At 49.0% G+C, this 71,459-nt stretch overlaps 2 long non-coding RNA genes and 1 other non-coding gene across 5 annotated transcripts; 2 read left to right on the top strand and 1 right to left on the bottom strand.

Annotated features, from left to right (window-relative positions):
* Positions 1-3,464: 3,464 nt before the first annotated feature.
* Gm33741 lies at positions 3,465-9,303 on the top strand. Of its 3 annotated transcripts, XR_001785441.1 has the most exons (4): positions 3,465-3,489; positions 4,045-4,137; positions 8,905-8,981; positions 9,139-9,303. It is a non-coding gene; the product is annotated as a predicted gene, 33741 (long non-coding RNA). The 3 variants fall into 3 exon arrangements; XR_001785440.1 differs by having other exon boundaries at positions 4,045-4,132; positions 8,905-9,303; XR_377923.3 differs by having other exon boundaries at positions 8,905-9,303.
* A 9,376-nt stretch (positions 9,304-18,679) lies between these two features.
* On the top strand, positions 18,680-18,813 carry Gm23234. The gene has a single exon (XR_003956631.1). It is a non-coding gene; the product is annotated as a small nucleolar RNA SNORA17 (small nucleolar RNA).
* A 23,443-nt stretch (positions 18,814-42,256) lies between these two features.
* On the bottom strand, positions 42,257-44,255 carry Gm38868. Its single transcript, XR_869316.1, has 3 exons — positions 44,228-44,255; positions 42,394-42,491; positions 42,257-42,285 (listed from the first exon to the last, which is right to left on the bottom strand). It is a non-coding gene; the product is annotated as a predicted gene, 38868 (long non-coding RNA).
* Between the last annotated feature and the right edge of the window lie 27,204 nt (positions 44,256-71,459).

The raw sequence follows: 71,459 nt of genomic DNA, 5'->3' as shown, positions 1-71,459 counted from the left end.
GGCAGTGTCCCAACAGGATACACACTCAAGCACACATTCCTAAGAGCTTCTTATGAAGGAGCTAGGGTAGAGCCAAGGAGTAGAAGGGACAGTGCAGCCTCCCACAGTCCCCATGTCCCAGCTAGGTGGGACAGCAGCAGAGATTGGATGATAGATGCAGGAGGGTGAACAGCTCGGTGACCCTTGATTTAGGGACAGGTTCAGTGTGAGGCAGACAAGGAACCTGGCATGAGCCCCTCAGCCTCAACCTCTTCCTTCCAGTTTCTCACCATGGCTATTCATTTGTCCAGTCAATGAGGAGCCAGTGGCAAGGGGCTTTAAGACATGGTCCTCAGTGATCAGGCCAAGCTCAGGACAAATGAGAAAGGCAGAGCACAGAGTTGATGTGGTAGAGGACAAACGATCCTCATGTATCCCTCTGCTGGATTGTGGAGCACTCCCCTTTCCTATGACAGCCACCTTTTTTTAGATGAGTAGGTACTGAATGTGTGAACGAACGAATGAATGAATGAATGACCCTGCAAATCTTTCCTTGTTAGCAGTAAAACTTCCTTTCCATGTCGTGAGAGTCTAGAAACAGTAACAGGGCCTTAAGCAGCCTGCAGGTGGCGCTGTGCTCTCTCTGAAGAAGAGTGGGGATTCACCTTGGGTGGAATGCAAATGACTAGAGACCTCAAGGTTAGAATCTGGAACTCTGTAGTCAGACAAGAACATAGAGATATTTTTGAGAATCTGGAGACAGACTGGGATGCTCTCAGAAGAAGATACTCTCTTTTGTGGGGAATTGAATATCATTTATTGATTTGTTTGTTTGTTGTTTGTGGGTGTTTCTCATCTGTGTGTGTGTGTGTGTGTGTGTGTGTGTGTGTGTGTGTGTACTACATGCATGCAGTACTGAAGACGGCCAGAAGAGGACATAAGATCCTCTTGGAACTGGAGATGCAGACACTAAGTGCTGGGAATAGAATTCAGATCCTGCAGAAGAGTAGCCAGTTCTCTTCATCACTGAACATCATCTCTCCAGCCCCTACAAATTCCTTTTGGTCTGATACAGTCAGCTTTCTTTTTCTTACAACTTTAAAGTTAGAAATAGCAAGCTAGGCAATGGTGGCACACATCTTTAACCCCAGCACTCAGGAGGGAAGAGGTCAATGGATCTCTGAGTTCAAGGCCAACCTGGTCTACAGAGAGTGTTCCAGGACAACCTGGACTACACAGAGTAGCATAACTTTATTGTTTAAAAATAGCAAATAGGACAAAGCAAATAAAAAGATAAAAGTGGTCCAAAAGTATTGATATCTTGGTATACATCTTTCTGGATTTTCTCATCTCGATTTCTTTTCTTTCTTACTTTCTTTTTTCAGTTCCCTATAGTTCCCAATCAGAGCTAAAATATCGACTGCATTTTAAGCACTTTCTTTATATAGATACAGTGAAAAGCAGTTTGCATGCATGGGCTCACTAAATTCCTATTTTGTAGGCATATAAGCAAAGAAAAGTTAATTGTCCAAAGCCACACAGTTAGTAAATGGGAGAGTTGAACCAGAGCAAGCCGACACTAGCACCCACATTCTTTTGCCAGTTTGTGGCTCCTATGTGGGGTAGAGGCAGCCAGCTAGAGCAATCTCAACCTGGTAGTCGGCAGCTAGTGTCTTTTCAGGCCCTGGTCTTTAATTCCAGCACTTGGAAGGCAGAGGCAGTTGGATCTCTATGAGTTTGAAGCCAACATGGTCTATCTACATAATGAGATCAGGCCAGCCAGGGATACACAGTGAGAAGCTGATACCAGGAGAGGGGTGTTGCCGGGACAGGCCTGCCCTTACTGCTTGCTGGCAGAATGTGGGCTTTGGGATTTTGGATTAGGAAAGCAGTTGATCTTTTTTAAGTGGTGCTTAAGGGGCCATGTTGGTAGTAGCGTGGAAGACCGTGGTGCTGAGAGAAATGTAGATTATGATAGGCTGGCCCAAGAGGCTTCAGAGAAGTAGAATGTGACTTACAGGTCATGCTTATGAGTAGTGAAGAATGTGGCTGCTTTCTGCCCTTGTCCAAAAAAATCTGCCTAAGGGTAAAATTTTGGATTAATAGCATTAGCAGAGGAGATTTCAAGACAGCTTAGTGTTGACATTGTTGCTTGGTTATTGGTGGTCATGTTTATGCAGATCTATAATGAAAAGGAACAAGCTAAGAAAGGAAAAATACAAAAAGTACAGTTTGAGCAGAAAAAGAGCACCAGGGAGCTAAGGCTTGATCTGAAGTGGAATAAAGGGAGTGGTGATCTCAGGTCAAGACCCCATCCAGATAAGCCTCTAACCTGTGAAAAGGAATTAGAGAAAAGCTTAGGACCCGGTGTAGTGGCACATACCTTTAATCCCAGCACTCAGCAGATAGAGGCAGGTAGGTCTGTGAGTTTGAGGGCAGCCTGGTCCACAGAAAGAGTTCCAGGATAACAGCTTAAGCAGTGAGAGAAACCATCAAATACAGAAAGCTGATGCAGATGCCATGTTCCAGCCCCCAGTAAGCAGAAGAACTTGGCAGTGTGGGCCATGTGGTTCTGGCTTTAGAGTCAAGGATACAAGAAAGGAGTTGTGAAATCTCCCCTGTGGTTAACGAAAGCTACTGTGGCCAGGCATGTATCAGGGCTGTCCTTGCACGGATGCCCCGAGAGTCCATTGTGTGAAGCTATGAAAGTGAAGCCTGGATTGCCTTGGGGACCCTAAGAAGTTGGAGATGCTAGAACTGTGGGACACCTGCCAAGGAGAGCTGCTAATAGGGAGTGGAACCAGCCCAAGAGAAAGAGATGTGTTACAGTCGACAAAGCTAAAAGGAGTTGGAAATCTGAAAAGCCCTTTGACATTAGACAAGGAAGTGCAGTTTGGAGTTTGCCTGGCTGTTTTTAGGCCTTGTTTTGTCCAGTATTTCTCCCTATGCTCCCTTTTGGAATGATAATATATAGTCTGGGCCACTGTATGTTTGAAGTTTGTGATCTGCTTCTGATTTTGATTTTGGAGAGGGTTACAGTTAAGAGATTGCCACGAGTCTCCAAAGAGCCTTCCACCTTTAGACTTTTAAACAGTATCAAGGCTGTGACATGGATGGGGGCTTTTGAAATTAGACTAAATGCAGTTTTGCATTACCATCTGGCTGTAAGCCTTTGTGGGGCCAGGAAGAGGAATGTGGTGGTGTGAATAGGAACAGCCCCCATAGGCTCATATATTTGAATGCTTGGTCATCAGGGAGTGACAAGAGTTGACAGGGATTAGGAGGTGTGGCCTTGCTGGGGTAGGTGTGGCCTTGTTGGAAGAAGTGTGTCACTGGGGATAGGCTTTGGGGCTTTGGGGTTTCAACTGTCCAATCCCAACCCAATGTGTCATTCTCTCTTCCTTCTGCCTGTGGATCCAGACGTAGAGCTCTGCTACCTCTCCTGCACCATGCCTGTCTGCACACTGCCATGCTTCCTGCCAAGATGATAATGGAATAAACCTCTGAACTGTAAGCCATTCCCAAATAAATGTTGTCCTTTATAAGAGTTGCCTTGGTCATGGTGTCTCTTTACAGCAATAGAACATTGACTAAGACAGACACTGTCTTTAAAAACAAACAAACAAACAAACAAACAAGAAAAGTGGAGGGAGTGTCTTTTCAGTATCTCCATTTAGTTATGAGCATTGAGTCATATATGACATAGAGTAGGGCTGGCCACGTCAACTCCAGAGAAGCATATATTAGGCATGTGTGTGCTGAGTTGTCTGTTAGTCATTGGGGTTAATAGGGGAGTAAGGTTGTCCTGGGGACACAGCTCCTCTGGCTGACTGACTGCTGAGCGTATGCAGAGCCCTGGGTTTAATGCCTAGGTCCACATGACTCTGGTACAGTGGCCCTTGCCGGTAATCCCAGAACTTGGGAAGTAGAAACAAGAGGATCAGAATTTAAGGTCATCCTTGGCTACATAGAGAGACCAAGGCCAGCCTAGGATAATAAGTGAAACTGTCTCAAAAGACAAGGAAGGGAGAATAAAATATTGCTACTGATCTCTGTTCTCTCCAGGTTGAGAAAGACACCCAGATTGCAACATCAGAAGACCTGCTCTCTGATGGGGTCCAGAGCCTGTTGGCGACTGCAGGATCACGAACAGGTCAGGTGTGTCCCGCTCACCTCCCTTCAGGCCCTCTACAGTGATGCTACTGGACTCGGGTTAGGGTTAGATTTCCTTGGCCATTCTTTCTCCAAAGGCGCCTGTCTCTTCGTGCAGTGTGGTCTAAGATGGCCACCTACCTAATCTTAAAAGCTCATTCAAAGTCCAGGGTTAAGGATTCCTAAATTTTAACGTGAGCTTTCAGTGCGGTAAACTAGGGCTCAACACGAATAATCAAAAGTCACACAACATCAAGGAACTCAACAAAGCAGAATCTGATCTGCATGGCAGCATTCTGTAGCCCATGGACTTGACCTCTGGTGTGCCTTGTTCTGAAACACATTGCCTCTGGGTATGTCTTTCATTTTTGGTTTTTAATTCACCTTCAGTAACTATTAAATACAGATAAATATGACCCTCACGGGAAGAAAAGCACAGCTGGCCATGATGAGAAATGCTCAGAGTCACCTGGAACCAGTGAGCCTGGGAGCTCTGACTCCTGAGCCAAAGTGGTCCATTTTGATTTTCGTTTTAAGACAGGATCTTATATATCTTAGGCTGGCCTTGAACTTTATGTAGCGGACAAAGACATTGGACCACTGATCCTCCTGCTTCCCTCCACCTCCCATGTGCTGGGATTACAGGTGTGTACTACTATGTCTGCTTTTATTCAGCGCTGGGTCTCAAATCCAGGACCTTAGACATGCTAGACAAACACTACAGCAACTGAGCTACATCCCCAGCATCTACATGGTTCATCTGGGAGGCAGTTCAGGAAAATGGTAGCCCGTCCACAAAGGGATGTTAGGGGTGGGTGAAACCAACTGTGGGCAACTGCCTCTCAAGTTCTGGGAGCCTGTGTGCCCAAACTGCCCTTCAGCCGTACAAGGGAGGACTGTGGACCTGAGACACTTAATGTCACTTAATGTCCCCTGGTTGCTGTTGGGGTTTTGGAGGTGCTTGGGTATATTTTTATTCTCTTACTCTCTGGGCTGCCATGCTTGTACACAGGACCACATGGCCTGGGGACTTGGAAGCCCAGCTATTAGGCTCTGAAGTGCCAAAGCTCCTCAACACACCAGCATCGGCCACAGGTCATAATCATGGTAACCAGGGTACCCTTTGTATGAAACACATTTTCTACATCCAAATGTGGCAACTGTTGATTTTCATGGCCAGTTCTTTGGACCTCTCAGGAGAAGCCAGGTGTTCCCATTTTTGTGTGGACTCTCTCCGTTTGCAAATGTTGGAAATGGCTAGGGTTTTCTTCTCTCTGTCTCCCTGTCTCTCTGTCTCTGTCTGTCTGTCTGTCTCTCTCTCTCTTTCTCTTTTCGTCAACCCAACACAAACTTGAATAATTTAGAAGCAATGAGCCTCAGCTGAAGAACTACCTCCATCAGACTGGCTGTGAACAAGTCTGTCGGGCATTTTTCTGATTAATGATTGATGTGAGAGGGCCCAGCCTACTTTGGGCAGTGCCATCCCTGGGCAGGTGGTCCTGGGTTGTATAAGAAGGCAGACTGAGCAATCCAGTAAGCAGTGTTCCTACCTCTGCTCCTGCTCAAGCTCCTGTCCTGACTGCTCTCAGTGATGGATTGTGGGACTGAACCCTCTCCTCTCACAAGTTGCTTTCGTCACAGCAACTGAAAGGAAACTAGAAAAACTCCTAAGGTGATCCCCTGCCCCCAGACCATCTGAGCTAACCAAAGCATAACTGTGGCCTAGATCTGGTTTTTATAAGCAGCCACATTCTGAAAACTGATCTACACTGGAAAGCAGATTGGCTTTGGTTCCAGAATGTTCTTGCTAAAGGCAAACTCCAAAGAAGAATTCTGATAAGGGGAAAGTGAATGGATTAGTTAGAAATTGGCTGAATTTATGTGTCAATGAATTAATGAGGACCCAGGCAGAGGACAAGTGCTTCTTTTCTGTGCAGTTGTCTGGAGGTGGTAGGTGAACCGTCCGGGATAACTCCATGGGTGAGTCCTGTAGGAATCTAGCATTCTTCCTCTACCTGGTTGCTCAGGGTTGTTGCTCCATCCATGGATCAAAACTGAATTCTGAGTTCTTGCCTACATTCTAGTCAGTAAGAGAGACACTCAGTTTACATCCCTTAGTGAGAACTTAGTCACATGGTCTTACCTAGCTGAAAGAGATGCAGGGAAAGGCTCGCCTCTCTTCTTTCCTGAAAGTTATACTTGTATAGAGTTAGTGAAGGGTGGCTCAGTACAATACTCCAGAAGAAGCTTCATGGTGGAAGGGTCTGGAAAGGAAGATGCCGGCCCAGCAGGCGCTGTCTAAGAGAAATGTTTCTTGGAATGCAGAAAACATGGCTTTGCTCATGGATTCTTTTAGTTGACCTGGTCCATCATGAAACTCTGGTACCAATGGACCCCTGCTGGGTCTGAGATACTTTCCACATCTACTCTGGGGTGTTCTCTGCCTAGCATAATTAAACAAAGACTCATTGATTCCAAGTTTTTAGAAGAAAAAAAAAGAGAGAGTCAGTAAGTAGTTCAGAGTAGACATTGGAACTATTGAAGATACGGGGATTTGGTAGGGGGCTGGTATGTGTGCACAGGACATGCGTGTAGAAGTATGTGTACGCAGGACATGCGTGTAGAAGTATGTGTGCATAGGACATGCGTGTAGAAGTATGTGCATGTGGAGGACACAGGACAACCTGGGCTGTTGCTCCTTAGGGACTTTTCACCACCCCCTTTTTTTCCTTTTGAGATAAGGTGGCCCTCTGGCCTGGACCTCTCATCCTGGCTGGTCAGCCAACTGGAGGAATCTGCCTGTCTCATGTCCCCAGAGCTGGATTGCAGGTGTGCACCAGCATGGCTGCCTTTTTATGTAACTTGGGAGGTTTAGACTGAGGAGAAGGCCGGGTGCCTGGGCAGTTACCAGCTTATCTCCCCACAACCCCCACCCCCATATTTGAGACAAGATCTTACATGTTGCCCACAACTGCTTTGAGCTCCTGGGCTCAAGTGATCCTCCTGCCTCAGCCTGTCAGCCTTCTGAGTATCCAACACGACAGAGACTACAAGAGCATACCTGGCAGTTCCAAGCTCTTAATTAGGGAGATAGCCTGGGCCCTGGCCAATCGGAACTGCCATATAGGTTTGTCACATCAGAGACGCAAAGGGCCTGGACTGGGATTTGAAAAGGGGCCTACATGACTGCAGAGTCCACAGTCTTTTCACCACAATGTGATTTCTGTACACCCACTGCTTCCCTGGGGACAGCGACAGCAAATCTACTGGGTTGTTGAGAGGGCAAACAAACCGTGATGAATGAACCTCCTCTCCTAATATGAATGCCTTATTGTTGTTATTCTTCATGCCCTGACAGTGCGCACAGCCTCTGCCGCTGCTTGCCTGTCTGGTGGGTTAAGGCATCAGAGCTCTCAGCTCTAATGGAAAGTCACGCCTGAGACCAGACTTAATGAAAAGTAGGGGACTCAGCCAGCGGCACGTGGCTCCCTACTCACCCGGACAAGGCCGTGAGTGCTCCTGCAGTTAACTGGGTGGTTCCATTCCCTGGCACATGGCTATCCCAGAGACACCCACCTGGGTGTGTCCCACATGAAACAAACCCACTCTAGGAAAATGGGAGACCTGTTGAAAAGATAAATGAGAGTTGATTATTTAATTAACCACAAGAGACTTTGTTTTGCAAAACAGGATTGCAGCAGAGTTGCGAAATAACACTGGCATTCTCAGGCTAGAAGAAAGCCGGAATGTGAGGGCGGGCGCGTTCTCTCCAGGTCCATTTAGGAATGCTATGGAATAGCTTAGATGGGAAACATTGTGGAGTCATGTGCCAGGGGAAGGTGTGACACCTGACTTGGGTTGGGGATTGTTGGAAGTGGATATTTTGGGGCTGCTGAGCCAACCCCCTATCCCAGCAATGAAGAGTACAGACAGTCTGAAACTTGCAAAGGGCCCATATAAGTTACCATACTTGGGCTGTGTGACCCCACATCCCTGTCCATCATTGGTCCCAGATGTCCCCTCCCCTCTCCTTGTACTGAGGATTGCACCTATAGCCTCACACACAGTGGGCACTCTATCACTGAGATATTTTTATTTTGACACAAAGTCTAAGTTGCCTGGTCTATCCTTGAATCCAGTCTGTAGCTCATGAAGTCTGGAGCCTGTGGTCCTCCTGCCTCATCCTCCAGAGTAGCTGAGATTTACAGGCCCAGCTGAACTTCTATCTTCCAAACAAGAGAAATATGACTCAGCTAGTGCTTGACACTTGAACTGAAAGATAATGTCACACCAGGCCAGGGCTGCAACTTCAGTGTTGTGTGTACGCCAAAGAAGGCAGAGAAGCAGGGAGAGTACCTTCCAGTTTGCAAAAGGACCAGGGAAAGAAGTATACACAAAGACAGTGGTAGGGCCTGGCAAGCTTGATTTCTCAACATGGGGCATCCTTGGAATGAATATGCCCAAGATCTCTCCGGCAGCAGCTTCTAACTGGATTCCCTGTATCCACTTCTGATAGGAGTGAGATCTTAGCTCTGGGATGTTGGCTACCCTCACTGGGCACAGTGGTCTCAGAGAGACCCTTTCATCTTGGCCACTGGACAAGATAAAGCCATTGCCCATGGGGATAGATTCCAGCAAACTAAATGATGGTGGTCCTTGATAGGCAACGTCATGGCTTTGATGCTTGTTCGAGTGATGCTGGAACGCATCAGTGAGGGACGTCATCTTGCTTCCGCCTGCACTAACCTTGAGGTCATGCGTTTATTTCTCTAGGGACCAACTGGCTGAATTGTCACTGAATAGGTTGGAGGTGAGAATGCTGGAGAGAGATCCTCAAGACAAGAAATTAGGTGAGTGCAGGAGAGGGGCAGCGTGTACTCTTTATGGAGCCTCTCCTATCCTCACTACAGGGACTTGGACACATTTTCCTTCTTTGCAACCCAACTATGTACAGCAAGCAAATAGGCTTCCCCTCTCAGCCCGCCTCTCCCCCTTACGTTTCACCAGGAAGTACAAACTCTATCTGGCTACCTGAGAGTCTTGGATACCGCCACATCATATCCAGATTCCCTGTGGAGTCCGCTGAAGATGCATTGTGACCAGGCATTAAGCAATTAATTGTGCTCAGTTCATACCCAGGCCATTCATATAAACAACTATCTTGCACTCTGACATCATGATGGTTGTCTGTCTCCCTGGCCTCTTCACCTGGTCCCCTGCTCCTCCAAAATGCTGCCTGGCTGAGCCACCTCTCCCTACTAGCATCTCCCTGTGGGTTAGTAGCATCCTTTGTGTGGGCTTCGTGGTACCTTTGGATGCCAATCTATGTGTTGAACACTTCACATGGAACATGCTGTGACACTGTCATGGTCTCCGTGTGACTATGAAATTGTCTCCATTTCACAGATGTGGAAACAAAGTCTGGGTCATTGACCTGACTCCACAGCAAGAGACTTGTTTGTACCACTCTGTTTTCCTAGGGCTCTGGCTTTAATGTGTCCCCCACCACCTCCACCCCCACCCTCCACCCCCACTCCCATGCCTCTGTCAGGGCCTGGAGAAGAGGATGCTCAGGTGGCCCACATGGCAGGAAGGCCCCCGGATCTTGGCTTCTCTCTCTCCTCCTCCTCCATGAGCACAGTTGCCAATCTGGAACGTGGCCCTTCCTAAGAAAGCCCAGGACAGGAGCCAAATGTTGACTCACCTGCCAGACTCAGCCCAGCCCCTGCCAAGATGCCTCAGGCCGGAGCAGGAGGCCTGGCAGAGTCGGCCCATTGAGGGGCCTGTGGCAGCTCTCGGGGAGCAGCTTCAAAGAGCCAGACCTCTCTCTGTGCTTCAGGTTCCAGGGGCTAAAAAGATCCAGATGGGGCTGGTCCCGCTCCTGCCTCCTCCCATCCTTCAGCCTGGAAGTTTCTCAAGGAGACTGTTTCCTCTATGTTGCCTGCTCTGTGTGTGGCAGGCGGACCCCTGGGAACAGTCCAGACGGCTACCCTCCTGCCTACCCCAGCACACAAACTGGACTGCAGACTCCCTACGACTGTTGGTGTAAATGTTGTCTGTCACAGGGGACCCTAAGCCACGGAGGTGATCCCACCGGCTTAATCCAACCCAAAGGATGGAAGAGTGCTGACAGGGAGGACAAAGTTCCAAGCAGAGTCTTTCTCCAGAGCTACACGCACACACACTTCCAGCCCAGCTAGCAATGTGAAGTCAGCCTTCTGACATCCCAGCAAGGGTGAGACTGCACTACTTTAAGCTGCAGTGTGATGTGTTCAGCAGGAACAGAGAATGAATAGAATGAATAGCTAGTAACAGGTCCACTTTCTCCCCAACTTGACTCTCCCAGGCTATTCCACTGGGTCAAGGCAGCGCCGGCTCTTCTTGCCTCAGGCCAACAATGTCAAAGTTAGCCTTGAGGCTCCTCTTTCTTGTAGATACTTTGTGAATCCACCAGCAAACTCTTTCAAGTCTACAATCATTAGATAGCGGAGTCCTTAACAGCTTGCTCTCCTGTTGTGGGCCCTTCCTTTCTTCTGTCTGTTCTCACAATAGTGTGGTCCACTGGAGTGAGGTTTTAGTTTCCTCCTAGGCAGGAGGAGAGAGTCCTGTGGGCAGTGTGTGTGTGATGACCTACTTAGCTTTAAACAGGGACACGGGTCAGAAGTGAGAAGAGGGATTTCCATTGGCAGGCCCCATAGGAAGCAGGGGCCACTCTAGTGTGGGTCCCCTGTGGGCATGGCAGACTCTCAGCCACTGCTCTGCCTGTTTCCAGATAGAACCCCTGTTGTCTCACAGAGGCGTTCCCAAGGCTGCTTCGGAATCAATTATCCTCAGAAGTCGTGCTGTGAAATCCTTCCCAAAGAACAGGATTTTATTTATCGTTCCAAGTTTTGAGGCAGGAGTGAGAAATGGTCAATGCTGATGACTGAGGACTTCCCAGGAGGTCTCCACAGACTGACAGGCAAGCAGCGGCTGCAGTGGTTAAAATGGAGAGTTCGCTAGGCAGCTGCAACTCCAGGGCAGGCTCAACTTCCTCAAAGGCCTTTCCTGGGGCCTCAGTTTCTTCCTGTAGGATGGAGTGAGGTAACTTTGCTATTTTGGTCACTCAGCGAAGTACCAGATGCATCAGGAGAGCTCAGTAAATGCTGGCTATTATGACAGATATGTTGTCTGTAATTTACTTCTCAAGTGGAAGCATACAGGGTGCGTGTGTGTGTGTGTGTGTGTGTGTGTGTGTGTGTGTTCCCGTGTTCATGTGTGCGAGCATGACACACTCGAATTCATCTTCATTGTAGGAGCAGTTAACGTTTGAAAGATCACAACCCCACACTCCAGAGGAAGTGGCCTAAGTGCTCCAATTATCTGCCTTAGCTCAGCACCCACCGGTGTGTTAATTAGCATAATGGATTTCTAAAATGCTTTTTCATTGATGAAAAAAAAATGGCATTTAAGGAAAGTAGATGGTTAGAAGTGGTTCGAAGGCTGACTTGTCTGAAGGTTGCCGCAAGTGATCGGTCAGGCCAGTCGCTTCTTCTCATCGAAAGGAGCCAACCAGTCCTGAGTCTCGACAAGTCAGTTTAATCACCCAGCTTAGCTCCATTTGGTTACCTACCAGGTTAGCTCAATGTTGCCCCATCTACCTCCAGTGAATGTTATGTGTGTGTGTGGGGGGGGGGGGGTTTGTCAAAATGTCTGAAAGACAAATGAGTGAAGAGTTGGGAGATGCAGCCCTATAGAGTATTTGCTTAGCATGCTCAGGGCTGTGGAGTTGATCCTCAGCACCTCAGGGGTATAGTGGTGCCTTCCTGTAGTATTAGTATGAGGGAGGTAGAGGCAGGAGAGTCAGAAGTTTAAGAACATCCTCACCTACATAGAGAGTTCCAGGCCTAGCCTGGTCTATATGAGACCCTGTCTCAAACAGAGTGAATGAGCTGAGAGTGGGTAGAGTGACAGTTGATGGGGTTGTGCACACACTTAAACCAGTGTGGTGAAAATGGCTGTGCCATGCCATCAAATTCAACGGTGAGGGGAGGAAGCCTATAGTCTCCACAGACTTCCTGTCATTGCTAGGTAAAGGAGCTGGTAGACTCAGAGGGGTGTGTGTGTGTGTGTGTGTGTGTGTGTATGAGCATGTGTGTATGTATGTGTGCACATGTGTATGTGTGTGTAGGTGTAAGTGTGCATGTTTGCATGTGTCACACTGGAGTGTGTGTGTGTGTGTGTGTGTAGGTGTGAGTGTGTATGTTTGCATGTGTCTTGGTGTTTACATACAAGTCTGGGAACAATGGTCAGGGGTAGGTGTTCTCTTTCCGCCTGGTTGAGGCAGGGTCAGTCCCCTTTGTCTCTGTGCAGTGCTGTGTACTGCAGGCTAGCTGGCCTGCAGGCTTCCAGCTGATTTTCCTGTCTCCACTCCCATCTCCCATGGGAGTCCTGGATTACAAACTACTGCTGCTGCATCTGGCTTCTCCCAGCGTGCTTACAATCAGACTCCAGCCAGCAGGCTTATGCAGGGAGCACTTTTACTAAGGATGAGCTATCTCCCTGGTTCCAGGTAGAGAATTTAGATTCCATTTTGTCCCAATGAGAGAAACTTAAAGCTGCAGATCTTTCTAGAAGCAGCATGGCTGTGTATTATATGTTGGAGTATAGAACTTAGACCAAGATTTGAATGTCGCTCCTTTTTCTTCACTGCTAAGTGAAGTTTCTTCACTTCTCAAGCGAGCTCTGCCATTTACAAAATGGACCTAAAGATACTTTCCTGTGAGTTATAACTCAAACGAACGGGCTTATGACCACCTCCCAATATGTCCCACGTGGAGTGAAGCTTCAGTGTATCCCAGTATGTCCCAGATTTCATGCAGATCGTCAGAGACTGTTACAGCAGTCAACAAGCCACGGAGGTTTCCTAGTGCTCACAACTTAGCGATGAGCATAAGCTTGCCAGGAGACACAGGAAAACCCTAGAAGGTACACGCATCCTAGATGCCAGCTCAGATCTCTTAGAGGACAGTGGGAGGGACCAGGAGCGCAGGCTCAGTAAACTAATCATGCATTCTGACGCTCAGGGAGCTAAGCAGCCTGTGAGTGTAGGACTGGGTGCAGCCTCAGGCTCCAAAGCACCCCCCCACACACACACACACTGCATCTGAGCCCCGGCCCCCCTCCCCACACTGCATCTGAGCCCACAGCACTTGCTTACGTGGGAGGCACTGGCTTCTCTGCCACAGTGAGGAGGGAGGGTCATCCACATCTCGCTGACTTTACAGGCATGCCCCTCACCTTGTTATTAGAAACACCGGTGACCTGATAGATAGGCCGTCACTTGATCAGTGAACTGGAAGGCCATCACTCGAGACCCTAAATCTTCCGCAGCTGACTCCTCTCACCCCAGGGAAGGCACTCGCATTAGTCACTTGCTTAACAGATGTGACAAATACCTTGACCGAAGCCACTTACAGGAAGAAGGGTTTATTTCATCTCACAGCCCCTGAGTTTTCAGTCCACACAGTGGAGAAGCAGAGCAGAATTCACCTCTAGTGACCTAGTTTACCAGTGAGGCTCCACACCCAAATCTCCCCAGCCTCTCAAACCTCAGCACCAATAGCCGGGAACCAAGTATTGGAAGACGTGTGCCAGCAGAGGTCATTCCACACGCAGGCCCTCCTGGCCCTGCACCTTCTCAGAGTCTTAGAAAAAGGACTGGGTGGACCAGGCGCTGCGGCTGCCTGCCCGAGGCTCCGGAAGCTCTTCTTGTCATTGAGTCATGAGTTTAAGGTATAAAGTCAAAGAAAACGACACGGCCGTTTACACCTGCAAACCAGCGCTCTGAGGTTAGAGCCAGGGAGAAAGAGAGTTCAGGCTATCCTGGCCTATCCAGCAAGTCGGAGCCATCTTGGGCTACATCAAGCCCTGTCTCAAAAAAAAAAAAAAAAAAGAGTTAATATTTTCATGTTATTAAATATTTCTCTATATGGAGAGTCCCACACGATGTTGGATGAATGAGCCCCTTGGAATGTCTGATGGCTTTGTTACTAGTCAGCCGCCTGGGGTTCTCATGCTGTCTGAATGGAAGGCACCCACAGGCAAAGCATGGTTTCCTCTGGGTTTCCAGTTCCAGGCCCCTGAGTGTCAAGGCCTCATCAACTGACAGCCCCGGGACTGGCTCCAAGCTCTACGAGCCAGAGACTTGTAGCTTTAGGGGAGCCATGAGCTTCTCTGGCTTTGACTGGTAAGTAGCCCTGCCCTCTGCAGCCAGAAATTCATGACTCACTGTCGCAGCTCACACAATGGTGGCAGTAAGACAGCTCTCTGGAGCCCTCTGACCTTAATTGCAGCTCCTTATTAGGGCTCCTTACTGCTTTGTGTGGCCTTCTGCCCCACCCCCGATCCTACTTAGTTCTCAGCCTTCACCATTCACTTGCAAAGTCCTCCCTCATGTGCCTTCTGGATGTCTTCAGTCACTGCCACCTCTGATCTTCATTACCAGAGACAAGTAGATAGCTAAAAGACACTACTCAGAAAAGCCTTTTATCAGACCTAACCTTGCTTCCCAAGGGTCATCACAGGCTGGTGTCTGCCCAGTGACTGCAAGTGGGAGTTAACCACACAGCTATATGGCCATAGGCAAGGGGTCATGCAGAGATGATAGCTAACTCTCACCCATCCCTGCACTGTGCGCTGTTCTCTAAGGGCCAATCACAGCCTATGTAGCTACGTACGACTTTCTCACTTGATGCTCACCAACTGAGTCATTCGGAGAGTGGCCTTCCTCGTCTGGACCTGATTGAGGACAGCTTCTGAAAGCTTCCAGAGCAGAAAAGGTGGGCTCTGGAGTAGAGGGGTAGTCAGTGGGGTCTTCTCATGTTCACCAAGGCTTGCTTGCCTGGAATGGGGGTTTTCCTGAACTGGTTGTGTCTTCCGTAGCCATGGTTACAGTGTCCCTTCCAGATGAAGTACAGCTCTCTCTGGGTAAATCCTTGCTCCAGGTTGCCAGGCATAAGGGAAGAGTCTGTCAAACAGCCATTCCCAACAGCTTCATCCATTCACAGAAAAGCATCAAAGGTCAAAGGGCACTGCAGGAAAGGGCTTATCGAAAGCTGAGCTAACATGCTCAGTGACATAGAGAGTTCAGCAGAGCATGGCAGGGCTTGGTCCTTGTCCTGGTAAGCCTGGGAAGAGCTGAGTCCCACTGAATGTCTCAGTGGTAATGATATGGAAGAGGAGACTGGAGAGGAAGCTAGATGGACGGGGTACCAGGTCCCTGAGCTCTGCTTCCATCACGGCAGCTCTGGAGCTATCTGGATATAACCAGGCTCATCAAGCCCTCTAGCAAGATGGAATCAGAGGCTTAAACATTGGAAACCATGTCATCCTGTACTGTCATTTAAAAGCTTTTAAACCCTAGTATCTTCCCTTTTAAAATGAATCTCAGTTGGACTGACACTCCGTGATGTGACATTCTAAAGGAAATACTTTCTATATTTTTTAAAGAATTATTTATTTATTTTATGTATATGAATACACCATAGCTGCCTTCAGACACACTGAAGACAGACATCGGCTCTCATCACGGATGGTTGTGAGTCACCATGTGGTTGCTGGGAATTGAACTCAAGACCTCTGGAAGAGCAGTCAGTGCTCTTAACCACTGAGCCATCTCTCCAGTCCTACTTTCTATATTTTAAGCACATTTTACTGTATGTATTTTTTAAAAGATATCACACACACACACACACACACACACACACGCACACACACACACACTCACATTTCCATACAGGTTTAACAAAAACTCCTCCCTCTCGCCTCAGATACTCAAGGAGCCCAGTCTAGGGGGCTCCTCTGTCCACTAATCAGACAGTTCTACTGGTGTGTTCCAGACTTTTCGCTTTGCCCCGGACTGAGCTTTCCTGGAAGCTAGCCCCGAGATTGTATTTTAGGTCGGAGGTAAGATGGCCAGGAGTTCTACTCAGCCTGGGACTGGAGGTATTCCAGAATTCTCTGGTCACACATGTTAAAATAAGCTAGAATAAAGAGGAAAGGTTTGGAAAAGGGAAAGAGGGAGAGGGAGAGAGAGAGAGGAAGGAGAGAGGGAGAGAGAAAGGCAAAGGAGGGAGGGGGAGAGGGGAGGAGGGAGGGGAAGGAGGGAGGGGGAGAGGGGAGGAGGGAGGGGAAGGAGGGAGGGGGGAGGGGAGGAGGGAGGGGAAGGAGGAAGGGGGAGAGGGGAGGAGGGAGGGGAAGGAGGGAGGGGGAGAGGGAAGAAGGGAGGGGAAGGAGGGAGGGGGAGAGGGAAGAAGGGAGGGGAAGGAGGGAGGAACTGATGTTGCCTCAACTTGTTCCCATTTCTGACCGCTAGGGGATGTTCTACACTACCCCACCCAATGAGCACTTTCTTTTCTTTTGAAATTTAATTTAATTTAACTTACAGCCTGACCCCAGTTTCCCCTCCTTCCTCACCTCCCGCCTTCCCCACACCCATCCACTCCTCCTCCTTTTCTCCACAGAGCCCCAGTCTCAATGAATATCAACCAGCCATGGCATATCAAGTCTAATAAGACTAGGCACCTCTTCTGTTAGGGCTAGACAAGACAACCCAGCAGGGAGAAAGGGTCCTGAAGGCAGGCCACAGAGTCAGAGACCGGCCCGGATCCCACTGTTAGGAGTCGCACAAGAGGACCAAGCTACACAGCTGTTAACATAGGTACAAAGGCCCCAGGTCAGGGCCATGCCCCAGGAGCACTTTCTAAAGTGGCCAGCCTGGCTGAGGGCTGCTATGGGCATGGACCCAGGACTAATGAAGCCACCTGGGTAAGGTCGGAGCACCAGCAACATTTCCTATGAGGAGTTTCTGTATATAACACATGTATATATTTTATTTGAGATGGTCACATCACTAGAAACTGACACAAATGCTGTATCACTGGCCCATGTCCCAGACCTCCTTCTTATTTTAAGACAGGGCTCACTGCTGCCTTAGCTAGCTAGCCTTGCACTGACTCTGAAACCCAGGTTTTTTTATTTTGTTTTTGGCTTTGGTTGAGTTGGAATGTAGCCCAGGCTGGCCTCCAAGCCCTGGTGCTCCTTTTGCCTCAGCCTCCTGTGTACCTGGGATTCCAAGGCATGCACCTTGAAACTCTTATTTTCTTTCATTGCTTTACAATGTATTAGTCTTGTCATATTAAATTAATTAAAATTAGATTGTTATTAATAATATTATTACATTTCCTTGAGATAGGGTTTTTCCCTGTAGCCCTGATTATCCTGGAATTCACTCTGTAGACCAGGCTGGTCTCAAACTCTGATATTGACCTGCCTCTGCCTCCTGAGTGCTGGGTTTAAAAGTGTTCACCAGACACCACACCTGGCTGATTTTATTACTTTTTAGTCTGACAAATATGGGTACCTTTGGGCACAAATGTACGTGTAGAGATCAGAGGACAACTTTCAGGAGTGAGTTCTCTGCCTTCCCCTATCTGGAGCCCAGGGATCTGAACTCAGGGTTGTCTGGCTTGGTGCAAAGTGTCTGTGCTGAGCCATCTTGCTGGTCCAGACCCAGTTATTTTAAAAGATGGGACCCTCTATTCTTGGGTCTCTTGGTACCTTGATTTATGAGGATGCCTAAGTGAAAAGCCTGCCCCTTTTAGACCACAAATTCAATACTGCATTCATGTCAGGGGAACAGGCTCGGAATTGTCCTGGGTTAATAAAATCACAGGACTCATCATATAAATGACCAGCATTGAAAACGGACAAAATAATGCTAGACTAATAAAACATACTTCAGATGAGTTCTCTATTGAAGTCATTGTGAAGCCATTGGCTGAGCCACGGAAGTCAGCTAAGGAAGAGCCTGGCTTTCCGAGTGTCCCAGCACGGTGGCCAGGCCAGCTCTCAGCACAAGCCCGAGTGCTAATCCCAGGTGCTGACAACCTCTAGCCCTTCGTGGGCGACAGTCAGGTGTTCATGGCCCAGGCAGCCTGCCTCCCATTCCTAACAGCGGCTGCAGGATTGCTCTGTCTAAACAGCAGGAATAAGTTCCCTTTGTCATCGCGTCTCCATGGTAATTGGACACGTGATCGTCTTTTTGGAGTTCTTGGCAAACCTGTGGCTGTTGGGTTTGGCTTTTACATTCCAGACTGTGAAGGAAACCGGAGGGAAGGAATTACTCTTCCCAAGAGCCTCCGGCTTTTTCCTGAAACAATTTGGGAGGTGCATCCCACCCTAGTGGTTTGGGGAGCCCCAACCCTGACTCTTCAGAACACATGCTGAGGAAAATAGGAGTTGAGGTGGCTTTCAGCCAGTGATGATTTTATGGAAAGATTCAGGTATGCAGGAAGTTAGGCTAATGGTTTGTGTTTTGTAAACAGTGATGCAGATGACATGGTCTCGAGATGTGCATAGGAATATGAGGGTAGGAACAGACAGGAACCTGGACCCACCACAGGGCTGCTACCTGGGTATTCGCTGTCTGGCTCTGTTGCATTTTGTAAATTTGAAGTTTCCCACAAGACCAAAAACAAAAGTAGTTTTAAAATAAAAAAGGCCCTGCCCTACCCAGAGAGACATTTTAGGTGTGACTATAGTGTCACGTGTGTGTCAGTAGGCGTCAGAAAGGAGAGAGAGGCTGTGTTTATGCTTGGGATTCCGAGCTATGGACATCTGAATCATGAGAAGCCAAACATTCCCTGAAAAAAGCGAGCGGAGATGACCCCTGACTACTGCCACAATGCACAAAAGAGGCATAGCACTGGTGAGACCACTCCTGAGATGACTGCAGACACTCAGAGACCCTAGGTGCCACTAAGAGGAACAAGTAAGTGATAGAGAAATGGAAGAGAAGGAGAAACAGAAGGATGTAGGACAATGAAGAGAGGCAGAACTGGAGACTCAGAGGCAGTGAGGAACAGCCTGACGTGAGTAGCCAGAGATGCCCCCTGGGACCATGGTGGGGTCCTGGCTTGTGCTGCCACAGGAGGCTATGTCTGGGTTCATGGCCCTGCAGCAGCAGACAAATGTCCCTGTTCTGGGGTTCAGCTGTCTAAGGGTCTTAGGTAGGGTTTTACTGCTGTGAAGAGACACCATGACCAGCATAGCCCTGGCTGTCCTGAAACTCACTTTGTAGACCCGGCTGGCCTTGAACTCAGAAATCTGCCTGCCTCTGCCTCCCAAGTGCTAGGATTAAAGGTGTGTGCCACCACCACCCAGCCAGCACAATTCTTAAAAGGACAATATTTAATTGGGGCTGGCTTACAGGTTCAGAGGTTCAGTTCATTATCATCAAGGAGGGAGCATGGCAGCATCCAGGCAGGCATGGTGCAGGAGGAACTGAGAGTTCTACATCTTCATCTGAAGGCTGCTAACAGAATACTGACTTCTAGGCAGCTAGGGTAAAGGTCTTAAAGCCCACACCCACGGTGACATACCTACTCCAACAGGGTCACACCTAATAGTGCCACTCCTTGGGACAAGCATATACAAACCATCACACTAAGGGATGTGTAGAACTGGCCCCACACCTTCCCTGGGTATCATGAGAAAGCTAGCCCCAGGGACATGAGAGCAAGAGAGCTGGCCAGCACCACCAGCTGCAGTACTCAGGAGAGCAGGCCCCACACAGTGTGGGAGTTGTGGGTGAGTCAGCCCCAAGGATACAAGCAAGATATAGCTGGCCCTGCCCCTCATCTCCTGTATGGTGGTGTGGACAAGGAAGAGATCCCCTCTTCTCCCCTCCCCACCACCTGCCACAGTCAGGAGACCTGGCCTTGGGATCAGGAGAGTAGGAGAATTGCCCCTGCCACCCCTGAGGGTGTGAGTGCAGGAGAGCTTGCCCTACCTCCTGTTGCTGGGTGACATGGATGAAGGAGAGACACCCTCTTCCCTTTCCCTGTCCCTTGCCATCTAATGCAGGCAGGAGAGCTAACCTTGGGGTCATAAGCATGGAGAACTGTCCCTTCACTGTACTTGGGAAAGTAGATCCTGCACCTTGCCAGAGCAGCAGGGTAGAGCTGGCCCTGGTTGAGGGGTTTGCTGGTGAGCCAGTCCCCTAAGACATGACAGCCAGACAGCCAATGGGCTGACCAGCTCAAATACCTCTCAGGGCCAAATCCAGAGCTTTGAATTGCCCTGTCCCAACATCTACTCCATCCATGAACTGCTGGAGTGCACGAAGGAGCCAGTTCTACAGATCCAAAGCTGTAGGATCTCCACGACAACAGGATATCCAAGAGGAGTCCCAGTGAGGGTCCAGGATTGATAAAGTAGCCAAAGCCAGAGGCCTCAGAACAGACCAAGAAACATCTGCAAGCAAAGAAATGTGGACAAAAGGGTATATTGTGGGACACACTGTGACACAGTACAACTTCTGTAAGAGGCTGTTTTTTTCCTCTGTTGTGGGTGAGGTTGCAAGGGTGGAGGGCAGAAACGAGGAGACAGGGGAATGAGTAGGATTCGGGTGCATGATGTGAAATTCCCAAAAAGCAATAGAACATTTTTTTTAAGCATAGTGATTCTTTCAACGAATGTGTCTTTAAGGTAAATGGAGTTCAAAGAAAATCATGTGTCCGACAGCTCTGACCTGTAGTCAGAGATGATAAAGGTCTAGGTATGGGGTTGAGGGGAGGACACTCCTGCAGCTCAGCTCCTCAGCTTCAAACAAGAGCCCCTATGTCTGTTGAGGGTAGAACGCTACGATCTTAACCCCGTTCCATCCCAGAACTCCCTGGTTTGTCAAGTCGGGCTGCCTATACTATCTAGAGGAATGGGGTATAACACATTCCAGGGACAGGGGAAGTTAACGTTTCTAATGCTCTGAACTTCAATGGAGAAGGATTTGTGGTATAAAACTTGGCACTGTGGTGCACACCTGTGATCCAAGCACTTGGGCCGTGGCGGCAGGAGGTTCAGAAGTTTTGGTTCATCCTTGACTGTGTATGGACTTCAAGGCAAACCTGGGCTACTTGAGACTCCATATGATAGAGTCTCTGTCTTTCTCTTTGATGTAAGTAATTTCAAGTCCAGCAACCTCTTCAGGCCTCAGGCAGGCTGTAACCAATTCCACTCCTGGGCCCAGGTACCTGGAATTTGAATTCAACCTAGTGAGATGGTCTGGGAACACCTAAAGAAAATAAACTTTGTTTCTGCCATCTCAGGGACCCAGGACTTGCTTTAGTTATCATAAACAGTGGAGGTGTTTGCTCTTGAAGGGGCAGAGTGGTATGGCTTCGGTGGCTTTCAAAGGATTCAGAGTACTAGACAAAGCTCGGAATCCCTAACTCTGTCACTCAGTTCCATGTGATCTTGGTGAGTACCTTGGTTTCTTATCAGGGTTGAGAGCTGGCCGTTCATGCCTAACGGATGGAACAGGGGTGAGATAAAGCCAGCTGTACAAAATGCTCAGTGCAGCTCCAGGATAGGGGACTGTAGTGTGCCATGTCCTTCCAAAGGTCTCAGTTCACCTGTGGGGTAAGCAGGAAATGGTTTATTGGTTCTCATAATCTGTGAGTAGGTACACGTGTGGGGAAGGTAATGCGTGCACATATTTGCCAGTGTCAGATAGTCATAGGAGGACCTCAGGTGTTCTCAGATAACGTTTTGCCTTTGGTTTGAAACGGAGTCTCTCACTGATCACTAAGCTAGGCTAGCTGACCGGCAAGCTCCGGGGACCAGCCTGTTTCTGCCTTCCACCTCACTATTGCTGGGATAGCAAGTAGGATAACCACCTACTACATGTGGGTTCTGAGAATGGAACGCAAGTCCTGTGTTTTCAAGGCAAGCACTCTGTTGACTGAATTATTATATCACTTCCCAGCATTCTTCTGGGCATCGCTGGCCCTTTTCCAGCTCTTGCTTCACTATAACCTTTGTGAGCGTGAAGGTCCTCTCCATGTGCCTCCTGGGCATGTGTAAAGCCCACTGACTTCTATCTCCATAACACCTTCAGTCAACTCCCTGACCCTCCATTGCTACCATCCAGGTCTAACTCGCCGTAATTCCTTACAAAATTCCCACCAAGCCACCTATAGCTATCCCCCTTTTCTATCAGTCTACACCCCATAATCTACTTCTCACATGACAGCTAGAGGGTCATGTCTGTGGTGGTTTATGTGTCATGTGTGTGGGGCCATAGGAATGCCCCCATAGACTCGTGTGTTTGAATGCTTGGCCCTCAGGGAGTGGCACCATTAGCAGATGTGGTCTTGTTGGAGTAGGTGTGGCCTTGTTGGGGTAGGTGTGGCCTTGTTGGAGTAGGTGTGGCCTTGGAGTGGGTGTGGCCTTGGAGTAGGTGTGGCCTTGTTGGAGGGAGTGTGTCACTGGGAGGGGTAAGCTTTAATGTCTCCTATGCTTAAGCCCTACACTCTGTGGGACATTGCTGCCTGCAGATCAAGATGCAGAACTCTCAGCCCCTTCTCCAGCACCATGCCTGCCTGGATGCTACCATGCTTCCCATCCTGATGATAATGGACTGAACCTCTGAAATCGTAAGCCAGCCCCAATTAAATGTTTTCCTTTGTAAGAGTCACCTTGGTCTTGGTGTCTCTTCACAGTAATAAAACCCAAACTAAGGTAATGGCCTAAACAGTGTGGGGATGAAACTCACCACGTCCCCCATGTCACAGGCCCTACCAGATCCAGTCCTGGCTGACCTCCCAGCTTCATGCTTATACCGGTCTGTCTGGCTCCAGGGAACTCTGGCCACAGTAGTTGATTTAAAGATCTGTAGATGAAAACCAAGCCATATTGAAGCTTCAACATCCTTCCACACACACACACACCTTTCCACACACAGACACAACCCTACACACACACCGCTATACACACCCACACATCCCTACACACACACACACCCCTCCATGGTTTTGTAGACAGGCTGGACCCAGCTAGTAGGGTCATTTCTCTTCCTCTCTATATGATGGTTAATGTTGATTAGCAACTTGATTGGTTTCGGGATGCCTTCCTGGTCCCAGGGCTTTAGTAAGGCATACCTTTGGGTGTATCTGTAAGGGTATTTGCAGAGAGGATTAACTGATGATGCAAAGCCTACCCTGAACGATGCTAGCATCATCCCATGAGCCAGAGACCCACACTGATTAAAATGGCATAACAAGAAAGAGCCAGGTGAGTATTTCCTTCTTAGCTTCCTGACCCAGTGATCTGTAACAAGTAGCCTCCCAGGCCTGCTGCCATGGAGCTGCCTGCCATCGGGGAATTTGTCCCCTCCTTTCCTAAGTTGCTGTTCGTTGTGTATTTGTTCACAGCAGTGAGGCAAGCAACTCAATAATATGCACCGGATATTGTGGTTCTAGTAGTGGTTCCCTTGGCTGTGTGGTTCTGTTAGGCTGAGACATCAGTTATAGTTTGAATGTCCACTGAGCATCGCTTGCTCTTTGGTCTCATCAGGAGCAGCCTGAACCCTCTGTGTGTGGGCTCAGGGCTCTGGTGAGTGGTTCTTGGAAGTCAGATCTCTTGCAGGACAAGGCCGCTTCAGCTGAGTTCAGTGGGTCAGGGCAAGCCAAAAGTCATACCCTACTTCAAGGAATGATCTCTCTCTCTCTCTCTCTCTCTCTCTCTCTCTCTCTCTCTCACTGTGTGTGTATGTGTTCATGTGTAATAGATGCATGAGTGTGTAAGTACATGTGCGTGTGTGTGTGAGTGCATGGTCATATGTGTGCATGTACTCGTGGAGGCTAGAGGCCCACCTCAGTTGCCTTTCTTCAGGAGCTGATCACTGGGACCTGGGCTCAAGTGTTAGGCTGTGCTAGCTGGCCAGCAAGTCCCAGGAATCCTCCTGTTTCCCACCCCACCCTCCCCCTCCCTCAGAGAGATGGGAATGTGTCACTAAGCCTGGCTTTCTCGGTCCCGGGACCTAACTCAGATCTTCATGCTTACACTTCAAGTACTCTACCCTGAGTCATCTTCCAGGCCAGATTTGGCCCATCTTGACCCACAGCTCAGACCCTTGTCTTTTTCTCCTGTGTACACAGAGGCTCACTTACTTTCACGGGGCCTCTACACGTTGCTCCTCCTTCCTGACTATGCTCCTTGCTGGCCTCAATGTTTCTGTCACCTTCTTGTCTTTCAGACCTCAGCTCATGTGCCATTTCCTCAAAGGTGATCCGCCAATGGAGAGGCAGATAGTTACTCTCATGTTACCCTTAAAGATTTCTTTGGGGGACATGCACTGGGAACCAACCATCTCCTGTGTCCCCTAAGGTCTAAGATCTAAAGAAACAAGGTAACAAAACAGCTAGGTTCTTGGCCAGGCTTTCATTACAATAGAAAGGAGTGTGGGGGTGGGGGGTGGGGGGTGGGGTAAGCCCATACAGCTTGGTGCTGAGGCTCATGCTTTAGACCCATCTCTCACCAGACATCTCCACTTAAGAGGCAAACCATCACTGAAGCCTGCATCTGCCCTTTATGCCCACTGTGATCCTAGGGAAGACAGGCTAATCCTCTGTACTTCAATTTCTAAAAGCAACGAGAATTAAGAGTGCCTAGTGGGGAAGCTGTAAAGACCAGAGGTAGTGATTAGGATCTAACTAACTTATCAAAGAACGATGAGTAAGCCCCTGTTATAGTAAATTAATTACATTATTTTAATGCAGACTCTGACTTACTCTTTCGCCTCTTTTTTCCCTCCCTAGTTTTAAACCTAGGAGAGGGCTGCACTCGAATTTCCCTGCCATGCTTATAAAGGTTACACGTCCTTAGTTTGTTCCAGGGGTGCTAGAGGGAAGACGAGCCAAAGATCTAGGCCTCAATGTGTTTTTCACAGGAATATATTCCTGTTAACATGACTTCAGGCTCACATCTAGCCAGAAACTCTTCAATGAACAGCTTGTCCCTGGGTGCAGTGGGAGTCTGAGGCAGGAGGATCACTAAGAGTTGGAAGCTGCCTGGGTTCTGCACAGTGACTTCTAGGCCAACCGAGATTACATAGTGAGACCTTATTTAAGTAGAAAAGGTGGGGAACGTCTATGGGGTTCATCCCTGTTGAGCCTGGAGAAGCTGTTTCCTTTATCTACTGAGCCATCTTGCCAACTCAGCTTTTCTTTCCTCCTCGTGTTCCTCTTCTTCCTCCTCCTCTTCTTCCTCTTCCTCTATTCTCCTTCCTCTCCTTCCTCCTCCTCCTTCTTAACTTCAGGAGTGACCAATACAAGTATTTTTCCCATGGAGTTCATTCTCTAAGCAGATGAACTCATGAGCGACATGCACAGTTTCATGGGACACGAGAGTTCCATTATCTACTGCTGCCAAATGACGGGTGAATTCGGTTTTAATTGGCCCTAATTGGTACCTGGTCCCCTGAGACACAGCGTTTATCACCTGCCTTACAAAAGTGTGACATTCCTTTTCTGCCTTTGAAAAATATCACTCCTGATATCAGACACACCAAATGAACTACCAGCTGGGCAGAGAACAGCCTCTGGGCTCCAGGAGAGATGCAATTCCCAGGACACTGCGGTCACATGTAATTCTCTTCAAAACCATTGCTCTCTGTTGGCAATCCTACAGGCTCCAGACTGCCTTTTATGTCTCTAGATACCATTTCTCCCAAGTGAGTTTTGTGTTTTCTATTGCTTGAGACAGTCTTCTAGGTTCCAGGCTGGCTTTGAACTCCCTATGTGACCCTCTGCTTCCTCTGCTTTCTACACCCAAGTGCTAGGATTACAGGCATGTACCACCACACTAGGTTTGTATGTATTCTTGTGCATGTGTATGGTGTATGCGTGTATATGTGCTCCTGTGTGTGCATGTGTGTGTGGGGTGGTGGTGGTGGTGGAGTACTGTCTGTGCTTGAGTGTGTGGAGGCCAGAAGCCGTTATCTGATGTCTTTTTCTATCATTCTCTACCTTGTTTTCCAGACAAGGCCTCTCATTAAACTTGGAGTGTTCTGTCTAGCCTAGACTGACTGGCAGTAAGCTCTGTAATCCACTTTCTCCCTCCCATAGTGTTGGGGATTCAAACATGGCCACAGCACCCAGCTTTTACATCTCTGTTGGGCTCTGAACTTAGTCCCTCATGCTTCCACAGCAAGTGGTTTGCCCACTGAGCCGTCTCCCCAGCCCCCATCATTCCTGGTTTATGTAGAGCTGGGAGTTGAAGATCTTAGTGCATGCATGCCAACTTATTGTGTTTTATTCTTTTAAAAACATTCTTTTTAGCATTTTCTTATGTGTTTATTTGTTTTCTCTTCCTCTCTTCCTCCTCCTTCCTTTCTCAGTCTCTCTCCTCTGTCTCTCTTTGTCTCTGTCTTTCTGTCTCCTTTGTGTCTGTCTGTCTGTGTGTTTAGGTGAACAACACAGCACTAGTATAGAGGTCAGAGGACAACTTATGAGACTTGATTCTCCTTCCGCTGTGTGGGTTCTGGGACTTGATCTTCTGTAAAGGTGTCCCTGTGCCCCTCACTGTACTGTCTCTCACTGTGCTGGCTTCTGAATGGGCCTCCCTGCCTTGGGCTACGTTTGCTGTGCCTGTCATGCTGTGTAGAATGTGACATCTACTGTGGGCCCACACCTGCTGACCATTTGTTCTCTTCATTTTCTTCCTACTGAGACTCAAGGTGTGCCCACCTGAAATGACATCTGGAAAGATTTTTCCTGGGCCATTGTCACCTGCAGCAGAGCACAGTGCAGGGCCACTCTGAGGACACTTGGGCCTCTTGTTTGGGCACTAAGGCTGTCGCATTGGGCTTGATGGCCTTCCTCAGAGCTGTTCTGTGGCCTGTGGCATTTCCACCCTCCACTTCATGTCTTTGGTAGCAGCAGCACCAGGCCATAATAGGTAGTCTGACAGGCTCCCACCCCTCCAGCCCACCTACCCTCTCCCTTACAGGCATTATTTTTAGTGATTCTCCTCTGTGTGTTTTCTTGGAATTAGCTCCTTCAAAAACTCAGATTAACGTAAAATAAAATGTGGCATGACTACCACAAAATGACTTCAGAAATCAGGAGAACTCGGGAGCTGAAGCAGGAGAATCATGAGCTAAAGGCCAGCCTGGGCAACATAGCAAGACCCTGCCTCAAAATAAAACAGAGTACAATCTAGCATGAGCTAAAGGCCAGCCTGGACAACATAGCAAGACCCTGCCTCAAAATAAAACAGAGTACAATCTAGTTCATCGGGGAAGACTTTGAATTCTGGACAGGAATCCATGGGTTTCATCCTGATTCTGTTCTTTTTCTGGGAAAGGGGGGCGGGCGTCGAGACAGGGTTTCTCTGTAGAGCCCTGGCTGTGCTGAGACTCACTTTGTAGATCAGGCTGGCCTCGAACTCAGAAATCTGCCTGCCTCTGCCCGAGTGCTGGGATTAAAGGCATGTGCCACCACGCCTGGCCTGATTCTGTTCTTAATAAATACGTAGTTTTGACTGGGCCTCAGTGTCTTTTTTAGTGAAGGAGGAGAATCTAAGCTCCTGTCCACCACATAGCAAGCTCTCAGTCACCATTGATTGCTTTTCTTCTCTCTGAGACTTGCTTCCCTAACTTTCCTATAAACTCAGCAAAAAATCCAGTCAGTGACTCCTGCATTTCCTGGAAGAATCTACAGTCAGGTGAAGCCAATGCAACAAATGTCCCGAAACCAGATTGCAGGACCCAGCACAAACCCACATCTTCACTTGCATGGTATTGTTTTATTCTTCCCATTTGTGCATATCAGGAGTCTGTGGTTTATGAAAGTATAGTGTTCCAGCAGGAGAGGAAACTGGATGAATTTCATTTAAAGCTGGGCTGCAATCATTGTAGTGTGGCAAGGCAGAGGTTTCTCCTTCTTGCTCCATCTTGCTGATGCCATTTCAGATTTAATGAGAATTTGATCTCCTTGGAAGAGAATCCCATGGAAAATTACCTGATTCTATTCTAGGAACCCAAGGTCAAGATGGTTTGTCTTAGCTTCTGTTTAGCTGCTTGCTTGCTCAAAACCTTCCCCTGAAGCTGCCATGTAAAATACCAGGATATGATTTTGCCTTCAAATCCCCCTGGCTCTAAACACATGACACTAAACTTGGGTCCCAAGTACCTGTGTGTAGTTCTAGCCAGCTGGAATAAAGACTTCCAGTTGGCTATAAATTGTGTCTAAGTGGTCATCTCTTGTGGGCTTCCCATAATAGTAGAAGTCACTTTTATAATAGAGAGTAGCTGGATAGCCTCTGGGGAGAAGCAAGGTGTTCTACCGAGCTGACCTGGGAGTTTCTAAAAAGCCTTCATGAGTGTATAGAAGTGTAACACCATGGTAGAGCACTTACTTACGATGTGCAAGGCTCTGAGTTCCAGTATAGCGCTAGACCCAACCAATCGATCATCAGTAGCCTTATGGATGCATGAAACCTAGGTTAGAAGGTGTGGAAGGCTTTTGCCAGGTGATAGGAGTGAAACAGACCAGAAGCACTCAGCTCTGCCTGGAACATTGGAGCAGAGGTTAAACAGCAAACATTGTAGAATGCTTTTAAGCACTCTTCAGTACTGTGGAGGCATTGATAATGTTACAGACCGGACTTTATTATCACCGTTTTTACTGCTTCATTTTTTTTTCCTATAAAGAAGTTGGGATGTTAAAAGGTACTTGAGAGTCGTGCATGTTAGCTCATACATTTAATTCTAAGGCAGAGGCAGGTAGGTCTCTGTGAATTCAAGGTCAGTCTAGACTACATCAGAAGAAAGAGGAGGAGGAAAAGAAGGAAGAGGAAGAGGAGGAAGAGGAGGGGGCAGCAGGTGCAGGAGCTGCTGAGCTGATTTGACTCTGTAACTGGCAGGTCGTTAGACTCTTCCCTGCTGCCTAGCTGCCTTGAGCAGAGGATGGTCAGCCAGGCAGTCCAGCTACTCTAAATACTCTACGTACGAACTGAATCCTCAAGGAAGCAGCACAGGTACTTGGTGGAGCCCAGTGCCAGCTTCAGAAGATGCTGTCTCAGGGGCAAGTTTAGTTACTTATAAGAGTATGGCCAACTTAAAATCAGCTACGTCACCGAAGACACAATCTCTCCCTGGGAACCTTTCACTGCCTGGGTCTCTTCAGGAAGATTTGGGTCCTGGAGAGCCTCTCTCTCAGACCATATTCTGTCTTTGAGTCTAGAGGAGGGGCAAGGCCCACTGAGCCTGTCCTCCACCAAGATACTGTCAGCTATCTGTGAACATTTGTGAAGGTGTGTGGGGCATGCTAAGTACCTCCTCACCTCCATGATGGAAGGTTAATGGGCCCAATCTTATGCAGGTCTCCCTGGGTAATCACAGTTAATGTCAGTTCAAGAGGGCAGCAGCCATGTCACATCAGAAGGACACCGTTCCTCACAAACAGCCAGAGAGCACGACATCTTGCCAAAGCACATGACATCTTAGAGGCTGTAAAGGATGGGGATACATCTGGCATTGGTAAAGCACTTGGTCCAATTCCCAGATCCCAAATCTACACAGCTACTAACCGTTTAAGTTGCAGAATCCCTGTATGCCTCAGTTTCCTCCTTTGTAGAGCAGGCATAGCAGCAGTTGCCCTTGGGAAGTGTACTGGGAGGGGGATGAGAATAAACACACAGCCTCATTGGTTGACTTGCTGTCTGCACTCAGCACTAAGCAAGCAGTCAGCAGTCCTTGCCCCCCAGCAGGTCAGGCTGAGAACAGAGGCAATAGCCTTGAGTTTTTCTCTGGCCTTAAGTAAGAAAGCTGGAAGTGCTGGTGCTTGGTGGCGCTTGTTCCCAGCAGTGACAGCATGAATCATGCTTGATGCAAGGTCTCGGAGCCTGAGCCTGCCTGCATCAGCGAAACTGAGATAGGAACGGAGCCATAAAAAGAATCAGTGCAGTCACCTAAGTACCTGATTGCAAGTGTTTGGCTTCGGCAGATCCTTCTGGCGTTTCCTCCAGGGAGGAACTTGGAGGTTGCTTTCTGGGATAAATCATACAGATGGAACAGGAACCCGCTACCCTTTCCAGTCACTAATACGACCCCCAAAGCTTGGCCCCCTGGGGGAGGGGAAGCCAGGGGAAAGGAAGCAGTCTTTTTTTTTTTTTTTTTTTTTTTTAAGTGCATGCTTCCCCTGCGGTTGAGCCAGCTGGAATGTGGTCAACAGCCGCTGTCAGGACCTGAGATAGCTCAACCCTCCCCCGGTGCACCCAATGCATATTCCTAGCCAGCGGTACAGAACTTTGCTGCCTGAGCCTGCTGAGCCCAGCTCCCGGCTGGCCCTCATCTCCCCGAGGAGATCTAAGGAGAACTTAATCCATATGTTTGGATTCCCTCACTCATCAAAATGCAATTTTCCAAGAGTCATTTGATCTCCAAGATGTTATGTGAGTGTCTTTTTATATTTTATATTTTCCTTTAGAAAAGGAAAGCTGGTGGTTTGCCAAAAGAAAATGAACTCCAAACCCTCGGGGTCTGAATGGGGTTCAGACATCAGGTCCCAGAGAGGCAGGCAGAGGATGTTGCTTAGTTTGGCCTTGAATGTTTTGCCCAGAAGTCAGGTAAATCCAAGCAAAGTGAAGACAATTCTTTTACCTCTCTCTCCCCTCCCCGGCTAGTAATTGAAAAGTACTCAAACGGCTCTTGGGCACTCCGTCCTTTGAACGAGCTGCTGCGTGCCTTTGCATATGCTCCGGTGTGCTTTTGTCTGTTGTAAGACAAAGGTCTCCTGTATCACAGGCTGGTTGTGAACTCCCTACCTAGCTGAGGCTGACCTTGAACTCCTGACCCTCTTGCATGCACCTACAGTGTGCTGGGATTCCAAGCGTTTGGCACCACATCCAGTTTATACAGTACTGGGGTGCATTCAAGGACCCCTGCAATTGAGCATGCTAGGTAAGTACTCGGACAACTGAGCTCCATCCCTGCACTCTCTGGTCCTCTCTGCTTAGTTGCCCTTTGATTGGAGTACTGATTCCTTCTTCTTGTCCTTCTTCCCCCATTCCCTTCCAACCTCCTCTCCTCTGTCTTTTGTTCACCAAAGTTGAGTGTTTTTTAGGCAGCTGGCATGACGTCCTGTTGGGGAGACACACTGCAGGGGGAAAACCACCCCATCCCTGCTTTGGGAATCTTGTGTTTATGCCCTTAAGCACAGGGATCAGAGTTCCAGCTGTCAATCACAGCACCAAGAAGGCTGAAGCTCCATGCAGCAGGCAGCTGGGGTTCGATTTAACTTTAGCTGGTAGTCAGGAAGAGTGTCCTGGGCTGAAATCTCAAAGTCATCAAGAAATGAGTTGCAAAGACTCACGGGTGGACTGTGCTGCGTCAGGAACAGAGGTGGAAAGATAAGAGTTCCCATGGCACCTTGAGGGACAGGCCTGTCTGCTGGAGCAGAAGTGGGGGTAGGAGGTGAGTGGACCAGGACTCAGCAGGTCACATGGAGGGTCCTGCAGATTAGGCTAGGAGGTCAGGCACAGGTTCTGAGTTTACATTGCTGTGAGTATAGGTAGAGGAGATTGGAGGGGCAAAGACCAGCAAAAGAAGAGACTAATGTGGAAGCAGGTACCAGCCTCAAGATCCAGGAAACCCAGTCATTGAGGGAGACTTTACTGCCCCACCATTGCCTTCATTCATTCATTCATTCATTCATTCAGCATTACTGAGTTTCTATCCCAGGTCATGCATCATGGTGGACTCTCAGAGAGGAGCACGGATAACAGCAACCTCAGACAGCTTCCTGTCTGGTTAGGAGTGAGTGAGACAGCGTCAGGGATGGTGAGAATAGACTATGAGGGAATTGATGTGAAGGGAAGTACTGTCATGCTGGGTGTGGACAACTTACTGTGAGGCCATGAACTTGGGGAGGTGTAGATTTTAGTAGAGACTTCTAGAGGAAGGCCATACCCAAGCTCAGAAGTAGCCACAGAATGAAGTGCTGAAGGCGGTTGAGTCAGGAGATAAGGCATGCTTTTATTTTTTTCCTTTGGGAACCCCTGAGGGACTAGGAGAGAGAGGTCACTCGCTGCAGTTTGGGGAGCTCGAGAACTCCTGAAAACAGGCTTCTGGCTGCAGAAGCCCTATGGTCTGTCCTGAAGCCTTGAGAGTCTTCTTTTAGGGACTTTCACTTAGCGAAAGCTGGATTCTTGACTTTATGAAAGTGGGAAAGAATCTGAGAATGAGCTAATAAATAGGAATAGAAGCACTTGTGGGGGGAAAGAAAAGACTCCCCAAAGGTGGGCATGGACTTCTCAAGCACAGCGGGAGTTGGTACTCTCCTTTTGTTGTTTAAGATTTATATACATATACATACATATATATACATATATATATATATATATATATATGAGTACTTTGTCTGCATGTACATCTGTAGATGGCATCAGACAGTTGTGAGTTGCCATGTGGGTATGAGAATTGAATTCAGGACCTTCGGAAGGGCAGTGAGTGCTTACTAACCATCGAGCCATCTCTCTAGCCCCAATATTATCTTTAGAGTACCCACAAATGTTGGTTTTGAGGTTCTTTAAGTCACACCTCAAAACTTAAATGAGATCACAGAGTTCATCAGAGAACTCGCAGTTCCTGGGGAGTGGGCACTCCTGATGAGGTAAAAATCCCACATCGCCAGGGCTGTGGGGCTAGGGTGGGAAAGGCTGGCAATTGTGAGGTATGGAGGCTGTTAGCAAGCTGTAAGGAAGCAGCCAGGAAGCAGCCCCCTCCACATCCTCCGCATCAGCTTCTACCTCCAGGTTCTTGCCTGGTTTCAGTTCCTGCCTTGGCTTCCCTCAATGTGATTCAGAATCTGTAAGCCAGATAAACCATTTCCTTCCCAGCTTGCTTTTGATCATGGTGTTTCATCACACCAATAGTTACTACCCTAACTAAGGATTATTTATTTATTTATATTATTTCTTTTTTTACTGGTTGTGAGGTTCTCAGAAAATAGAGTCAGGCCATCCCTGAAGGTCACGTAAGCTTAAGCCTTACGCACAGTTCAGAAATCCTTTAACATGCTCTATCTACAAAGAGCATCGTGTCAGCAACCTTCAGAGGCAATGTTCCTGCACCGAGAGTCTTGTTCTCTGCTGCTGAGAGGCTTAGCCAGGCTCCAGAGTGAAGGTCTCCTTCTCTCCACAGCCATCGCCGACTCCCCTTCCTCCTGTCCTGCCCCAGTGTGCACTGCTGAAGTAGATCTCTGCTATGAACCCGGATCTGACCTACTCAGAATGTGTGGCCCAAGAACTCTGTGCAGGCCCCAGGCCGACAAGGAGAGCTGAGGTTGGCACCAGAGTCAGCTGAGTGGAATCAAGACAGAGAGGGAAGCTGCAAGCCACGGTGACATCGTTTGGATCTGAGCCAATTGATACTGAAGCCAGGCTTTCTCTGGGACATGACCTAACAGATTGATTTTTGACTTTTAGCCAGCCAAACCCGGATTTCCTGTGGCTTGTTCCAACAGGGTCTCCACGGACTCATGGCCTATATGGCACTGCTGAGAGATACCACAGTTCCTGAATGCCTTTTCCTTCCTCCCCAGGAAGCCTCAATCTTGAAACAAAAAGGCAGGTCAAAGTTGGGGTTTTTCAGGTGTGATGATAGAGACTGTGCCTATCATGGGCCCAAGTGGGTGGCTCTGATTTTGTGTGTGTGTGTATGTGTGTGTGTGTGCTGTTCTTGGCAATGCCAACCACCTTGGTATCACTCAGTGAAGAGTTCCCGGAGTGGTTTAGTTCAGTGGAAAGAGTTTTGTTATTTTAGCACACATTTTCATTGTGGGTGGTGGGGACATTTTCTGGTTTTGTTTTGACGAATCAAAAGTAGTGATTTAAGTCATCAGTAAATTAGACTATACTTATACACTCACTACCTCACTAAGTTTCGACAACAAGGGCCCAAACATACAGCCCCAGTGCACCACACAGCCTTAGCATGCAGGAAGCTGCATCAACCAGGTTGGTAAAGTACAGTCTATGATGTTTGTGCTGGGGCAAAATTGCCCAAGATCGTGGTATATAACTGCTTAGGGTCTTCAGGGGCCCTAGACGCTGTCTGGTTCAGTCTCACTAATGCTTTGTGTCTTCCACAGTAAAACAATCAGGGCCATCAAAGTGTGCACCTCCCATGGGCCAGAGCCAGCTGGCTGGAAAGATCTCATGGAGACTTGCAATCAAGATTCACTAGCACGTATTTGTCTGGGACTGGTGGTGTTTTTAAGTTGGTAGAGTACTTGCCTGGCATGCATGAAGCCCTGGGTTCAATCCCAGAGACCACATAAATCACAGATGACAACACATTACAGTCATCTTCAGGCAGGAAGATCAGAAGCCCATGGCCATCTTTGGCTACACAGGGGTTTCAAAGTCAGCCTGTGCCACGTGAGACTCTGTCTCGGAAAAAAAACCAAAACAATTAGAAATGTCTTGTCAGAACAGCTCTGCTAAAACAAACAACAAACCAACAACCTGTCTCGTTCTAGAGACTTCAAGTTGGGTTTCTTTACAAAATAATATATTTTCAATGTATAAGTAAGTGGTTCAGTCTCTTGTGATAGCCAGAAGCTGGAAACAACCCAGATGTCCCACAACAGAAGAATGGATACAGAAAATTTGGTTCATTTACACAATGGAATACTACTCAGCTATTAAGAACGAGGTCATCCTGAGTTTTGCAGGCAAATGGATGAGACAAGAAAATATCATCCTGAGTGAGGGAACTCAGACCCAAAAGAACAAGCTTGGTATGTGCTCACTAATAAGTGGATATTGCCAAAAAAAAATAATAAATAAAAAGTACAGAAAACCCAAGATACAATCCACAGAACTCAAAAAAGCTAACAAACCGAAGAGCCCAAGTGAGGATGCCTCAGTTCCACTTGGGAGGAAGAAGAAAGCAATCACAGGAGGGGACAGGGAAGGGGAGAGGGAAACATGATCAGATAGTGGGTGGGGGAAAAGGATTGAAGCCCCGAGGGCCAGCAGGAAGAATGGAAACAGGCAACCTCAGGAGGTAGGAGGTTGGGAGGACCCTCCAGAACGTACCAGAGACCTGGGAGGTGGGAGACTCTCAGGACTCAAAGGGAGGGACCTTAGATGAGATGCTTTACAGTGGGGGAACTTGTAGAGCCCACCTCTAGCAGGAAGATGGGGCATCAAGTGAGGGATGGGACTGCCATCCCACAGTCAAGAACTCCGACCCATAATAGTTCCTGTCTGAAAGAACTGCAGGAACAAAAATGGAGAGGAGCCTGAGGAAAAGAAGGTCCAGCAACAGGCCCAAATTGGGATCCACCTCAAGGGGAGGCCCCAAGACCTGACACTATTACTGAGGTTATATGGTATGCTTACAAAAAGGGATCTATCATGACTGCCCTCTGAAAGACCCAACAGGCAGCTGAAAGAGTCAGATGCAGATTTTTACACCCAACCAATGAACAGAAACTGCTGACCCTTGTGGTTGAATTAGGGAAAAGCTAGAAGAAGTTGAGAAGGAGGGCGACCCTGTAGGAGGACCAGCAGTCTCAACTAACCTGGACGCCGCAGATCTCTCAGACACTGGGTCACCAACCAGGCAGCATACACCAGCTGATATGATGTCCCCAACACATATTCATAGAGGACTGCTGGGTCTGGGTTCAATTAGAGAAGATGCACCTAACTCTAAAGAGACTTGAGGCCCCAGGGAGTGGGGAAGTTTGGTGTTTGGGGTTGGGGGCTGGGGCTGGCATCCTCAGAGAGGCAAGGGGAGGAGATATGGGATGTGGAACAGTCAGAGGGCAGACTGGGAGGAGGATAAAATCCCATCTGTACAAAAAGATTAAATAAAATTTAAAAAAGAAAAAAAGTGGTTCAGTCTCTCTCCCTGGGCCTCAGTTTCCTTATTTGTAAGCTACTCCAAAAGGGCATTTCAAAGAAGGACCTGGGAAAGCCCAAAGCCCCAAGCCCCTGCAAAGTATGTGTGCCCTTTTGCCTGGCTCTCTGGAAGGCTAGCAGTCGTTAGCCACAGCTCTGGCCTTAATGGCCTTTGGTTAGACATAGAACATGGGAACAGAGTAGAAACTAGTTCCTTCCTGTGGGATCACCATGAGCTGCCTGGGTCTATCAGTGGAAGTTCCAGGTCCTGTTGCAGAGTGTCTCCACAGGCTCATGTGACATCTCTCACCTGGGGTTGACAGCCAGGGTGGAGGCAAGGAGCTACGCATGTCCTGTTTGCCCCCCAGGTCCCTCCACCTTCCATACCTTCCCCAGCTCTCCTGTTAGCCTCCAGTTTGAGTTGCCTCTGTTCTTGCAGAGTCATTCCTAGTACACGCCTCCCCTCCGCTCTGTCCCTGCCCCCACAATTGCCCTGGCACACAGCTGTCTCCCTAGCAGAGGATCAGATCTGTGATGGGTGTGACCCTGGTGTCCCACTCACTCCTGAGGTTTTCTCTTCTTAGGGGTTCCTTGAATGACAAGCGGCTTTTTTTAAAAACTAGAATTAAATATATATTTATTTTAAGTATCTGTGTGTGCGCATTCATAAGTGCCATGCATGGGAAGGTTAGGGCTAAACCTACTATGTCATCCTCTGGGTGATTGACTTCCTTGTGGTCTCTCCAACGTACTTCCTCTCACTGCTCTTTTCTGTCCCTTAATTCACCTTTGCTCTTCCTCTGCTCCAGCCCTGCTGATCCATGGCAGCCCTATTTCAACATGTCTCCAGGGACTGTGATCAACCCCCTCCCCATACACACACACTCCTATCTCTCCCTCCCATGGCATGGCCTTTGCTCCCCTGGGTTATTTTTAAGCTGCTCTGGTGTGGGTGTGTGCACTTTTGTGTAGGTGCCTGCAAAAGTAAGAGACATCACACCCCCTGGTGCTAGAATTCCAGGTGGCTGTGAGCCACTTAATGTGAATGCTGGGACTTGAACTTGGGTCTCCTGCAAGAGCAGTGCACAACCCGTAACTGCCGAGTCATCAGTCCAGCCTCCTGAAGAGTGGCTCTGAGGAACGACTGCCCTCGAAGTCACACATCCACACGTCCACAGGCTGCCAGAATGGATGGAAGCAGCCTCCAGTCCCATCAGGGGGTTGCCTTGAGTGTTCTAATCTCATCTCCCTGTATCAGACCCTCAGGGTGCCAGACCCAAGTCCAGGCTGGCTACAGATGCTAATCTAGCTTGAGCTAACTCAAATGTCTTTAGTGTTTCCAATTGCACCCCTGGGTCACACCTTAGGGCTTCGGGTGTATCTGTTACAGTGCTTGTCTGTCTGCATAGAGCCCTGGATTTCATTCCCAGCATCACATTAGTGGGTAAAGGTGCTGCATGCCGGCAATCCCAACACATAATAGGTAGAGGCAGGAGTCCAAGGGCATTTCTAACTACGCAATGGATTTAAAACTGAAGAAGAGAGAGAAAGAGTAGAAAGACAGAAGGGTAGAGAGAGACCAGAAAATACTGATATATTTTCTTTCTGCCCACCGTGTGAGGACAGACAGCATCCGCCAACAAGCCTGGAGGATAGCTTTACCCAGGGAAAAGAGGCTGGTATCTTGATCTTGGGTGTCAAGAGCTTTGGGGCATAAGTGTCTGCTATTTGAGTTAGTCTCTGAAAGCTGTGTCAGCTGCCACAATAGAAATATCTTCTGTGTGTGAGGGCGGTGGAGACCCTACCCAGAAGCTCTGTGGGCCACATGCTGGGCTCTGCTCTATACAGGAAAACTCATCCATGGAAGGAGCCCCAGGGTGTCCAGAATTAAGATGCCAGCCAGTTTGGCTTCCAGGCAAAAGCTCTTGTACTGGTTTGCTGATGGCTAGCTTCCCAATATGTCCTTCCGTGATAGACAGAAAGACGAGGAAAGAGAGCCAGGTCTTAAAGTGCCACGTTGGTAATTTCTCCTTTATCCACATCCACAGAAACCCTGCACAGCCACTTTGATTACACCTCATTGGCCAGAGACTGCAGTCCTGGCCAGACTTAGCCACAGGAGGTGCTGCTCATAGCAGTTGGCTCATCAGGCTCCCTGCAGCTATTAGTACTGCCTGGTCACTGCTAGGCAGGAGGTGGTCTCTTCCATGGTGTGGTTTTTGTCATTTGACCAGTGAAGAAAGCCAAGCTCATTTTGCCCAAGAGGACATCAATGGCAGAGATTGTGTCAGTGCTTAGGTGAGGTCTGCTGATTCTGGCGTGCCGGTTCCTGAGAGGAAAAGGAAAGATGGAAGGAGGCAGGGATGCATTGGACATAGAACCAGCATACTTGACGTTTGCCTCACCCCCATTGAGTGAGTCCAGGGTTGGGTTGAGCAAAGAACCACTGAGCTACCCCCAGGCTCTGGGCAGCATCTCCAGGATTCGCCCTGAATGGACAGAGTAGGCAGAGTGGGCATAGCTGTGCATCCTAGAAGCAAGCTGAGGGGCTGACAGTATCTACCCTCAGCTGAAAGATCACTGGAGCCAAATCTTTAGGCCGAATGTTTCCCTGAGAAAAACACCCAACCATCCATGGGTCCCCCCCCCTCCCAGAACAGCTTCTGTGACCCCTAAGGGAATCTCATTTGTTTTCTAGTAAAGTTTCTAATACCCTTTTTATCTGGTCAGGCATGGTGGTACATGCCTGATATCCTAGCACTCAGGAGGCAGAGACAGGAGGAACCCAAGTTCAAAGACAACCTGGGCTACATAGTAGGGCCAGGTGTCCTATATTGTTATTCCCCTTCCCACTAAAAATAGAACCTCCCTACTCCTTTTCTGATTGGCCTTTTGAAGGCTCCGAGTAATTATGCTAACATCGGAGTGTCTCCGTGAGAGATCTTTTTCAAAAGCAAAATGAAGTTCTAATTCTATGTCTCCTTGACATTTTCTCTTTCAAGCCCATGGAGGCTGCTCTGAGAATAGAGGGCTGGGGGAACTGTCACAGACCTGCACTTCACGCCTGGGTGGAGTTGCTCAGCATGCTGGCTTTCAATTAGAAGTAAATACTAGGAGACAGGGCTGCAGACTGCTCTACGCTGGGAAAGATCAGCCGGGGCCTTGGGGCTGTGACACTACCTTCAGAGCTCTGAGCTTCCTGTGCTCTGCAGTGTGTCCTCTGGTTGGCTCTAATGTGCCAGGGTTAACCTTTAAGACCTCCGCGCCTGGTGATGCAGGGTCCCCTGTTACTCGGGACTTTGAAGAGGTTACCATCCTGGAGCAACTTGTAGGGGTCAGAAATTGTCTTCTCTCGACACACAGGGAATTCTAAACTGAATTCTCCAGGGAAACATTAGACCCTCTTAGAGTCAGGTAACAGAGCCCCTGATTTTCCTCCCTCTGTGATTGTAATTCCATTTGGAAGAAGAGCATGCAAGAACATGTCTCCTCTCTGAGCGCCATGTTCTGAGGTGTAGATGATGTGGCCGAGGCTTGTGAGTTAAAGAACAGCTCCACTGGTTAAACCTCTACAAGGCCATGCTGCCTGCATTTTGTGATTATGTTGAGTCAGAATGATACAGGCTTGAGCCAAATTGTCTTGGGCCATTTTTAGTCCCTTTGAAAGTCATTCCTTGCCCATCCCTGTCTGACCTAACAGCCCATGACATCAAAGCCTTTACATTCTTAGCAGACTCCTAGCATCTATCAATCCAAGTGCTAAGAATACCATCAACTAACATTTGAACTGTACAGCATGGTTACACCCATTTTCTGTAGCCTAACTGTGGTCCCATTGATGAATGTGGTAAGTGTCTTGATTTATAGCTTCCATTTTTCTGTAGGTAAGACAGTCTCACATAGCCACTTCTATCAAGGAATGTGTCTTTCAGAACAACCCAAATCCGTGTTCCTAGGCTATGGTCACTTATGGATAAACTGTCTCTGTACTGGCTGGTTTTATGTCAACTTGATACAAGCTAGAGTTATCAGAGAGAGGGAGCCTCAATTGAGGAAATGCCTTTGTCTGATCCAGATGTAAGGCATGTTTTTAAATTAGTGATTGATGGGGGAGTGCCCAGCCCATTGTGGGTGGTGCTATCCCTGGACTAGTGGTCCTGGTTCTATAAGAAAGTAGGCTGAGCAGGTCATGGGAAACAAGCCAGTAGGCAGCACCCCTTCATGGCCTCTGCATCATCTCCTGCCTCCAGGTTCCTGCCCTGCTGAGTTTCTGTCCTGACTTCCTTTGGTAATGAATAGCACCATGGAAGTGTAAGCTTCACAAACCCGCTGCTCCCCAGCTTGCTCTTTGGTTATGGTATTTCATCACAGTGATCCTGCCCTATTCCCTTTGAGATCACAACTGTGTTTTTGCACCAAATGGGATCACGCATGTTCTGAGAGGGATGTCTCACTGTGTCATTTCCTACATCTTGACACCTGAGGAGACATTATGTTGTCACATGGGTTCTTCTCCTGGGAAAGTATCTCGTTGCATTGTTGCTGTGTCACATGACCTGAGGGGGGAGGAGGAGAGCCATACCCATCCCAGCTTCTCCTGTGCTGCTTAGCTGCTGAGGACCTCCGTGACTCTGCGGAGCCTTCAGAGTGTTACAGGTTGGGAGCTAGACAGTCTTGACTTACCTTTACCTCCTGTGATGACTATCCATCTTCCTCTGTGTTTGACATCCTATTGACTGTCTTGAAGATCCTTCAGGGGATGTAGACATAGACCTGTGGTAGCTTAAATGAGAATGTCCCCCACAGGCTCATACATTTGAATGTTTTGTCTCAGTTGGTGGAAGAGTTTGTGAAGGATTAGGAGATGTGGTTTTGTTGGAGGAGGTGTGTCGCTGAGCATGGGCTTTGAGGTTTTAAAAGCCCACGCCATTTCAGTTAGCCCTCCTTCTCTTTGTCTCGTTCTTGTGGTCTGAGGTAAATTCTCAGCTACTGTTCCAGCACCATGCCTGCCTGCTGCCATGCTCCCCACTATGACAGTCGTGGACTCACCCTCGAACAGTGAGGCCTAAGTTAAATGTTTTTTATAAGTTGCTTTGCCCGTGGTGTTTTGTCACAGCGATAGGAAAGTAACTAAGACGGATCCCTACCTTTCCCCAACCCAAAGGCTAAGGATGACAGAAGATGGTGGTAACCAAGGCTCAAAGCACAAATTCCCCTGCCTTGTTGAAACCACCAGACAGTTCCACTATTGCACGTGAAAGAACACCCTGACTCTTCACTACCTTTGTTCTATCACTGTCACAATGTCCTGTCACATGATATTTGGACGAGCCTGGACCTGTGTTCCCTGGCCACCCATGGTCACTCACATTTGGTTCCAGAATGAACTGTCTCTGACTGTATTTGATGTGAGAGGACCCGACCCCTTGTTGTTTGTATCAATGATAACAATGTGTGATTGTGGTCTCCGGAGAGAGTACCACCTCTTACTTCAGTTCTCTGGTCAGCAGTTTATAGCTGTGCAGTCTTCCCAGTGTGGCTGGTTTCAGATGGGTGTGGTCATATGTTGGCTTGAGCTAGGGTATCAGATGGCAAAGCCATTCAATGGGTTCCTGACACTCAGCATGCCAGCCTGGTGGCTCACACAGCAGTGGCTGCTTCCAAAAGACATAAGGGAAGAACATTGCCTAGTTTTGAAGCCTAAACTCCACATTTGCCTGAAGTCACCTCCTTGTTCTGATGTCAAAAACCATCCCTGCTCCTAGGTGTGGAGGAAGAAGAGGAGGGGGGGGCTGATTCATGGTGAAAAGAGCTACAGTAGATATCAGCCATCTTCAAGATTGGTGACATGAACACATTTTCCAAATCTGCTTCTCAGGCTTTCTAAAACAGGGGTGATCGATTTTTTCTGCTTTTGAGACAGGGTCTCACTTGTAGCTCAAATGTTGCTGGCCTCAAACTCAAGACCATCTTGACTCAGTGTCTCCATGTTCTGAGCTTTTGGGTTGGTGGAAGGTAGGTGTTGTGGTGTAGCTCAGTCGGTAGAGCATCAGACTTTTAATCTGAGGGTCCAGGGTTCAGGTCCCTGTTCGGGTGCCAAAATGTTCCGGCCGCCAGCAGCTCGCAACAAGAACGGTTCGACTGAGAAGGCTACTCGAGCTGTAAGAGAGGAACCTAGACGGGGCGAAAGAAGAAACGGAGCTAAGACAAATTCATTCTGATCAAAGCTCAAATTTTATTGTTGCGACACTAGTTATGAAGGAAGGGGGAGGGGACCCGATTCCCGCCGAATAATCTCGGATCCAGTAGAAAGGTGAGCACGTGTGTGTCTCCGAACAGCAAAGCGGCAGGTTCCAGCAGTGGGCGTGGCAGAACGAATGAGCAGGAAGCTCCACCCCTGAGCTAGCAGGTTTCAGGCTGGGGGAGGGGAGACTACATTAGGGGTTTGTCTTAGTTTCTTTTCTATTGCTATCACAAAACAGCACAACCATGCAACTTATAAAAGACATTTAATTTGGGGCTTACTGTTCCAAAGGGTGGGACACAGGTGTGTATCACCATGCCTGGCACCTTAGCTCTGCAAGATATGCTGAGATTTTGAATGTTGCTGTCTCAGCTTAAGTCTGTAGAAGGAACCAGAAGACAGTTAATGGTATAGACTTGAAAGGCAAATTTTCAGATTTCAAACATCTGAAGAGAGAGAGGGAGAGAGAGAGAGAGAGAGAGAGAGAGAGAGAGAGAGAGAGAGAGAGTAGTGTGTGTGCCTGTGGAGGCCAGAAGAGGGTCTCATGGAATTAACAGGCCATTGTGAGCCTGTAGTGTTGGTGCTGGAAACTGGACTCTGACAATCTAGAAGTGCAGCCGGTATTTTTAACCACAAGGCCATCTCTCTAGACTCCAAAATTCTGTGTTCTAATTGAGATCCTAGTTCCCAGAGGTTTTCCTAGGAAGGCCTAAAATAAAGAAAAGCATATCTCTGTCCACTGCCCTGTCTCCAGAGGGTAAAATCTCATCATTGATGACTTGTTCCTTTGATTAAATACATTAAGATGCTCCTGTGACTGGCACTTAGTCATTCAATGGTTAGAAATGGTTTATTGAATCCTTCTGTGTGTATCAAGTTGATCCCCAGGCATGGGAAAATGTGGGGTTTGTAGAAAGCTTTTAAGGTGGGGAAAAGACAATGTGTTGGGAAGAAGAGAGAGGGCCTGGGCTAGCCATGGCCAGGAGGAAGAGCAGAGGAGTAAGCAACCTGGGATTGGATGGAAGAGAGGGCCCAGCTGATTGCATGATGAGAGTCGAGCCAAAAGCCTTGTGACCGGTGGCTTGGGATCTGTTTCTGGCACAGGGGAAAGACAGGGTACTTTCCAGCTCCCTTCATTATGCTGCTCACATGGTTTGACCCTTCCCCTCCCTCTACACTGCAAGAATACTCACAGCACCAGTAACCTCTGCACCCCTCAGTCTTGGGGAGGAGGGATTTACCCAAACTCTATTGAACCATGGACTCTCAGTGCCTTGGAACCTGCTCTGCCCTGAAAGTTGGCAGGAACCCATCACCCACCATGTTATTCTTGTATAAACTGAGGACGTGACTCCTCCACAGTATGGTTGAGGGGGTGGTTTTTATTGTAGACATTATTGTAGGTGTGTGTGTGTGTGTGTGTGTGAGAGAGAGAGAGAGAGAGAGAGAGAGAGAGAGAGAGAGAGAGAGAGAGAGAAAGAGAGAGAGAGAGAGACAGACAGACAGAGACAGACAGACAGAGAGAATAGTCAGAGGCATTAAGAAGAGTCCATAGCAGAAAGAGAGAGAGAAAGTAGTAGACTGAACATGGGCAACATCATGGACCTGAATAGTGCGGTTATATGAAGAAAGAGTAGCTGGGGGGAGGGTAGCCAGTAAGCCAGAGTTTGGGTGTGGGGAGGAGGTAAGAAGAGCTAGGATGTCAGCACGGACTCTGGAATGGGTAACAGTACTTGTGATACCGAGGGAGCCTGAAGGCCAGCGTGAACATTGGTGTGCTAATAGCTACCTTAGATAACTATTTGGCCAGTGAAAAGGGAAATGGCTCCCGTTGGAAGAAGGTATACAGCTTCACAAGAAATGCTGAATACCTGAGAAATGCTGGTTTTTTTCTAACTGCCAGAATTTTTGGACCTGATAGCCCAGTCCAGCATGATCTGTAATAATTTTGAAGAGTGGGGGGAAGCTGCCCCACTCTCTCCTGTTTAGCTCCTGTGATGGTTTGTATATTCTTGGACCTGGGAGTGGCACCATTTGGAGGAGTGGCCTTGTTGGAATAGGTGTGACCTGGTTGGAGTAGGTGTGTCACTGTGGGTATGGGCTTAATACTCTCACCCTAGGTGCCTGGAAGTCAGTCTTCCACTAGTAGCCTTTCGATGAAGACATAGAACTCTCAGCTCTGCCTGTGCCATGCCTGCCTGGATGCTTCCATGCTCCTGCCTTGATGATAACAGACTGAACCTCTGAACCTGTAAGCCAGCCCCAATTAAATGTTGTTTTTTATAAGACTTGCCTTGATCATGGTGTCTGTTCACAGCAGTAAAATCCTAACTAAGACAGCTCCTGAGTAAACGACACAAAGACATCAGAATTTATTAACAAGCTACAAACCTAAACTGGGCAGGTTCTGAGACCATCATAACCCTGCTAGGCTATTCATAATCAGATAAATGACCCAAGCTTGGCAGCTGAGTCTTGCTCTGCTTCATGTGTGTTCTCAGTGTGAGGTTTCTTCTGGTCACATGCTCAGCACATCTTCGTCCTCCCTGCATCCTCATGCTCCCTGCATCCTCATCCTCCCTGCATCCTTATCCTCCCTTCATCCTCATCCTCCCTGCATCCTCATCCTCCCTGCATTCTCATCCTCCCTGCATCCTCATCCTCCCCGCATCTTCATCCTCCCTGCATCCTCATCCTCCCCGCATCCTCATCCTCCCCGCATCCTCATCCTCCCTGCATCCTCATCCTCCCTGCATCCTTATCCTCCCTTCATCCTCATCCTCCCTGCATCCTCATCCTCCCTGCATTCTCATCCTCCCTGCATCCTCATCCTCCCCGCATCTTCATCCTCCCTGCATCCTCATCCTCCCTGCATTCTCATCCTCCCTGCATCCTCATCCTCCCCGCATCTTCATCCTCCCTGCATCCTCATTCTCCCCGCATCTTCATCCTCCCCGCATCTTCATCCTCCCTGCATCCTCATCCTCCCTGCATCCTCATCCTCCCTTCATCCTCATCCTCCCTGCATCCTCATCATCATCCTCCCTGCATCCTCATCCTCCCTTCATCCTCATCATCCTCCCTGCATCCTCATCCTCCCTGCATCCTCATCCTCCCTGCATCTTCATCCTCCCCGCATCTTCACCCTCCCTGCATCTTCACCCTCCCCGCATCCTCATCCTCCCTGCATCCTCATCCTCCCTGTATCCTCATCCTCCCTGTATCCTCATCCTCCCTGCATCCTCATCCTCCCTGCATCTTCATCCTCCCTGCATCATCATCCTCCCTGCAGCTTCATCCTCCCTGCATCCTCATCCTCCCTGCATCCTCATCCTCCCTGCATCCTCATCCTCCCTGCATCCTCATCCTCCCGGCATCCTCATCCTCCCTGCATCCTCATCCTCCCTGCATCTTCATCCTCCCTGCATCTTCATCCTCCCTGCATCCTCATCCTCCCGGCATCCTCATCCTCCCCGCATCCTCATCCTCCCTGCATCCTCATCCTCCCGGCATCCTCATCCTCCCTGCATCTTCATCCTCCCTGCATCTTCATCCTCCCTGCATCCTCATCCTCCCCGCATCCTCATCCTCCCCGCATCCTCATCCTCCCCGCATCCTCATCCTCCCCGCATCCTCCCTGCATCTTCATCCTCCCTGCATCCTCATCCTCCCCGCATCCTCATCCTCCCCGCATCCTCATCCTCCCCGCATCCTCATCCTCCCCGCATCCTCATTCTCCCCGCATCTTCATCCTCCCCGCATCTTCATCCTCCCTGCATCCTCATCCTCCCTTCATCCTCATCCTCCCTGCATCCTCATCATCCTCCCTGCATCCTCATCCTCCCTTCATCCTCATCATCCTCCCTGCATCCTCATCCTCCCTGCATCCTCATCCTCCCTGCATCCTCATCCTCCCCGCATCTTCATCCTCCCTGCATCCTCATCCTCCCTGTATCCTCATCCTCCCTGCATCCTCATCCTCCCTGCATCCTCATCCTCCCTGCATCTTCATCCTCCCTGCATCTTCATCCTCCCTGCATCCTCATCCTCCCTGCATCCTCATCCTCCCGGCATCCTCATCCTCCCGGCATCCTCATCCTCCCCGCATCCTCATCCTCCCCGCATCCTCATCCTCCCCGCATCCTCATCCTCCCCGCATCCTCATCCTCCCTGCATCCTCATCCTCCCTGCATCCTCATCCTCCCTGCATCTTCATCCTCCCCGCATCCTCATCCTCCCCGCATCCTCATCCTCCCCGCATCCTCATCCTCCCCGCATCCTCATCCTCCCTGCATCCTCATCCTCCCTGCATCCTCATCCTCCCTGCATCTTCATCCTCCCTGCATCCTCATCCTCCCCCTTCCCTTCCCTTTTTCCTTCTCCGCATGGTCCCTACCGGAGACCTCCGACTCAATCTTATGGTCTGCCTTCCTCTCTCTCCTGCCCTAGCCTGGGCTCCAGCCTTTTATCACCCAATCAGAGACTATTGGGAGCATTCTGTACAGCCCATTGCCTCAATACGATGCCCATGTCCAGACTGCAACCTGATCTTGGGGTACAGAACTCAGCATCTGAATACATAGCGCACAAGACCAATCCCAACAATGGTCTGCCACACTTTCCTGAGGGAGAGTATCCTCCCGCCAGGAGGTTTGGAGGACAGGCCCAGCTTGCCCCAAGCTGCGGGCCCAAGCTGCCGAGACAGAGAAGACACAGAGACTTGACCTATCACAAGCTGCATAGGATAGGTAGGACATGCTGAAGTAGGGAGCCTCTTCTGGTGACCTCACAAGATCACATGCACCAAAACTCAGCAAACACCTTGCTCTCTCAGGTAACAGAAGGTTTGGCTATAAATCAACTGTCTACGCAGAAATGCCCCACTGTCCCTTTAAAATGGTACACACAATTTGAGAGGCTAAGGCAAGAGAGCTCATGGCCATCCTTGGCTACATAGAGAGTTTGAGACCAGCCTGGGCTACAGGAGACTCTGCCTCAAAAAAAAAAAAAAAAAAAGACTTATTTTTGTACCAAAGAGAAGACAGTCAGCCATGAAGCCTTTATTGAAGGGCTCTTGTGTTTTCAGGGGTTTACCTCAGAGCTGTTTTATCTAGCTTATAGATACCCACGCCACAGTTCTGCTTCTGAGAACTGTTGTGATAGAACACGTCTATCACTTTAACTACACAAGCTGTACCCACCATGAATGAAGCCTGAGGTACAGACCTGGCTTGCTGTGGAAACTTGCTTATGAAAAATCCCGCTAGGTGGCCTTTGTCTGTCCATCTGTCCATCGACGTCCCACGAATCCACTTCAGATGGGCCGCTCAGTTTCTCTTGAGGGCAGAACCTGTAACTCATTAATGAAATCCCCTCTTCTTGGACACGCAGGGTGGGCTTTATAGGTGCCAGAGAAAAATCCCTTTGGGATGAGTGCCAGCTATTTGCAGAGACATGGCAGGTAACTCACCTTTCCTGAGCCACCGTGGCTAGGACTGTGTCTTGACTCTCTATTTACTCATGCAGGGCTCTGTCACCTCTCAAATGAGCTGTTTGCTTGCCTTCCTTCCCCATCTCTCCCTCCCTCCCACCTCCTACGCCCCACACTCTGTTCCCCTTCCCTCACTCCCAGGTCCTTTCCTTCCATATATACCTCCTTCCTTCCTTCACCCTTCTCCATTCCTTCCCATGAAAACCATAGCAGGATGGACTCACAGTAGGATGGGCCCACAGCAGGATGAGATCACATTAGGCTGGGCTCAGAATAGGAGGGCTCACAGTAGGATGGGCTCACAGCAAGATGGGCTCACAGTAGGATGGGCTCACAGTAGGATGGGCTCACAGTAGGATGGGCTCACAGTAGGATGGGCTCACAGCAAGATGGGCTCACAGTAGGATGGGCTCACAGTAGGATGGGCTCACAGTAGGATGGGCTCACAGTAGGATGGGCTCCTGGTAGGATGGGCTCACAGCAGGATAGTCTTACAATAGGATGGGCTCAGAGTAGGATGGGCTCAGAGCAGAATGGGCTCACATTAGGGTTGACTCACAGTAGGATGGTGTCACAGTAGGATGGTGTCACAGCAGGATGGGCTCACAGTAGGATGGACTCACAGCAGGATGGGCTAACAGTAGGATGGGCTCACATTATGATGGGCTAAAAGTAGCATGCCTCGCAGTAGGATGTGCTATAGGAGGATGGGCTCACAGGAGGATGGACTTATGGCGGAATGGGCTCACAGTAAGATGGGCTCACAGTAGGATGGGATTATAGCAGGATGGGCTCATGGTAGGATGGGCTCACAGCAGGATAGACTTAGAGTAGGATGGGCTCAGAGCAGGATGGGCTGACAGTAGGATGATCTCAGAGTAGAATGGGCTGATAGTAGGATGTGCTCAGAGTAGAATGGGCTGACAGTAGGATGGGCTCAGAGTAGGATGGCAGGCAGTAGGATGGGCTCACAGCAGGATCGCCTCACAGTAAGATGGACTCACAGTAGCTTGGGCTCATAGCATGATGAGCTCACAGTAGGATGGGCTCAAAGTAGAATTGGCTCACAATAGGATGGACTCACAGTAGGATGGGCCCACAGTAGGATGGGCTCACAGTAGGATGGGCTCACAGTAGGATGGGCTCGCAACAGGATGGGCTCACAGTAGGATGGGCTCACAACAGGATGGGCTCACCGCAGGATGGGATCACAACAGGATGGGTTCATAGCAGGATGGGCTCATAGCATGATGGGCTCACAGTAGGATGGGCTCACAGCAGGATAGACTTAGAGTAGGATGGGCTCAGAGCAGGATGGGCTGACAGTAGGATGATCTCAGAGTAGAATGGGCTGACAGTAGGATGGGCTCAGAGTAGAATGGACTGACAGTAGGATGGGCTGAGAGTAGGATGGCAGGCAGTAGGATGGGCTCACAGCAGGATCGCCTCACAGTAAGATGGACTCACAGTAGCTTGGGCTCACAGCATGATGAGCTCACAGTAGGATGGGCTCAAAGTAGAATTGGCTCACAATAGGATGGACTCACAGTAGGATGGGCCCACAGTAGGATGGGCTCACAGTAGGATGGGCTCACAGTAGGATGGGCTCGCAACAGGATGGGCTCACAGTAGGATGGGCTCGCAACAGGATGGGCTCACCGCAGGATGGGATCACAACAGGATGGGTTCACAGCAGGATGGGCTCATAGCATGATGGGCTCACAGTAGGATGGGCTCACAGCAGGATGGGCGTAAGGAAGAATGGGCTGAAAGCAGGATGGGCTCACATTAGGAAAGGCTAACAGTAGCATGTCTCACAGTAGGATGGGCTCACAGTAGGATGGGCTCACAGTAGGATGGGCTCACACTATGATGGTGTCACACCAGGATGGGCTTCCAACAGGATGTACTATAGTAGGATGGGCACACTGCAAGATAGGGCTCACAGTAGGATGGGTTCACAGCAGGATGGGCTCACTGTAGGATGGGCTCACAGCAGGATGGGTTCACAGTAGGATGGGCTCATAACAGGATGGGCTCACAGTAGGAGGGGCTTATGGAAGAATGGGTTCACAGCAGGATTGGCTCACAGTAGGATGGGCTCACAGTAGGATCGGATCACAGCAGGATGGGCTAACAGTAGGATGGGCTCACAGTAGGATGGGCTCACAGAAGGATGGGCTCACAGTAGGATGGGCTCAGAGTAGGATGTGCTCGCAACAGGATGGGCTCACCGCAGGATGGGATCACAACAGGATGGGTTCACAGCAGGATGGGCTCATAGCATGATGGGCTCACAGTAGGATGGGCTCACAGTAGGATGGGCTCAGAGTAGGATGGCTGGCAGTAAGATGGGCTCACAGCAGGATAGGCTCACAGCAGGATTATCTCACAGCAGGATGGGTTCACAGCAGGATAGGCTCAGAGTAGCATGGCTTGCAGTAGGATAGGCTCGCAGCAGGATGGGCTCGCAGCAGGAAGGGCTTATGGCAGAATGGGCTCACATTAGGATGTGCTCACAGCAGGATGGGCTCACAGTAGCATGGGCTCATAGCAGGATGAGCTCACAGTAGGATGGGATCACAGCAGCATGGGCTCACAACATGATGGGCTCAAGTATGATGCATTCCCAGTAGGATGGGCTCACAGCAGGATAGGCTCACAGCAGTATGGGCTTATGGCAGAATGGGCTCACAGCAGGATGTGCTCACAGTAGGATGGGCTCACAGCAGGATGGGCTCACAGTAGGATGGGCTCACAGCAGGATGGGCTCACAGCAGGATGTGCTCACAGTAGGATGGGCTCACAGCAGGATGTGCTCACAGTAGGATGGGTTCACAGTAGGATTGTGTCACAGCAGGAAGGACTCACAGTCGGATCTTCTCAAGAAGGATGGGCTCACAGCAGGATGGGATCAGAGCAGGATGGGCTCACAATAGGATGGGCTCACAGCAGGATGGGCTCACAGTAGGATGCGCTCAGAATTGAATGGCTGGCAGTAGGATGGGTTACAGTTGGATTTGCTTACTGTAGGATGGGCTCACAATAGGATGAGCTCACAGTAGGATGGGCTCACATTAGGAGGTTGTTACAGCAGGATGGGTTCAAAATAGGATGGGCTCACAGCTGGATGGGCTCAGAGTAGTATGGACTCACAGCAGGATGGGCTTATGGCAGAAGGGGCTCACAGTAGGATGGGATCACAGTAGCATTGCTCGCAGAAGGATAGGCTCACAGTAGGGTGGGATCACAGCAGGATGGGCTCACAGGAGGATGGACTCAGAGTAGGGTGGCTGGCAGTAGGTTTAGCTCACAGCAGGATGGGCTCAAGTAGGATGGGTTCCCAATAGGATGGGCTCACAGCAGGATGGGCTTATGGCAGAATTGGCTCACAGTAGGATGTTCTCACAGCAGGATGGGCTCACAGTAGGATGGCCTTATGTAAGAATGGGCTCACAGCAGGATGGGATCACAGCAGCATGGGCTTACAACAAGATGTGCTTATTGAAGAATGGGCTCACAGTAGGATGGGCTCACAACATGATGTGCTCACAGAAGGAAGGGCTATAATAGGATGGACTCAGAGTATGATGGCCTCACAATATGAAGGGTTCACAGCCGGATGGGCTCGCAGCAGGATGGGCTACAATAGGATGGGCTCACATAGGATGGGCTCACATTCGGATGGGCTAACAGTAGCATGCCTCGCAGTAGGATAGGCTCACATTCGGATGGGCTACAGTAGAATTGGCTCAAAATAGGATGGTTTCACAGTAGGATGGGCTCACAGTAGGATTGTGTCACAGCAGGAAGGACTCACAGTAGAATGGTCTCAAGAAGGATTGGCTCACAATAGGATAGGCTTAGAGTGGGATGGGTTCACAGAAGGATGGTGTCACAGTAGGATGAGATTACAGTAGGATGGGCTCACAGCAGGTTGGGCTCACAGCAGGTTGGGCTCACAGCTGATGGGCCCACAGGATGGGCTCACAGTAGCATGACTTGCAGTAGGATGGGATCACAGTAGGATGGGCTAACAGTAGGATGGGCTCACAACATGATGGGCTCATGTAAGATGTGTTCCCAGTAGGATGTGCTCACAGCAGGATGGGCTCACAACAGGATGGGCTTATGGCAGAATGGGTTCACAGTAGGATGTGCTCACAGCAGGATGGGCTCACAGTAGGATGTGCTCACAGCAGGATGGGCTCACAGTAGGATGGGCTCATAGCATGATGGGCTCACTGTAGGATGGGCTCACTGTAGGATGGGCTTATGGAACAATGGTCTCACAGCAGGATTGGCTCACAGCATGATGGGATCACAGCAGCATGAGTCACAGGAAGATGTGCTTATTGAAGAATGGGCTCACAGTAGGATGGCTCACAACAAGATGTGCTCACAGAAGGAAGGGGTACAATAGGATTGACTCAGAGTATGATGGCCTGACAATATGAAGGGTTCACAGCAGGATGGGCTACAGTAGGATGGGCTCATAGTCGGATGGGCTCACAGCAGGATGGGCTCACAGTAGGATGGGCTCACATTAGGATGGGCTCACAATAGTATGGGCTAACAGTAGGATTGTGTCAGAGAAGCATGGACTCACAGGAGAATGGCTGGCAGTGGATGGGTTACAGTTGGATTGACTCACAGTAGGATGGGCTCACAGTAGGATAGGCTTACAGCAGAATGAGCTCAGAGTAGGAAGGGCTCATAGCAGGATGTGATCACAGCAAGATGGGCTCACAGTAGGATGGGCTCACAACAGGATGGGCTCACATTACAATGGGCTCACATTAGCACGGCTGGCAGTAGGATGGGCTACAGTTGGATTGCCTCACAGTAGGATGGGCTCATAGTAGGGTGGGCTAACAGCAAGATGGGCTCACATTAGGATGGGCTCCCAGCAGGATGGTCTACAGCAGGATGGATTCACACCAGGATGGTCTTATGGCAGATTGTGCTCACAGCAGGATGGGCTCACAGTAGGATGGGCTATAGTCGGATGGGCTCACACCAGGATGGGCTCACTCTAGGGTGGGCTCACAGAAGTATAGGCTCACAGTTGGATGGGCTCACAGCAGAATGAGCTTATGGCAGAATGTCCTAGAGTAGGATGGACTCACAGCAGGATGGGCTCACAGTAGGATGGGCTCACAGCAGGATGGGTTCTCAGCAGGATAGGCTCACAGCAGGATGGGATCACAGCAGGATAGTCTAACAGTAGGATGGACTCACTGTAGGATGGGCTACAATAGGATGGGTTCCCAGTAGGATGGGCTCACAACAGGATGGGCTCACAGCAGGATGGGTTCCAGTAGGGTGGAATCACAGTATGATGCCCTCACAATAGGATGGGCTTACAGCAGGATGGGCTTACAGTAGGATGGAATCACAATAGGATGGGCTCACGGTAGGATGGGCTTACAGTAGGATGGGCTCACAGTAGGATGGTTTTACAGCAGGATGGGCTCACAGTAGAATGTGCTCACAGTACGATGGGTTCACAGCACAATGGGCTCAAATTAGGATGGGCTCACAGTAGAATGGGCTCACAGTAGGATGGGTTCACAGTAAGATGGGCTCACAGCAGGATGGGCTTATGGCAGAATGGGCTCACAGAAGATGGCCTTATGGAAAAATGGCCTCACGTTAGGATGGGCTGAGAATAGCATGGCTTGAAGTAGGATGGGCTCACAGTAGAATGGGCTCAAGTATAATGAGTTCACACTAGGATGGTGTCACAGCAGGATGGGCACACAGTAGGATGCGCTCACAGCAGGATGGGCTGGCATCAGGATGGCCTACAGCAGGATGGACTCATAGTATGATGTCCTCACAGCAGGATAGGCTCACAGTAGGATGGGCTCACAGTAGGATGGGTTCACAGTGGGGTGGGCTCTCAGTAGAATGGGCTCTCAGTAGGATGGGCTCACAGCAGGATGGGATCACAGCAGTATTGGTTCAAAGCAGGATGGGCTCATAACAGGATGGGCTCACAGCAGAATGGGCTCACAGTAGGATGTGCTCACAGTAGGATGTGCTCACAGCAGGATGGGTCACAGTAGGATGTGTTCTCAGTAGGATGGGCTCAAAGTATGATGGTCTCACAGCAGGATGGTGTCACAGCAGGATGGGCTCACAGTAGGATGGGCTCACAGTAGGATGTGCTTAGAGTAGAATGGGCTCACAGTAGGATGGACTCACAATAGGATAGGTTTACAGTAGGAGGGCTCACAGCAGGAGGGGCTCACAGTAGGATGGGGTCACAGTAGTATTGCTCGCAGTAGGATGGGCTTACTGTAGGATGGGCTCACAGCAATATGGGCTCACAGCCAGATGGGCTTATTACAAAATGGGCTCACAGTAGGATGGGCTCGCAGTATGTTGGGGTCACAGCATGATGGGCTCACAGTAGGATTGGCTTATAGTAGTATGGCTGGCAGTAGCATAGGCTACAGTAGGATGGGCACAGAAGTAGGATGGGCTCGCAGTAGGGTGGGCTCACAGTAGGATGGGCTCACAGTAGGATGTGCTTAGAGTAGAATGGGCTCACAGCAGGATGGGCTCACAGTAGGATGGTGTCACAGCAGGGTGGGCTCACAGTAGGATGGGATCACAGCAGGATGGGCTCCCAGTAGGATCGGTTCTGAGTAGATTCGCTGGCAGTAGGATGGGCTAAAGCAGGATGGGCTAACAGTAGGATGAGCTCACAGTAGGATGGGCTCACAGTATGTTGGGGTCACAGCATGATGGGCTCACAGTAGGATTGGCTTATAGTAGTATGGCTGGCAGTAGCATAGGCTACAGTAGGATGGGCACAGAAGTAGGATGGGCTCGCAGTAGGGTGGGCTCACAGTAGCATTGCTCACAGTAGGATGAGCTCACAGTAGGATGGGCTCACAGTAGAATGGGCTCACAATAGGATGGACTCACAGTAGGATGGGCTCACAGTAGGATGGGCTCACAGTAGGATGGGCTCACAGTAGGATGGGCTCACAGCAGGATGGGCTCACAGCAGGATGGGCTCACAGCATGATGGGCTCACAACAGGATGGGCTCACAACAGGATGGGCTCACAGCAGGATGGGCTCACAGCAGGAGGAGCTCACAGCAAGATGGGGTCACAGCAGGATGGGGTTACAGTAGGATGGGCTCACAGTAGTATTGCTCGCAGTAGGATGGGCTCACAGTAGGATGGGCTCACAGCATGATGGCCTCAAGCAGGATGGGCTCACAGCAGCATGTGCTCACAGTAGGATGGGCTCATAGCAGGACGGTCTCACAGCAGGATGGGCTCACAGTAGGAAGGGCTCACAGTAGGATGGCTCACAGTATAATGGGCTACAGTCAGATGGTCTCACATTAGGATGGGCTCACAGCATAATGGGCTCACTAGGATGAGCTAACACGAGTATGTGCTCACAGCAGAATGGTGACTGGCCTTATTGGCTTTGTGGACCTAAAGGACTCTTGTTTTTGGGTGTTGAGAGTTCTAGATGAGTTTATTAGTTCCTGTGTAGTGTTTACGGGGTTACTTGGGCCAGAGTGTGCTTTTAACCCTTGTTTGCTTGGGGCTGGAGAGAACGCTGAGTGATTAAGAGCACTTGCTGCTTTTTTAGAGGACCCTGGTCCTTAGCACCCACTTGGCAGCTCGCAGCCCTCTGTAACTTCAGTTCCAGGAGATCTGCCACCCTCTTCTGACTTCTGTGGGCACCACAGAAATATGTAAAAAAAAAATCAGTCTTTAAATTAAACAAAGCCAAACACCAACATCAAGCCCTTATTTGCTCTTACCATGAATTCACTCACGAGTAAACAGAGACACCCACCCCCCTGCATGCAGGTCCATGAACCACAGGGTAGACAGAGTCCAGCATATCCAGGGAGACAGACAGCTAAGGCAGCCCCTGCACACCTGCCCCCAGGTAGAAGCCACAGGATCAGTCTCTCTCTTTCGGCATTGAAAAGGACTTCATGTTAAGCAAGAACAGGGCACTTTAGGCAGGAAGCTGCCATGGTCCAAGGTAGGATGTAGTGTCTCCACCTAAGGCATCATTGTAGAGAGGATAGCAGAGCCAGGCTTCTGGTGACCAAGGATCTGGGCCTGTATATAGTGGCTGTCTAGGTATGACACAGGCGTCTGGATGTCCAGGACTCTTGGTGGATGTCTGTGGAAAGTCTAGTCATGTGGCATGGACAAGGGAGGAGCCAAAAGGAGCACCAGGTTGGTTCGGAGTGTTGGTGGGCCTCAAGCCTTCACTACCATCTGCCTTCCTTCCCTGTAGGAACACCACTCCTGGGCTCAGAGTCTGGGCTCCAGAGCCTGACCACAGGCCTTCCTTGCCACCAGTCAGCACTGCCACTTGAATCCTTTGCCATGGCCCTTCCTCTGCTCTTTTCAGTGAGGTTGGTGTTCTGTTCACCCAAAGGGAATCCCAAGTTCCCTTCTTTGAGTCCAAATGCTGTTTGCCGTAGCTCAGAGCAAAGAAGCATGGCTGTGTCCTAGTGTGACTCCCAAGGCTTATTGTAGGAATAGTTGGGTCGGCTGAGGGCACTTGCCTCGGGGAGACCAGGTAATGTGTTACAAGGAAGCAAAAGATCGTGGAGAAGAGCATGTGTTGACTTCTAGCTCTAAGTCTCTACCAGGCTCTCAGACATGACTCACCTGACGCCCCAGAGAGACTATCTAGAACACAAGAGTGAGTCCAGAAAGCATAGGGAATAGCTCAGAAACTAGAACTCTGCTTGATTGAGCCATGTATACACCCCTCACTGAACAGTGTACCTAGCAATTGGTTAGCAGCTTAGGACTCCTATCTGTCTCAAGCCCCTGTGCACCTGTTTAAAGTGATGGAAATCATTACTCTCCTTAGCACCTCTGTGATAGAGCCCCACCTTGGTCTAAACACACCCTGGAACACAATCAAGAAACGGGGGGCAAGGGGTCTTTGGTGCATACGTAATAAAACAAAACAGCCTCTGCAAGTACACTTTAAGGGAGAGTTCCCTAGTGACCATCTTATGCCTATGGATAATTCATGTGCATAGATTAAAATCAGGTGGATTATGGGCACAGACATGTCCAGTAGAGGAATGACCTGATCTGATAGTCAAAATACAGAACCGCTTAGACTCCACCTCTTGATACCACCGTCTCTCTCCTGATTCCTACAAAATGAAGCGCTGGCTGTAATCAGAGCCCCTGAGTACCTTTACTCATGTGGCCCACTGTCGACCTGTACCATGACTGTGTTTCAAATAAAGCTTCCTTGCTACGTTTACAAATCTGTGTGGCTTTTACTTCATTCTGAGTAAAACACCAAGAACTTAGAAACACTGGGTGCGAACAGTGATCCCAACCACTGGCCATCAGTGACAATAAGAGCTCAGAGTGAGTGAGGACTGTGTGGGGGTAAATCTCTGCTGTCTTTTTACTACCACAAGTGTGTCGGCCGAGCTGTAGGCGCTCTAACTACACGAAGGCTTTGCCAGGATTGGCTACTGTCGTAATTATGTCTCTATTGCTGTGCTAAAGCACCACAACCAAGGGAACAGTGTTTTTGGACTCCCTGACCATCAAGGTGGGAGCATGGCAGCAGGCAGGCACGATGCTAGAACAGCAGGAGAGAGCTCACATCTAGAATTTTCTGTTTTATTGGAAGGGACATGGAGTTGTAAAAGGCTAAGTGGCCAGGCAAAGGTTGGTGAGTAGTGTGGACTCTATGCCCCCTGACTGTGGCTGTTTAAGTCAATGTACCCTGGGAGGGGAGGTGTGCGCTGATGGATGGAGCTTCCGCTGGCCCTGAAGGCTGTGTCCACGGAGCCCCTGTGATCTCATGTTGCCTTTAATGTGAGCGATGCCACACGATCCTGAAATATGCCCCAAGTGTTTGTAAAGGTTGATAGCATCCTTGGGACCTGTTCCTACCATGAGCAGAAGCTGTAAAATTTCAATTGTGCAGCCCGTGAGGCCCAAGTGCCTTTTTTGAAGTGCCATAAAAAAAAGGCTCCATCTGATGTCTGACGTCAAACAAGCCTGCACTAAGGATCTGTGGCTGGCTGTGGCAGAAATACTGTTGTTTCTTAGATGGGAAGTTAGAAGCAAATCTTTCTCCTTCTGAGAGAGAGAGCAAAACATTAAAATCAGAGAGATGGTGGCTACCTGTGGGACTCACACTTACAGAGGGGCCAAGGCTGGGGAAGTAGCTCGGTGTTAGAGCGTTTACCTAGCATACAGGAGGCCCTGGTGTCTATCCCCAGCATGGATGTGTACACACACATACAGAGAGAGAGGGAGGGAGGGAGGGAGGGAGGGAGGGAGGCTTCGAGTTATCGTGTATGCCGGCACATGCCTGTCATTCCTTCGCTTGGAAGACTGAGACAGGAGGATTGCAAGTCCAAGGCCAGCCTGAGCTCCATGGATGAAACTCCTTGGGGAAACCAGTTAAGGTAGACAAAGCCTTTACGTGCTTGAATATTTCATCTCAGAGAAATGAGTGCTCATGCCCCTCCCCCAAGTTTGGGCTTGTTAATCATGATGGCATTTAGAAATAGCACAAAACTGGAAGCAACCTACATGCCTATCAACCTAGAATGGACAATTGGGTATATGCACATATGGAATGCCTCTGAGCAATTAAAAAAAAAAAAAGCACAAAAATTCTGAAGAGCACCTACAAAAACAGGACTTAGGAGAATTGTGGGTTCAAGATCGGCTTGGGTAGCATAGAGAGACCTTATCTCAAGCATCAGTCAATGGGACTGGGCATAGTGGTGCACATTTTTAACCCCAGTAGTTAGGAGGTAGAGGCAGGAGGATCTCTGTGAGTTCAAGGTTATTCTGGTTTGAATTGTGAGTTCCAGGCTAGCCCAGGCTACATGGTGAGATCCTGTCTCAAAAACACCAAAGCAATCAAATACTGAAATGTAGAGCATCATCAATGATGTCATAATCTTAGACACAAAAGAATATATTTGACATGAGCACTGGTATGGCTCTTTTAAGATCAGGTGGACTAAATCTTGGTCTGACCTCGAATACTGGAGTGTTGGTGAGGATGATGGAGGTGACTGGGATGGTTGGCAGTAGCTGGCATCGTGTTGGGTTAGAATCACATGAGTGTGATTTGAGCATTAAACAGCGTGTGGATTACATGTTAATAAAAAAACTGGAAGAAGTCAAGGAGATGTCCTCTTGTGCCCGAGAAGGAACAGCTTGGCTACAGTGACCTGTCCCTACGTCTGCTCTGTTTCCTGGCTGTGGGAGCTTATGGGAGACTGGAGGGAAAGGCAGGGTCTCTCTGCGGACATAGGTGGCTGCTTCTTTCAGGCGGCCCAAGCCCTGTGGTTGGGCTTCTTCAGGGAAAACATGTTCCTCGGGCTGTGGGGCTGGGGTCGGTGCTTTCTTCGAGGACTAAACTGACTCATCATGGATGGGAAAGTGAGAAGCATTTGGTTTTGTGTTGGTTGCAGGGTAACTAACATCCACCCAGGTAGGAGTGGGGGTGGGGGACAATAGTTTGGGGATGTAGGAGCCTTTTGATTGGAGTCTTGAGTAGAGTTGGGGCTGTCCAAACCCCAAGTCTAATTTTATTCAGTTCTAAAGTGTGATGTTAGTGATGGGTCAAAGGTAACCACAGAGGGAGCACAGGCCTCGCTGTGAGAGGGAGAGACACAGGGGAGTAACCCGCACACCTGGAGACAAGCTGAGACAGGGCTGCTGTAGGTCAGCTGGGCTGGAGGAGAGGAGGGTGGAGTGAGGAGGAACAAGAGAGCAGGAGGAAGCTCCTGGGTCAGGCCACGAGGGAGGTCATCCAAAGGTAACTGTGAGGTTGAGCCCTAACCTCCATAGGAGTGCACTTATGAGCACACACACACTCACACACCACATACATATACACGCACACACATACACACCACACACACACATACACACCACACACATGCACATAAACATACCACACACATACACCACACACATATACATACATCACACACATAAACACCCACACATATACATACATCACACACATAAACACCCACACACACACACACACACACACACACATATACATACATCACACACACACACCACACACCACACACCACACACACACACACACACACACACACACACACACACACACACCCTCTTGGGCTCTGTCTCTGCTCTGCCGATTCTAAAGAGATTGTGTCACCACCAGAACCGAATGGGAGGAACCCACTCTGACATGAGAGCTGTCCCAGAGGAGTGCATTGGCTGAGAGCTCCACACTTGTGAAGTCACCTTGTGAAGTCACCACCAGGAGGTGAGCAGCAACAGCTCACAAGCTCTTTCCCAGGGTTTCTGCTGGTGTGTGCTGAGTTCCCGATGCAATACAAAAACAAACCAAGCCAACCCCACATTTCTCACCCTTAAAGGAAATGAGATGGGTTTTGTTTTTTTCTGGAGCCATTTTGAGTTTCCATGGCCTGGGCACATGGATTTAGGTTACCCCAAATTCCAACATGGAAGTAATTTCATGAAGCTCTACAGAAAAAAAAAAAAAGAAAGTCATAAATCATAGCAGGTTTAGAATACATCGGTGGAGCCGGGCGTGGTGGCGCACGCCTTTAATCCCAGCACTCGGGAGGCAGAGGCAGGCAGACTTCTGAGTTTGAGGCCAGCCTGGTCTACAAAGTGAGTTCCAGCAAGGGCTACACAGAAAAACCCTGTCTCGAAAAAGCGGAAAAAAAAAAAAAAAAAAAAAAAAGAATACATGGGTGGGTGAGTTCACCCGAGGTATTGTTTCAGTGAAATGGAGGCCGCTTTTCTACAGGGACAAAATGTTCTCTGATGACTGTTAACTTTCCAGGTTAGTGGAAGCTCATGGTCTACTAAATAGATTCCAAAAGGTTTTTTATCTACTAGTCACAGGATGTTAGCTCAGACACAGAGATGGGAGGGAATGGCTATCTGGGGAGTTAAAGGTAGCCTAAGATAGGCAGATTAGCCTCTAGACCTGCAACATTCCAACCTCCTCTCTGGACCTTCGACATTCCAAACCTCTCCTCACCACTTCACTTTCAATCAGCCAATCAGTCTTTGCAGACGCAACTCCTTTCCAGAAATTCTCCTTGACACCACCAGGAGATAAGGCCCCACCCGCCCCAGCTGGCCACAGGCAGGTGTGCACAGAGCCCTGGGACTTGACTGCTGCAGGCATGAACTGGCCTCACTTGGAGGACCCTGGTCAGCTCACAGCCCTTTTTGTCCCTGTGGACAACCGTCACTTGTCACACTTCTGACTCTTGCACTCGGGTTAGTTGACACTCAATGATTGACAGGAAACCGGGGCAGGGAACTGGAAAGCAGGCTACAGGTGAGGTGGGACACTCCATGAGACAGTATGTGGGAGGGAAAGGCAGAATGTTAGTGGCTGGGAGCTCGGGAGCAGTTAAACATTAATAGAGAACAGAAGGCCCATAGTGGGGGAGGGCAGGAGGGAGAGAGCGGGGCAGAGCTTAAGAGCCTATGGGAGGAGGGCAGCTAGGCTTCTCTCTGAGCTCCTTGTTCATCCTCAGTGTGTGGAGGCAGAGATGGATCCTGGCTTGGAAAACCTCTCCTCCCTGCAGCTATTGTCCTCAGCAGCCAACACAAAAGCCACTCCACTCACCAGGAGCCTGAGTGAGGACAAAGGCAAAATGGCTTCGGGGACTGGGGGGGGGGGGGGGGGGGGGGAGAGGAGAGCCCCTAGGCCCTTCAGTTCTCTCTAAGGCTGAGATATCCTAGTCCACACCCCTGCAGAGTCCAAATCCTGCCTTCCTGGTGTTGGAAATGAGCCACTGATAACCTGCCCCACAAAGCTGGAGTGTGTGGGTCAGGGTTTCTCTCATGCTCACGGCTTCTTGCCTGGGAAGGAAAGAGTCAGAGGGGCCAGCCCAGCATGGCTGTTTCCCCTTCCGGTTCGTCTGCCATTCCTCTACAGCTTCTGTCATGGCTCATATATTGTAAGCTTAATACCCACATATATTCATAGTGTTCGGATGTGGGGTCTTTCGGAAGTCACTAAGATTAGAGGAGGTCATGGGGGGTGCCCATTTTGATATTAGTGGCTTTCTAAGAAGAGATCCAGGGGTCTGAGCTGGCAGGCATGTTCTTCTGTTTCCATGTGACATTCCTTACCATATCGTGACATAGCATAAGGCTTTCACCAGACGCTGTCTCTATGCCCTTGGACTTCCCAGCCTCCCGAAACCACGAACTCCAAACCCTCTGTTGTTTATAAGCTACTCAGTTTCAGATGCTTTCTTACAGCAACGGCAAAAATGGACTAAGACGGCCTCCAGGTTCTCTTTTGTAATTTGGGAAGAGTGGAGCCAACCTTACTGCTGACTTGAGAGAGTTAAGTGAAATTGTATGAGCCGAGTGTCAGCGAGGAAAGTGACTCACGGGGCACACTGAGCTGATATAGCCAGAGGTTACTATACTTGCAGGGCTGAAGGGCGTGGCCCAGTGGTGGAGTGCTTGCCTGGCATACACAGAGCCCTGAGTTCAATCCCCAGCACTTAAAATACCATGCTTGCTTCAGTGTTCTTGCCTTACTCCGAGTCTGCCCTTCACAAAATGAACGAGTTCTCGATGCCAAGCATCTGATGATCAGGTCACTCTGCCCAGTGTGCGCCTCGGCCCCATACTCTCCGGCAGCCAGTGATATTAATTAATAGCTAGCGTCTCTTGAGATCTCACCAGGCTGTAAATGAGTTTTCTCTTCTAACCCTCAAGAAGCCTCTGGGTGCTGGAACATTTCACATCGGAGGAAATGGAGACTTGGGGCGGGTAATGTGATCAAGCTAAGAAGCCAGGAAGGGCACAACATGGAAACGGAATGTTCTAGAACGTTCTCCATGACTACTGCCTGGCACTACCTCCTGAGGGGTGGATCCTAGCTAGGACAAGGATGAAAACATACAACGTCCACGGTCAAACACCTCAGATGAATCTCCCATGTCTCCCCTCAGGCAAGGCCACTTCCATAGCAGGCTGTCATCTTTTTATTCTACTAAATCCTATTTTATAGATAAATATTATATAAATTTATATAATTACACGTATATATATATATATATTATAAATTTTATACAAGAAACAAAGACAGGACCCTCTCATTTCTAAAAGCCCTTGTATAACCCAGCACCTGTGGCACGGCTTTAACGGGCTCTGGAACTCACGCTACGTATGAAATGAGATCACAGAGGACAGAACCTGCTCCCTCCTCGCACTTCTGTTCTTACCACAGCACCAGAGCATAGCAAATGCTCAATAAATATTTATCAACTGGCTGGGTACAGGCCTCACTTCCTAGTCACTAGGGCCCAGAGTCTGTCAGGGGCCGTGATAATGCTGTGTCTCTAATTTCTTTTAAAAACAGGAAAACAGCCAAAGGCAAATGGAAAGTACATAGCTGTGAATCCAGGCTATCATACTGATAAAGTCATAAGATGTAAATATATTCAGCAGAGAAGTGGCTCATGGGAGTTCTGACAGTCCTGAATGAGAGAGGATTACATGGAGATGCCCAGAGTCTGGGGAAGGGTGGGCTTAGTCAAGGTCATTTCCTTCCATCTGTGCTTTAGAAACGCAAGCGCAGGGGCTCATGGGATGGCTCGGTGGAGTAAAGTGCTCGCTGGAAAAGCAAGAGCAGAGGGGCAGAGTTTGCATCCACAGCCTCCATCTAAACTCCAGCTGTGCATGGCGGTCCACCTGTGATCTCTGTGCCCGAGAGCCAGGGGCAGGGGGTCCCCAAAGCAAACTGGCTAGCTAGTTAGCCTTACCCGTGAGTTGTGGAGACAGGGAGACCATGCCTCAGTAAATGAAGGAGAGGGATTAAAGACATCCAGTGTCAACCTCTGGCTTCCACACGCATGTCCTCACACATATGTACAGATGCACACACAGCGATTGTTACTGAGTTTGAAGGTCACAGCTAAACCTCAAGCCAGGACCAGCCTCGAGTCCTCAATAATCCAGTTAAAGGAGCCAACATAAAAGTGGACAACAGAAAAAGGAGATTTATTCAATGTGTCCATGCTGGGGAGAGGGATAAAGAGGTCCACTGAACCCCCAAGTCCCTCTTCCAGGCCTGAAGTGAGATGAAAGTTTAAATAGAGAGCCAAGGTTTTGCGAGTCTAAGCAGGCCCAGCAAGGTGTGGTCCCACCCACAGAGATCCTGTTCTTGTCTAGGCTTCAGTTTGACTCTGTTAGGTGGTCTGACAAACTGTTAGAAATCTCTTTCAGGGAGACACCACCCCCACTCCCACCCCTACCCCCTCTCCCAGACTGGGGCCTTCTCCTTTTCCCATCATGCGATTTCTGAGGAAATTTCTATTTCTTTGGGGCCCATTGTTTCATTAGACTGACAGTCAAACTGAGAGGAGACACAAGTGTCTCTTTAGAATAGCTTCTTTTCTGCCTGAACTGTTACAAGAATGATGCGGCTGCAGTAGTGGCTCAGGAGTTAAGATCACTGACTGCTTTTCTGTAGAACTGGTGTTTGATCCACAGCACCCGCATAGCGGGTCACAACCATTTCTAACTTCAGGTCTAGGGAATCAGATGCCCTCTTCTGGCCTCTACAGGAACTGCATGCACATGATGCACATACATGAAGACAAAAACAAAAAACAAAAAACATACACATAAGATAAAAATAAATCTTTAAGGGTTAGAGAGATGGCTCAGCAGTTAAGAGCACTGACTGCTCTTCTGGAGGTCCTGAGTTCAAATCCCAGCAACCACATGGTGGCTCACAACCATCCGTAATAAGATCTGACACCCTCTTCTGGTGTGTCTGAAGACAGCTACAGTGTACTTAGACATAATAAAAAATAAATCTTTTAAAAATGGCCACACAGGGGAAACCCTGTCTAAAAAGAAAACAAACAACAAAACAAAACAATACAAAAACTAACAAGAAAAACAAATGAACAACAACAAACAAACAAAGCAGAAGTGGAGTTTGTGTCCCCATATGGGTGCAGGCAGCAACCTCATCTTTCACGACTCCACTGTTCCAAGCACCAAGAACCTTCCTGGGCTGGCTAGACCAGAGGGTATCCTTGATCAGGGACAGTCACTAGGAAGGCACTCCTTGGGGCACATGGCCGTTGGCAGGAATAGTGGTGTGCAAGGTGAGCTACTATGAAAGGTAGTCAACTGGATTGCAGCCTTTCATCAGAAGAATGAACGGGTACACAGAGCCAGGAGGAGCCTGAGAAGATAGACAATGGCAGATTACATGTGGCTCCTTCTTTGCCCTCTCAGCTGCCCCCAGGAGGCCATGTTATCTTCATCCTTTTCCCAAGTGAGGATAAGAAATGCCTCTCTCAGGGTCCCACAGCTTGCAAGTGGGGGAGCCAGCTCTCACACACAACCTGAATTCCAAAGTCTGCATTTTAGCAAGAAAAAAAATAAATAAATAAAAGGCCTTGCTGCTTTGCTTGGCCCCAGACTTCACGGCAGGCTCTGCAGTTAACTTCCTGGGCTTCCCCCAAGATCCTCATCTTCCAGCGGATCACGTGTCCCCACGTTGTCCTTCCGCATGGCTGGTGGTCCTCTGGGTGTCCCATCTTTGTCTGCAAGGCCACCAATAGTCATGACAAGGACTATTGTCACCAATAGTCAAAACCAAGTCCCAACTTCTGCATCCACCCATAGAACTGAGTGTGGATGATAAAACGTGCCATTTTGTTGGAATAATGAACGTGAAATGAGAACCTGGAACAACATAGGCACCGACGAGATGCTTTTAATAACTCTAAGCCTCCCAAGGGAGTGGGGATGGGAAACGGGGCTTGAAATGACTCAATAGGAGGAATCTACAGCCTTACAACATCACCTTCTCTCTCTCTCTCAATCTCTCTCTTTCTTCTCTCTCTCTCTCTCTCTCTCTCTCTCTCTCCACCTTCTCCTAACCAGCCTATAAACCAGCAGCCAGGCTGGATAGAGAAACCTCAGGGCAGGACTCATGGCTTACACTTGAGCAGGGAGAGGCTATTCCATCCCTTCCAGTTCTGTCTTGGAGGGTTGCTCGGCAGGACCTTTCCAATGGCTCTCACATTAGCGCATCTCAGCCTAGTTAATAGATAGCCAGGCTGGATACAAAGCCTCAGAACAGAGCTCCTGAGATAACCCTCCATAAGAGTCAAGCCTTTGTTACTGCCCGGCAGGTTCCCTTTCCCCTTAGGGTAAGTTTCCTTCAGAGGCCCTGTGAGCCATCCCCTGCATTAACCAGATGCACCCAGACAGCCTAGGTGCAAGTGGGGGTCACTGCTCTGACAGCTGTCAGCAGAACCCAGAGCTCAGTCATCTCTTGGGCTAAGGACATCTGGCTGGGCCACCCGAGGCAGAGTTGATCCCTGAGGCTGTAGCAGGGGTGGAGGCTTGCTTAGAGGGAGGCCCAGGTTCTCTGGCCTTCTCAGAGGGAAAAGAGATTGGCTTCTCTACAGTGGCATGAGGCTGGCCAGGGGCCAGATCCCTATTGATTTTTGTTACTGAGACAAGAGGCTGCTGCTTGCTTCTGCTGCTCTGGCCACTTCATGGGGAGGGGCTGCACTGAAGTAGCTCCTCCCCCTCCCAGCCCACCCCCTCCAATGTAGAAGGAAGACAGGCACTTGTCACAATCAGGATGATGACTTTCTGCAGCCATCTTGTGTCACTGCAGGGTGACTGTGAGGAAGCAGCCTATTTGAACCTCCAGCTACCGTTCCCAGGAGGTTTTACCTTTTAATCATTTGTAGCAGCATCTTCTAGTGTCTGATTCCACAGTGGGGAGAGTCAGACATCTCCATCTGCCTTTCCTGCTCCTGCTGCAATGACGGAAGCTGAGCAGAGGAAACCACAAGGTCATGTTCAGGCCAGACCTGGCCATTGAAGTCTTCGGCAAGCATTCAAGTGGATGCCTGCCTAAGCTGTGTCAAGTATGTAAAAACTACCAAAGGCACTAACAGAACAATAAGTGGACAACGTTCTGCCTACCAACCTGGACCAATGTGCCTTCCTAATGACCTGTCATTTGGGGCTGAGCTTTAATTTCTAAGACTTCTTCATAGTCTATACAGGAATGGGGTCTTGTGGGATGTGGCCGTCTCTTCCCTGGTCCCTTTCTGGGTGACCCCCTCTGATCTTGATATGTTTGCTGCATACACACACACACACACACACACACACACACACACACCACACACACACACACACTTTCTGGCCTATGGTTCATTGTTCAATTTTCAGACTCAGGTAGGCAATAGACACCTTCACATCCTGAAAATAGGCCGGAAGCCACAGGACAGGGAGTGAGGAATTCCAGATACTCAGTACAGAGTCTAGAAGGAAGAGAACAGATAACCGTGTGGGTGCAAACCCTTCATCTCATGGCCTCCCGAGATTCCTGACCTCTGTGAGACACACAAATTCTGAGCAGCACCAGTGGGGGCCATGGAAACTGAAGGCAGAGCACAAGACCTTCCTACCGTGGTCAGAGGTAAGTCCACCATTAACAGTCCCCTGTGCAAGGGGATGCTGGTTTGTGTTTGTTTGTTTGTTTCAGTGTGTGTGCACGCGCTTTTTTTTTTTTTTTTTTAAATGAGACAAGGTTTCTCTTCGTCCCTGGCTGTCCTGGAACTCAATTTGTAGACCAGGCTGGCCTTCAGTCAAAGATGGGCTGACTCTTGTCTCCCCAGTACTGATAGTAAATGCTTGTACCATCACTGGCGGGATGCTGTTCTTAAGTGGCAGCTTAGTTAGGACATATGGGTCTTGGACTTCCCTCCCCACCAAGGAAAAGGGTTTCCAGCCTTGAAGAGACTACCTGGAAACTAAGGAAACCTAAGAGGTAGGAGCCCTGCCCGCAGCTCAGACCTTTGGTTTCCCCCCTTCCTTTGTGGACAGTCTGTGTTTCCTCACCCTAGCCTGGCAGTCCCACCCTGAGAGGCGCATCTGTGGTGTTGTCTGGTCTTCTATCTGACGCTCGTCCTGAGCCAGCAGCAGTGGGGCTCTGAGATGAAGCTCCGGCACCTTCACAGGACATCCATCATGTCCTTAGAAAAAACTTTCGCAGCCTTCATTTTTCTCTCCATGACCTGCTGCCTCCCTTTTCTTTGGGTCCTAGAGCAGACTTTTTCAGAAGCTTCAGGGTTCCCCACATTTTTCTGAAGCCTGGAGAAGACATGGCTATATCATGGTCTCACTAGCCTGCCCCTCAGGAGCTGAGGAGTTGCTATAACATATTCCTAACACGGTGTTCCTTAATCCAGCCACCCTCCAGGTTGGCCTTTTCAAGACTCTACCAACATGCATTCTGGCAACCAACTGTGGTCCTCTGCAAGAGTGATATGTGCCCTTAACTGATGAGCCATCTCTATAGGCCCTAAACAGAGAATTTTATTTCTGTATCTGAAACCAGATGTCCTCAACTCCCCAGGGAAGAGGCTTTGCTTAATTAAGATACCTGATCCTACAAGAAGCAAGATCAAGGGGGTGGGAAAAAAAGAGACATGTGTGATTTCAGACTGACCAAGGACTTGCTTTCTTGTTCCATCTGTCTTTCCTGATCTGCCTTGGGCATCTGGATGGGCCTCTTGCCCTAGATTTCAGCTATGTATGAGACTGTCTTAATCGACCTTGCAGATTGGTAATAAGTAATTGTTACTAAATTAAAAGAAAAAATCTGGCTATTGCTGCTTCAGGAACTGGCAATTCAGTTCCTTCCAGATCCTCTTACTTGTGCCCTGGTTAGCTTTTGTCAACTTGACACAACCAAGAAACATCTGGGCAGGAGGAACCTTAGCTGAAGAGGTGGCTCATTCACACTTGCCTATGGCCTTGTTTATAAGATATTATTTTGGTTGATAGTTGATTGCTGGAGGGCTCAGCCCACCATGGGCAGCACCATCCCTACACAACTGGGCTTGGATTGTATGAGAAAGCTATCTGAGCATGAGCTAAAGAGCAAGCCAGCAAGCAGCGTCCCCCATGGGCTTTGCTATGGTTCATGCCTTGTGCTTGAGTTCCTGCTCTGACTTCCCTGGGTGATGGATTATAACCTGGAAGTGTGAGCTTAAATAAACCCCTTCTCCTCCCAAGTTGCTTTTGGTTATCTTGTTTATCACAGCAACAGAAAGCAAACTAGGACAGATTAGCATGGACTAAGACTGACTCTTGTAATCCAGACATACACTTGGAGTCCTGTCATCTCTGTATAACCATTCCAAGATTTTTGGTGGTGGTGGTGGTGGTTTTTATTTGTTTGTTGTTTTAAATGGATCTCACTACATAGCCCAGATTGTCTTACAACTTAATATCCTTCTACCTCTGACTCTCAAGTATAAGAATTACAGGCTCATGCCACTATACCCAATGATAAACCAACTTGTCTTACCACTGTGGCCTGAGTGGCTGGGCTTGGCCGTGCTTGCCATCTCTCAAGCCCTGGGTTTTTCTGTTACACAAGACAATAACCATCTCCCCCCTTTTTACTTAAGCCTACTTCCAACGAGTTTTTCCATCCCTTGAAACCAAAAAGAGAATATTCTAATATAGTAGGCTTCTATAAATGTTTAATGAGTGGATTCAAAAGAAGTGCTGAAGAATTGATAAGCAATTTTAGAACTGTGCATGTGGGGAAGCCCAGAAATAACACCCATGGGTTGGCAAACTTTTTCTGTAAACAGCTGGTTAGTAAATATTTTAGGCTCTACAGACCACACAGTCTCTGTTGAAGCTAACCAACTCTGCCAGTTTGAGAGTGGACACAGACAACACAGCAGTGAGTGTGGCTGTGTACCAATAAAACTTTATCAGCAATGTCAGTGATTTGACCCACAGACCATGGCTTGCTGGTTGGTGATGTGGGAGGGATTGTTCAATTTCACATGCTCTGAAATAGCTGAGCAGACAGGAGGGTTTCAGGGTATCACTGCAGGGTCAGGTTGGGGTTTCCTCGGAGTGCTCTCTGTTGTCAGTGTCTGAGGACTTTCCTAACAGTGAGCGCTCATCCAGATTCTCCACACTCTCTCACCTTCTCCCACCCTCTGTTGGTCCCACTGCTGAGCCCTTCCCTGATCCTTGCGCTTCTCTCAGTCTCAACTTGGTTTTTCTACACTAGCCTCTTTTCAAAAATGTGTGTCCACATGTGGATGTGTGTTTGCGTGTATGCACACAAGCCATGGCATATGTCTGATGGTCAGAGGACAACCTTAGGTAGTCTTCTCCTTCCATCTTGATTGAGGCAGGGTCTCTTGTTCATCACTGCCTATGCCAAGCTAGCTAGCCTATGAACTTCCAGGGACTCTCCTGACATCATCTCCCATTTCACTGTCAGCTAACTTCAGCTTATTGTGGGATTAGTGTGTATAATCCCACTGGTGATACCACATCTGGCCATCAGAACCACAGGGGTTCTGAGGGTCTACTCCAGTCCTCTCACTTGGATGACAAGTACTGTATCCACCGAGCCACCTCCTCAACCCAACATCCTATCTTCTTCACTTCCATTTTATTCCATTTTCCCGTCCCCCTTCTCCCGTGAATGTAGAAGGGATAGAGTGTAGAAGAAGGAAGGAAAGGCAACTTTTAGTTATTCAGACACTGATATGACCATAATCCCTGACAGAAGTGACTAAAGAGAGAACGTTATTTTGCCTTGCAGAGGGGTTCAGTCCATCATGGTGAGGAAGGCATGGCGAACAGCTGTGTTTGTGGCAGAGGGAGCATGTGGAAGAGGCTTTTCACATCCCTGAAGACTATGAAGCAGAGAACAAGGCAAAAACCATAGACTGGGTATAACTTTCTAAGACCCACATGGGTAGCATTTCTGAGCTTCCAGTGATGGTCTATCTCCTAAAGCCTCCAGAACTGGTCCAAATAGCATCACTGGTTGGGGAATAAGTGTCCAAAACATGAGCCCATAGAGAGCAGAGTCAAACCTTAACAGAAGCCAAAGAGAAACATGAAGGAAAACAGAGCAGCTCCTTCCCTGGGAAGAGGGGTCTGTGCTGTCCTGCAGGGTACCTCACTTCATAGAGAAACACTCAGTAAGGTTTCTGGTAGAAGGAGGTTTTCTCCAAGTGGGACAGGATTGGTCCAGTGCTGTCCAGTCCCAGGAGACATTTGGTTCCCAGTAGCAGAAGTGCTCCTGGGATGTCTGCCGCTAGGTATGGGGCTTTCTCTGATAAAGGCTCATTTGTCCTCAGCCCTGCATCCTTTGATATCCAAGGCCAGCGATAGAGCTAGAGGCAGGAGGGTCTGAGCTGCCCTGGAGAGCCTTTGGCTGTCTTAAGCATCTTTTCAGAGCAGAGCCAGGCAGCTGCTGCCAACACAGACCTCATGAGGTTGGGTGGAAGATAGATAAAGCTTGTCTCCCCTCTGAGGCTGCTACAGCTCTGTTCTAAGAATGACACGCACAGTGCCCCTTCTCTCTGTCAGGCCCTGTGTAGCCTTTCAGTTGGAAGCACTGTTCTGATGGCTACATGGCCTAGGGTCGCACTCCAGTTGTCTTCTCCAATTAGCTAACGTGACCTTGAGCAAGCTGTCTATGCCTGCTTAGTGAAACACAGTGAAACACAGAGACTATATGGCAGACTTACTTTGTTTTCTCTTTTCTTTCTTGAGATAGGACTTTATTTAGCTATGGCTGGCCTGGAACTCATTATATAGACCAGGCTAGCCTTGAACTCACAAATATCCTCCTGCTTCTGCCTTCTGAAAGCTGGGATTAAAGGTATGTGCCACCATGCTCAGCTACAGATTTACTTTTAACTCTTTATTTTATTGTATTTTTTTGTGTGTGTATGAGTATGTGAGCCAACTGACATAGG

Source organism: Mus musculus, chromosome 6 (assembly GCF_000001635.26).
Source record: "Mus musculus strain C57BL/6J chromosome 6, GRCm38.p6 C57BL/6J".
Classification (NCBI taxonomy): Eukaryota; Metazoa; Chordata; class Mammalia; order Rodentia; family Muridae; genus Mus; species Mus musculus.
The sequence above is the reverse complement of the archived record's forward strand: the minus strand, read 5'-3'. Positions and strand labels throughout refer to the sequence as shown.